We start from the raw sequence: 70,448 nt of genomic DNA, 5'->3' as shown, positions 1-70,448 counted from the left end.
GGGGTGGGCAGGGATTGTCTCTCTACTGCTGAATCGTTCTTTCCAACCGCTTAGTATAGTGCTCTGCACACGGTAAGCGCTCAATAAATACAACTGAAAGAACGAATTACACATAATTGAATTTTTCTGCCCTTCAATTTTTTCCAAAGAAATTTTACATCAGTTGTCTCAATTTAAGCTCATAACATCCTTACCCACTCAACCAGCAGAATTTACTGAGCGCTTACTAACTGCAGAGCACTGTCTAGGTCTTGGGAGAATTGCTAGGCATGATCCCTGCCCACACAGAAAGGTTATTTGCTTGAAGTCACAAAACGGGTCAGCTCATCCTAGGCAGGGAGTGTGTCAGTTTATTGTTACTCTCCCAAGCGCACGGTACAGTGCTCTGCACACAGTAGGTACTCAATAAAGACTGAATGAAGATTACCTTGCAAGCATCCTGGATCCTAGGCCTCTGGTTTTTTTTTCTTTCCACCAGACCAAACTTTCTTCCCGTTTAACCGATTATAAAAAAATAACTACAAAATGAAGTGTTCTTCTGATGACTCCCATCCTACCTGTATGAGCTCATCGAGGCTCTCCTGCAGGCTGTTTCCCAAAGTAGTATTTCGGTATAGCTGATAGGCCATGGCTTGAGATGAAGAATGGAGATGTTTATTTGCTTTTCATCCAGGTATCAGGCATTCATCGAGGCCCTAAAGAACATCAAGCCGTAGTTAACCAACGGGACATCTGGAACAAATGAGCGTATCGTTCATCACATCACATACTGTAAAGACCGGGTCTTACCAACTTCCCGTGCTGTACCTCCCCAAGGTTTCAGTACAATGCTCTGCAGCGAGTAAGCACTCAATAAATGCCACTGATTGATAATTCTACTTAATAACTGTGGCTCTCTGTGCCAAACACCGTACTAAGCGCTGGGATAGATATAGGATATTCAGGCCCCACACGGGGCTAACAGATTAAGTAGGAAAAGAACGGGTACTGAATCCCCCTTTTGCAGATGAGGGAACTGAGGCAGAGAGGAGTGAAGAGTGCCCGAGATCACACAGCAGGTAAGTGGCGGAGCCGGGATTAGAACCCAGGGCCTCCAACTCCCAAACCCGTGCTCTTTCATTAGGGCACGCCGCTTCCCACCGTACATTAGTTCTCCTTTGCTACACATGAGTTCTTTCTGCACAGAAACTGGGGGTTTCCCGTTACTATAAATTAATTTAGGAGGTAGTTTAGAGACATTCGATTCTGGGCAGAGGATGGAGTGCTAGGACTGGTTCCCTTGATTCACCCCACCCTCAGCTCTCCGGGACTTACTCAGTTTAAAAGTCCGTCTCCCCTCCCAGCCCGTGAGCTCCTTGAGGGCAGGGAACCTGTCTACTAAATCTACTACACTGTACTCTCCCAAGAGCTTAATACAGTGCTCTACACAAAACGAGCACTCAATAAATACGATCGATCGCTTCGGACTTAGACGGCTCTGTTACCATCACATTTCAAATGGCCCGGCCAAGACGAATTTACAGTCGGCTCGGTCTCGGAACGTATTTAAGAGAACCGAGGCTACTTCAGTTGCCCGGCTATACGGTAGACCAGACGGACACCCCCCCCCAACAACACTAATAACGATGTCGGTGTTTGTTAAGCGCTTAGTAGGTGCAGAGCACTGTTCTAAGCGCTGGGGGAGATACAGGGTCATCAGGCTGTCCCACGGGAGGCTCACAGTTAAGCCCCGTTTGACAGACGAGGTCACTGAGGCCCAGAGAAGTGAAGTGACTCGCCCACGGTCCCACAGCTGACAAGCGGCAGAGCCGGGAGTCGGACCCGTGCCCTCTGACTCCGAAGCCCGGGCTCTTTCCACTGAGCCGCGCTGCTTCGTTTGAATCACGGGTTCAATCACGCAACCCATGACTGAAATACGGTGTACGAACCTGGTTAGCAGCAGAGCCCGCGTGTTGGCCCCCCCCCCCCGAGCCCCCCACCCAGCTGCGCACTTCTGTCGAGCCACCTGAAGCTCAAGTCGCATCTGCCTGATCGCCCACCCCCTAAAACCCAGCTGAACGGAGCAGGGAAATACATAGCGTGGGGCCACCCGAACCCTCAGATCGGTTGAGAAACCTCAAGCACACTGCGTACGCCTCTGGCCTCTTCAACTGTGGCTTCGGGAGATCCTGATGAACTCGGTCCAATACATGGCTGTCACACCTCAGCCGATGATCCGCTACGGGGCACACGGACGTGCTGCGGCTGAACTCGAAAGAGGTTTGGCTCAACTTCTCTACGAAGCTTACCCTCTCTTTCCAACATTACAAACTGGCCACCCTTCCGACTCCTTTGATGGGCAAATCCTTTCCTCAAGCACTGTCCCTCGATATTCACAATCATTAAGCCACGCCTTAACTGCGACCAACTGTGGGAAAAGGAGAGTCTTGAGGAGGGAAGAGAGACCCCTATTATTTCCTCCCTCCACCTCCCTTCCTTTCCTCCCCAACTCCCTGGGTGGTGGCTCTCCCATCCAAGCCTGCTTGGAGAACGCATCTGCTAGATACGTCGAGGGGAGGAACCCTCTGTTCCCTCTCGCCAGGCCGAGCCAACATCTTAGCGGACGGGCTGAGATGAAAAATCGCCGGCCGATCCGCTCCTGAACTGTCGCCCCCATTCCGCTCTCTGATTCACCTGGCCAGGCGTGTGAGATCCACGCCTGCTCCTTATTTCCTAAAACTCGCTGTGTAATCTCATTTTCTCTAGCTCAGCTTTTAACCGAAACATCTAGCCTTCATTTCACATGCTAATTTAATTCCTAAATCAAGAGAGCAGGTGTATTCCAAGACGCCATAAAAGTGAGCCTCCAAGAAAGATATTCCCGAGGGACGCTGGAGAATCGTTGCTTTAGCCACTTTCGGAGATGAGGAAAACACCACGGCGTCTTAGCCACGGTTAAGGAGTTGCAGGGTCTTTGACTTTTCCTTAATAAACACCCACATCTCTCAATTACCCGCGATACGGGCTCTCAATTGAGCAAGACGTGAGTTTCCTTACTTCTTCCTCGTCTGCCACCAAATAACTGGTTAAGATGATCTGGGCCATTCCTCCACAGGCCCTTCTCTCTCCGCTGTCAATCGCATTTATCAATCCAAAATCTTTCACCGAACCATCTGACCAGCAGAAAGAAAAAAGCCTCCCATGAAACCATCTAGAGGTCACTTGGTCCGGTGCAGATTGGGCTCTGATCCCAACCTCTGCCACTGATCTGCCGGGTGACATTTCCTTAAGCTCATTTCCTTTTTTTACATTAGTTTTTAAGCACTTAGGCCGTGCCAGGCACGTACTGAGCGCCGCGGTAGACGCGAGCCAATCAGTCCGAACACGGTCCGCGTCCCATACGGGGCTCGGTCTTAATCCCCATTACACAGACGAGGTATTTCTCAATTTCCCTTTTTCTGAATTTTCGGAATTTCTACGTCTGTATTTCTGAAGCCCAGAAAAGCGAACTGATTTACCCAAGGTCACGCAGCAGACAGGCGGAGGAGGCAGGATCGGAACCCAGGTCCCTCCGACTCCCAGGCCCGACGCCTGGCTACCAGGCTCTGCTGCTGCTGCTCTGATCCGTGAAGAGGAGCAGCGTGGCTCCGCGGAAAGAGCCCGGGCTTGGGAGCGAGAGGTCATGGGTTCGAATCCCAGCTCTGCCGCTTGTCAGCTGGGTGACGGCGGGCAAGTCGCTTCAATTCTCTGGGCCTCAGTTCCCTCATCTGCAAAACGGGGACGAAGACCGCGAGCCTCACCGGGGACAACCTGATGACCCAGGATCTCCCCCAGCGCTCAGAACCGTGCTCGGCGCATAGGAAGCGCTTAACAGATACCAACGTTATGATTATGATCCATAAAATGAGGTAAGATACCATCTTTAGGGGTGGTGGATGGTGAAATGGGGAGTGGGGCGGATTGGATGATGGTTTCCCTACCCCGGGATTTGACGAAAAGCACCCGCTAAAGTGGTAAAGGCTTATCAAGCCTTCTTTTCCCCTCCCCTCTCTCCTTCTCGCGCGCGCACGTAGAACCCAGATCCCGCCTCCCCGGCCCACGCTCCTTCCGCGAGACCACACGGCTTCGCTGCTTTTCCCGTCTCCCACCTCGCCTTCGAGTCGGACTCCGCTCGCGACTCACTCGCTTCTGACCTCTCGCCCGCGCCGGGGTTCCTCCAGCCTAAAAATTTCGTCTTTCCTCTCCGCCCCATCAATCCATCACCATACGGACCTCCCGCATCTTCCAAGGCCACCGAAATTTCCGCCTCCCCCAGGAAGCTTTCCCCGCTCAACTCCCGACGCTACCAATCCGCGTCAACGCACCGGCCCCTCTCGGCGCTTCCTGGGAGTCGGGAGGACCTGGGTTCTAATCCCAGCTCCGCCTCCTCGTCTGCTGCGTGACCCTGGGGGGGGGAAGAAGACACTTTTCTCTGGGCCTCGCTTACCTGGAAAATGGGGATTGAGACCGTGAGCCCCGCGGGCCATCTGGACGGGGTCCAATCCGATCAGCAGCGTGGCTCAGTAGAAAGAGCCCGGGGCTTTGGAGTCAGGGCTCATGGGTTCGAATCCCGGCTCCGCCACTTGTCAGCTGCGTGACTCTGGGCGAGTCACTTCGCTCCTCTGGGCCTCGGTTACCTCATCTGTCGAATGGGCATGGAGACTGTGCGCCCCACGTGGGACAACCTGATTCCTTTGTGTCTACCCCAGCGCTTACAACAGTGCTCCGCACATAGTAAGCGCTTAGCCAAGACCAACATCATCATCTGCTCCGACGCTGGGTAGCGTCTAGCACAGAGTAAGCGCTTAACACATACCACCATTATCATTCTTAGTATTATGTATTTATACACCTCCTCAGCACTTCTGTATATCTGCGCATTCAATTGCTCACTCTCTTTACTACCCTGACGCTTCCTCTAGACCGTTAGGAGCGGGAAGGCGTCTAATTCTTTTGCGCTGTCCCCTCCCGGGGGTTTAGCACAACAGTTTAGGGGATTAAAACCGAGCCCCGTGTGGGACGTGGACTGCGTTCAGACCGATTAGCTTGCATCTACCGCAGCGCTTAGTACGGGCCTGGCGCGGCGTAAGTGCGTCAAAAATAATGTGAAGAAAGCAAAGTGCTCCGCACCCGCCAAGTGATCGATAAATACCGCCGATCGATTGACCGATCACTCACCCGGCTACACAGACGCCCTTTAATCACTTCCCCAGGGCTTAGTCCGCTGCTCCGCACCCGCCCAGCGATCGATAAATGCCACCGATCGATTGACCGATCACTCCCGCGGCTACACAGACACCCTTTAATCGCGCGATCGGTGACTGGAAAGCAGCGTGGCTCGGTGGAAAGAGCCGGGGCTTGGGAGTCAGAGGTCGCGGGTTCGAATCCCCGCCTCTGCCCCTTGCCAGCCGTGTGTCCGTGGGCAAGTCCCTTCACTTCTCTGGGCCTCAGTGACCTCATCTGGAAAATGGGGATGAAGACTGAGAGCCCCACAGGGGACAACCTGATGACCCCGTATCTCCCCCAGCGCTTAGAACGGTGCTCGGCACAGAGTAAGCGCTTAACAAATACCTACATTATTATTATTATTATTATTATGGGTTCTAATCCCGCCTCTGCCCCTTGTCAGCCGTGTGACCGTGGGCAAGTCCCTTCACTTCTCCGGGCCTCAGTGACCTCATCTGGAAAATGGGGATGAAGACTGAGAGCCCCACAGGGGACAACCTGATGACCTTGTATCTCCCCCAGCGCTTAGAACGGTGCTCTGCACAGAGTAAGCGCTTAACAAATACCAACATCACTATTATTATTATTATTATGGGTTCTAATCCCGACTCCGCCACTTGTCAGCTGTGTGACCTCGGGCAAGTCACTTCACTTCTCCGGGCCTCAGTTCCCTCATCTGTAAAAATGGGGATTGAAAAACAAAACTGTGAGCCCCACGTGGGACAATCTGATGACCCTGCATCCCCCCCCCCCCCCAGCGCTTAGAAGAGGGCTCTGCCCATAACGAGCGCTTAACAAATACCATAATTACTAATTATTATCGTCAGTACGGTTTCCGCATCCCAAACTGCTCCTTTATGCACTCCAAACGCATTTCTTCAGCGCTTACTGTGCGCGAAGCGCCGCACTAAGCGGTCGGGAGCGCAACCTAAGAGCGAACGGACGCCTGGTCGGCTGTGTGACTTCGGGCAAGCCGCTTCACTTCTCGGGGGCCTCGGTGATCTCATCTGTAAAACGGGGACTAAGACCGCGAGCCCCGCGTGGGACAAGCCGATCAACTCGTATCCCCACCGGCGCTTAGATCAGCGCTCCGCACGTAGTGAGCGCTCAACAAATACCGTCGCCGTCGTTCCCGATCACGCTCTATGTACCTCGGCTTTTAGGAGAGTGCTTGGTACATAGCAGGCGCTTAACGAACGCCATCGTTATAATGCCATTAGAAGAAGACCATTCTTAAAAAGCAGCGCGGCTCGGCGGCAAGAGGCCGGGCCGGGGAGTCGGAGGACGTGGGTTCCAGTCCCGGCTCCGCCACCCGTCTGCCGTGTGACCTCGGGCAAGCCACGTCACTTCTCCGGGCCTCGGTTCCCTCATCTGGAAAATGGGGACGAAGACCGTGAGCCCCACCCGGGACAAACCGATCGCCCCGTATCTACCCCGGTGCTCGGAACGGCGTCTGACCCATAGTAAGGGCTTAAATACCATTATCATCGTTATAAATGCCATTATTAAGAGGCGGCGTGGTTCGGCGGCAAGAGGCCGGGCTCGGGAGTCACAGGACGTGAGTTCTAGTCCCGGCCCCGCCGACTCGTCTGCCGCGCGACCTGGGGCCGGCCACTTGGCCGGCCTCGGTTTCCTCACCTGTCAAATGGGGCTCGAGACCCTGAGCCCCGCGGGGATCAACCTCATCACCCTGCATCTAGCCCAGCGCTTAAACCGCCGCTCGGCACACGGTACGCGCTCAACGACTAACGACGACGGGACGGGTTAAGCGCTCACGACGCGCCCGGCAATCTTCCAGGCGCTGGGGTGGATAGAGAAGCGGCGCGGCTCAACGGAAAGAGCCCGGCTTGGGAGTCAGAGGTCCTGAGTTCCAATCCCGGCTCCGCCACTTGTCCGCTGCGCGACCTTGGGCGAGTCACTTCGCTGGGCCTCAGTTCCCTCGTCTGTAAAATGGGGATGAAGACCGTGAGCCTCGCGTGGGCCCATCTGATGACCCTGCGTCTACCCCGGGGCTTAGAACGGTGCTTAACCGAGGGATGGATGGGAGTAAATGGAGTTGGACCCAGGGCCTGCCCCGTGAGGGGGTCCCTGTCGGTCTCCGTCCCCATTTGAGAGATGAGGTCACTGAGGCACCCCCCCCCCCCCGAGCGGGGAAGTGACTTGGCCAAGGTCACGGAGCGGACAAGGGGCAGAAGGGGGTGGGGGGGGGGAGGGGGGAGGGGAGAAGGGGCAGAAGGGGGGAGGGGAAAGAGGAGGGGGAGGAGAGAGGGGAAGGGAAGGGAGGGGGAAGGGGAGAGGGAAGGGAGGAGAGGGAGGAAGGGGGGGAGAGGGAAGGGGGGAGGGGGACACAGAAGAAGGGAGGGGAGGGGAGAGAGGGAGGGGAGGAGGGGGGAGGAAAAGGGGGGAGGGGAGGGGGGAGAGGAGGGGGGGAAGGAGGGAGAAAGGGGGGAGAAAGGGAAGGGGGGAGGGGGACACAGAAGAAGGGAGGGGGAGGGGAGAGGGGGAGGGGAGGAGGGGGGGAGGAAAAGGGGGGAGGGGGGAGAGAGGAGGGAGAAAGGAGGGAGAAAGGGGAGAAGGAGGGGAGGGGGGAGAGAGGGGAAGGGAGAAGGAGAGGGGGAGGGGAGAGGGGGAGGGAGGAGGGGGGGAGGAAAAGGGGGGAGAGGAGGGGGGAGAGGAGGGGGGGGAAGGAGGGAGAAAGGGGGGAGAAAGGGGAGAAGGAGGGGAGGGGAGAGAGGGGAAGGGCAGGAGGGGGGGAGGAGGAGGGGGGGAGGAGGAGGGAAAGGGAAGGGGGGAGGGGGGAAAGGAGGAGGGGGGGAGGGCAGGAAGAAGGGGGAAGGGAGAGGGAGGGGGGAAGGGGGGGAGAGGGAGGGGGCAGAAGGGAGGGGAGGGGAAAGGAGGAGAGTGGGAAGGGAGGGGGCAGCAGGGTCCCGGCATGCCCCGCGCCGTCCCGGAGCCCGCCACCGAGGGCCAGCGCTCACAAAACACCGTCGTCCTTATTACCTGACGGAGCCGGAGCCGGAGCCGGAACCGGAGCCGCAGCCTGGCTGGGTCCGCGCCGCCCACCTCCACCTCCACCTCCTCCCTCTCCTCCTCCTCCTCCTCCGCTGCCGCCGCCGCCGCCGCCGCCGCCGCCGCCGCCGCTTCGGGCAGGAGCAGGGGCGGGGCCGGGAGGCGACGCGCCGGACGTGACGCCATCGCGCCCCTTCACCAGCCGAGCGCGGGGGGGGGCGGGGCCGCCGCGCCGCCACATCTCGCGAGAGGAGGGAGGCGGGAGGAGGTGGGGCGCCCACCCCGTCCCGGCAGCCTTTGCGGGCGGTTGGGCCACACCCCCCCCCCCCGGGGCTCAAGGCCTTCAGCCCCATTTTGCAGCTGAGGGAACTGAGGCCCAGATTGGTGAAGTGACCTGGCCGAGGTCACACGGCTGACCAGTGACCAAGTCACCCTGTGAACCCACGACCGCTGACTCCCAAGCCCGGGCTCTTGCCACGGAGCCAGACTGCTGCTCATATTTCTTCCGCGCTTACTCTGTGCCCAGCACTGTTCATCCCCATTTTACAGCTGAGGGAACTGAGGCCCAGATTGGTGAAGTGACCTGTCCGAGGTCACACGGCTGACCAGTGGCCAAGTCACCATGAGAACCCACGACCTCTGACTCCCAAGCCCGGGCTCTTGCCACGGAGCCACGCTGCTTCTCATATTTCCCCTATGTCTACCCCAGCGCTTAGAACAGTGCTTGGCACATAGTAAGCGCTTAACAAATACCAACATCATTATTATTATTATTCTTCCGCGCTTACTCTGTGCACTGTTCATCCCCATTTTACAGCTGAGGGAACTGAGGCCCAGAGGGGTGAAGTGACCTGCCCGAGGTCACACGGCTGACCAGTGGCCAGGTCACCATGAGAACCCACGACCCCTGACTCCCAAGCCCGGGCTCTTGCTCCTGGAACAGGCTGCTTCTCATATCTGTTAAGCGCTTACTCGGTGCCAAGCCCTCCCCCGTGGGGCTCACGGCCTTCATCCCCATTTTACAGATGAGGGATCTGCGGCACAGAGAAGTGAAGAGACCTGCCCACAGTCACAGGGCCGGCAAGTGGCGGAACTGGGATTAGAACCCACAGCCTCTGACTCCCAAGCCCGGGCTCTTGCCACGGAGCCACGCTGCCTCCTCCTATTTGTTAAACGCTTACTGTGTGCTAAGCCCTCTTCTGAGCACTGGGGCGGATACAGGGTCATCAGGTTGTCCCACGGGAGGCTCACAGTCTTCATCCCCATTTTAAAGATGAGGTCACTGAGGCCCCGAGAAGTGAAGTGTCTTGCCCACGGTCACACAGCCGACGAGTGGCAGAGCCGGGATTCGAACCCATGACCTCTGACTCCCAAGCCCGGACTCTTTCCACTGAGCCACGCTGACATGATGATGATGATGATGATAACGATGGTATTTGTTAAGCGCTTACTATGTGCCAAGTACCGTTCTAAGCGCTGGGATAGATACAAGGCAATCAGATTGGACCCAGTCCCCGTCCCATAGGGGACTCGGTCTCAATCCCCACTTTACAGATGAGGAAACCGAGGCACAGAGAAGTGAAGCGACTTGCCAGAGGTCACACGGCAGACTGTAAGCCCGTCGGTGGGCAGGGCCGGTCTCTACCTGTTGCCGACTTGTCCGTTCCAAGCGCTTAGTCCAGTGCTCTGCACATAGTAGGCGCTCAATAAATACTATAGAATGAATGAAGGACAAGGGGCGGAGTGGGAATCAGAACCCAGAACTGGACTCCCAGGCCCGTGCTCTTCCCGTTAGTCCAGGCTGCTGAGGCACAGAGAAGTGAAGTGACTTGCCCGAGGTCACCCAGCAGATAATAAGGTAATGTTGGCAGCGAGGCTCAGTGGAAAGAGCACGGGCTTTGGAGTCAGAGGTCACGGGTTCGAATCCCGGCTCTGCCACTTGTCAGCTGTGTGACTGTGGGCAAGTCACTTCACTTCTCTATGCCTCAGTTACCTCATCCGTAAAATGGGGATGAAAACTGTGAGCCCCACGTGGGACCACCTGATTCCCCTGTGTCTACCCCAGCGCTTAGATCAGTGCTCTGCACCTAGTAAGCGCTTAACAGATACCAACATTATTATTTGTTAAGCGCTTACTAGGTGCCGAGCACTGTTCTAAGCGCCGGGGGAGATACGTTGTCCCACGTGGGGCTCACAGTTAATCCCCATTTTCCAGATGAGGGAACTGAGGCCCAGAGAAGTGAAGCGACCTGCCCACGGTCACACAGCCGACGAGTGGCAGAGCCGGGATTCAAACCCATAAACGGCAGAGCCAGAATCGGAACCCGGGTCCTCTGGGCTCCCAGGCCCATCCGTGCTCTACCCACTAGGCCACGCTGCTTCTCTACTCTGAGACTCTCCCCCGCTCAGTACAGTGCTCGGCCCACAGTAAGCACTCAGTAAGTACGACCCATCGAAGAGGGAATCCACGGCCCCCACGGGGGCTCCCGACCAAAGAAGTAACGCGGAGAGGTGGAGGATGGGAGCAGAAAACTGCGGAAAGAGGAAACATGAAAGGCAAAGACGAGCACAGACGTGAAAGGAGTAGCAGGATTTCAGACTCCTTCGGTCACAAAAGTCGCAGCCGTGGCCGAGCTACTTCTAAAAGTGGAGAGGGCCTCAACTCCATCGACTGTTGAAGTCTTTCCGTGCTAGAGCCGTGGGGACGGAGTGATCTCCCCCCCCCCCCCCCCCGACGTCGGGGTCGGGAAGACAGGTGCCGATGGAATCATTGATTCGTTCGATAGTATTTGTTGAGCGCTCACTACGTGCGGAGCGCTGCACTAAGCGTTCGGAACGGACAGATCGTTAGAGACGGTCCCCGCCCTTCGACGGGCTCACGGTCTAATCGGGGGGAGACGGACGGACGAGGACGATGGCGGGAAATAGAGTCGAGGGGATGAACGTCTCATGAAAACAGCGGCACGTAGAATCAGGGTGGTGTACAGCTCATTAAACGAAATGAATAGGGTGATGAAGATATAGAGAGAGAAGCAGCGTGGCTCAGTGGAAAGAGCAGGGGCTTTGGAGTCAGAGGTCACGGGTTCAAATCCCGGCTCGGCCATTCGTCGGCTGGGTGACTTCGGGCAAGTCACTTAACTTCGCGGTGCCTCCGTGACCTCATCTGTAAAATGGGGATGAAAACTGTGAGCCTCACGTGGGACAACCTGATTCCCTTGTGTCTACCCCAGCGCTTAGAACAGTGCTTGGCCCATCATAGTAAGCGCTTAACAAATACCAACGTTATTATTATATACAGTCGAGCGGACGAGGACAGTGCTGAGGGGAAGGGAGAGGGGGAGGAGGAGAGGGAAAGGGGGGAGAAGAGGGTTTAGCTGCGGAGAGGTGAAGGGGGGGCGGCAGAGGGAGTAGAGGGAGAAGGGGAGCTCAGTCTGGGAAGGCCTCTCGGAGGAGGTGAGTTTTAAGTAGGGTTTCGAAGAGGGGAAGAGAATCGGTTTGGCGGAGGTGAGGAGGGAGGGCGTTCCGGGACCGCGGGAGGACGCGGCCCGGGGGTCGACGGCGGGACGGGCGAGACCGGGGGACGGCGAGGAGGCGGTCGGCGGAGGAGCGGAGCGTGCGGGGTGGGCGGTGGAAAGAGAGAAGGGAGGAGAGGTAGGAAGGGGCGAGGTGACGGAGAGCCTCGAAGCCTAGAGTGAGGAGTTTTTGTTCTCACTCTAGAATCGTAGAGGGCTTGGGAGTCAGAGGTCATGGGTTCGAATCCCAGCCCCACCTCTGGTCAGCAGGGTGACTCTGGGCAAGTCGTTTAACTTCTCCGTACCTCGGTTCCCTCGACTGCGAAATGCGGATGAAGACTCCGAGCCCCACGTGGGACAACCTGATTAACCTCGTATCTACCCCGAAGCTTAGAACGGTGCTCTGCACATAGTGAGCGCTTAACAAATACCATCATTATTATTCCTCCCCCCGCAGCTGTTGCTATTTGAGTTCTTTCCAAGGCTGGTGCTGGGGCTGATGGAAATCAATGAAACTGAAGTCACGCCTACAGCCACAATTCTTCCTAACTATAATAATAATGTTGGTATTTGTTAAGCGCTTACTATGTGCCGAGCACCGTTCTAAGCGCTGGGGTAGACACAGGGGAATCAGGTTGTCCCACGTGGGGCTCACAGTCTTCATCCCCATTTTACAGATGAGGTCACTGAGGCACCGAGAAGTTAAGTGACTTGCCCAAAGTCACACAGCTGACAAGTGGTAGAACCGGGGTTCGAACCCATGACCTCTGACTCCGAAGCCCGTGCTCTTTCCAGTGAGCCACGCTGCTTCTCTAACTATAGGTTGTTAGGCGTTTGATAGACACGATGGCCGGGGATTGTTGTTCTGGGGGGTTTTTTTTTTGGTAGAGCATTTTTAAGTGAGCTTATACATGAGCGAAAACGGGGATTAAAAAAAAAAAAACGTGAGCCCCACGGGGGTTCAATTTGATTATCCTGTATCTACCCCAGCGCTCGGAACGGTCCGATTAGACTGAAAGCCCATCAAAGGGCAGGGACTGTCTCTGTTACCGATCTGTCCATTCCAAGCGCTTAGTACACTGCTCTGCACATAGTAAGCGCTCAATAAATACTATTAAATACTATTGAACAGTACTCTGCACATAGTAAGCGCTTAACAAATACCGTAATTATCATTATCAATTATTATTATATTTGTTAAACGCTAACTATGTGCCAAGCATTTCTGTAAGCGCTGGGGTAGATCCAAGGTCATCAGGTTGTCTGATGATAATGTTGGTATCTGTTGAGCGCTTACTGTGTGCAGAGCGCTGTTCTAAGCGCTGGGGGAGACACAGGGGAATCAGGTCGTCCCCCGTGGGGCTCACAGTCTTCATCCCCATTTTCCAGATGAGGTCACTGAGGCCCAGAGAAGTGAAGTGACCTGCCCACAGTCCCACAGCTGCCAAGCGGCAGAGCCGGCATTCGAACCCGTGACCTCTGCCTCCAAGGCCCGGGCTCTTTCCACTGAGCCACGCTGCTTCTCGTGGCTCGGTGGAATAATATCGATCGATATTATTTACCGAGTTCCCGTCTGCACAGCACTGTAGTCGATCGTATCAATTGAGTACTTACTGTACCCACAGCAGTGTCCTCAGTACTTGGAGGATTACAGTATAACAACAAACAGCACGTTCCCTGCCCTCCACGACGAGCTTACCGAGAGCTCGGGAGAATCCAACAGTAGATTCCCGATCCCTGCCCACAAGAATGTAGGATTTATTGGGGGAGAGAAAGCTTACAATTAACCGGAAGAAATACTCATACTGTATAGAGAATGATACGTACAAAGGCCTAACACGATGATCTGAGTGCAGAAGTGCTGATATGACAGCAGGGAGGAGAAAAATCAACTGGGATCTTTCCAGTTTCCCTCCAGTTTCCCTGGAGGACGTGGGAGATTTCAGAAGGGTTTCGAAAACGCGGAGCGCTGCCGGTCCGGCAGACTTGAAGGAAATTTCAGGCAGGAGGGTGGGGCTGAGCAAGGGCTCGGAGTCGAAGATGGGGTGAGTTCGGGAAGAACGGGAGAGCGTGAGCTGTGGTGTAGTGGGAGACGCTGACGGTCGAAGGTCTGACGTGGTCGTTGGATGTGGAGACGGAGGGACGACACTGAGCCTTTTGAGGGGTGGCGAGATGGGTCCAGAACGACGTTTTGGATTGAGGATCCAAACGGTCTGGGCTGGTGGGCGGAGCACGGGCCCGGGAGGCAGAAGGACCTGGGCTCTAAAGCCGGCTCTACCACTCGTCTGCTGTGTGACCTTCGGCGAGTTACTTAACTTCTCTGTGCCTTAGTTCCCTCTTCTGTAAAAGGGGGATTAAGAGGGCACTCGGGGACTTGGGCTGTGTTCAACCCGATGACTCGATCTCTCCCAGCACTTAAGACGATGCCTGCCATAGAGTAAGTGCTTAACACATCATTAACCCCCCCCCCCCACCCAAAACCAACAGAAAACAGCAAAGTACGGAGTGGAAAGGAAAGAAGAGACAGGTAAGGACACCATATTAACAGTCACACCGGGATGAGTGCCCGGACCAGGATGTGGTGGCCTCTTGGAGAGGGAGATCCAAGAAATCCTGGGTAGATTATGCTAATTAATTTTGCCTAGAACTCAAGCATTTTGAATTGATTGATTTTTTTTTTTTTTAAACGGAGTATTCAGCATTAAAAGCTTGCCATCTAACAAGTGGATTTGGTCTAGTCCCTTCGTCCCGTTCATGGAAAAAAAAGGACAAAGGTCCAATTGTAAAGATGAATTTTTTTTCTATCGGTGAGAGACCCTGAAGACGTTCACAGAAAGGCAAGAATAAAGGTCATTTGCAAGGTTAAGGTTGGAATAAATGAGGTAGAATACGATTTGCAATTCATTTATTTAAGGTTCAGGTTCAAACAGTAACGATAGCATGAAGTGCAAGAGACCAGAACACAAACCACTCTGCTCCTGACATGCCAGGACAAAAATACAAAACCCCAAAAGCAACAAAAACCAAAAAGGCTAAGAAATAGGTTGCCCCAGACATTTCCTGGCAAATAAATCGGAAGACCCAGTGGCCCATCCGATTGAAAACCGAAGTTCGTTCACGTGCTCGTATTGCAACCGGCTGGATTTCTCTTAATACAAAATGGTGGGATTTCTCTTAAACGCTCATCTTGGTTCTAGGGAGCAACATGCGAGCGACGTTAAACCGAGCGATGCCTATGTGGCCTTTGGCTTTAACCCCGTGATAGAAATGGAATTTTTTTAGACTCAAAGTCAATTCACTTACCACGGGTACAATTCCACTACCGGTCCCAAGAAGAATATCCAAGTCATTTTAAGCAAAGTATCTTTGGAACTTATGAGACCAGCTCCAAGGCCGGATTTTAAAATATTCAGAGCGGCAGGCATAGTCACTGGGGAAAATAATTCACTAAATATCCCATTTCCTGCGCTGCTTCCTACTTCTAACTGAAGTTATCCAGAAGAATGTGTCAACCTAAATTGCAAATGTGCTTTTACTTCCCCGTAAGAACGAGCTGAGAAAATTCAAGGTGACTGACTGCTTTTGATGCTCCGCTTGGTTCAGGTTCCACGTTTTAGATCTGGGATCCAATTCTGGCCTACGTGCAAGGAGGCAAGACAACGCGGAGGCTCTGATAATGTACCTGGCTGGCCCGACAACCTCTCCGCCTCGATGACTGATCTTCTGGGATCAAGATTCACTACCGAGTAGCCTCGATTAGGTGCTACCTCGACGGAACGTGTGCAATTTGGGGTGCGGAGAGGGGATCAAAGGTCTGAGAGATCTACGTCGTATGGAACTGGTGAAAAAGGCACTACGTACAAGTCGGCAGGACAGGAAGGCAAGAGGAGAGTGAGGGAGACCGTTTTCCGTTCCTGCAGGAAACAGGGTGAATGAATACAGCAGGGTTTGTTTATACTTCCATTTCTCTAGAAGCCACTCCCTTATCTTCCCACCCACTACGGGGAACCCAACTTGCCTTACTTAGCATCAAATTCTCACTGCTGGTGAGCTACTGAGCTGACAGGGACCCTTGAGGTTCGCCTCACCTCCACCCAAGCTCAAACTCTCCCACCGCGACACATACTCGTTCCATAAATAGAGTGGAACGTCTAGCCGGGGCGCTCCGGTTTTGCAGAAGATGACTTAAGGGCTGGAGAAAAATATTCCCTCACACCAATCGTCGGTCCACCGCCTAATTTTCGGAATCAGAGGGTACCGCCGGAAAACGAACCGGATGTGTAATCCTGTCACCTTCCGTGCAGGAATGAATTTGAAGCGGAAAGACTGGACAGTGACCGTTCTGCGCGTCTTTTAACTCTAGAGCCACGCGGGGCCCAGTGACATCCGCGTCAAAAGCGGGCCTCCAAAAGGAGCTGCTGCCTCCCCTTCTCGTTGTCCCAGGTTTGTGGACCTGAGACACACCTCCTAGGCTGTCGAGCAGCGGCAGACTTGTCCTTCGCATCAGAACGGAACTAATTCGGAATGAAAAGCAGGACCACACTGAAATCAGGCCCAAAATCCCGCAGGAGACCAAAGGCAGAGAGCACGAAAGGACCCGACACACAGCTAAAGAGAGCCAGGCACCTATCTCACGTCACTCGGACAGAAAGACCGTCTGCGGTCGATTCGGTGACAGCCTGATAAACGCGGAGACCAGGAGCTAAGGACAAAATGCCATATTTATATTTCACTTTGGAGGACGCAACTCTTAGTCTTGGGATACTGAGGCTTAAAGAAACGGACTGGTTTCCTAGGAAAACTTTCCAACCTTTGTGGTGCTTGAGAGAGGTCTACGACTTTGTGACTTGACACAGCCTGCCTACATGAATCTTCCTGCCCTGCAATCGAAGTGAAGTATCATTAGGAGGTCTGAATTCCATCCTTAAAAGAGACAAGTTTGAGGGACGGCCTACTTAAGACTACTGAGGCAGCTCCGGATTTTCTCCAGGACGCGGTAGGTCGCTAGCATCTGGTCACTATCTGCGGACGCAAGTCGTGTCATTCAAAACATGGACATCTTGGCAGCTTGCAAACATTTAATAATAAGAAAGATATTACAGTTTCAGATCTGAACCAGGGCACAGAGGAGATGAGAGGTTGGAAAACCGACCTTTACGAAATACCCTTTAGAGCAGGTAAAGTGGTTTGCTGAATTGAATTTTAAGTTCAGGACTTGATCGGCACATCCCCTTTCTGTTACTCAAGAACTGAACGGCCACATTTGACTTTTTCCGAACGTATTCACCCACACCTACTATTTATCCTAGCAGAGATAACCCCAGTTAAGCCCATTTACCCATCATCAGACGGTTCCTCCAAAGCAGCACAGATGTTTTGCAATGCACCTCGTTTTTTAGTGTCGAACGTGAACACCGACACACAACTACACTTTGTCGATTACTAAACTTCAACCGCTTCTACCCACAGTAACGGGGAAATGAACGTTTACAGAAGACACCCCATGCCGGGCACGGAAAACAGAAACCCCGGCTTTTTAATAAAGGGATTCTCACATTGCACGACTCACCTCATCTTCTGAATTTTTACACCCATCTGAGAGCTCTGTTGGCGTCGGTGAGAAAGCTGAACGGCGACTATTCGGTAACAGACGACAACCTCGAGTTCTGATCTGTGGTCAAAAGGCGAAGGGATCGCCTTACACGTACGCACCCCAATTCCCCATATCTTTCAAAGACCAAATTCCTAAAATGGCTTTGATTTATCTTAAAAAAAAAAAAAAAAAAGGGAAATCTGTATGATTATGAGGATTCCTTTTTCCCATTAGAAATAGAAGGGAAAGCCTCAACGTGGCAGAACAAAGCAGTCTCGCGGTATTAGACACCTAAAGGATACGCGTGTGTGCCTGTGACAACGAGGCTACGTGGCTCTCAATATTCAAAAACAAGAAATGTGTTTAAACCACTAACACAAAGAAATATTCCACTGTGCATTTTGTTTTGTTTTTTTTTTTTACAAAAGAATGACTTCTGTCATTTACATGGCCTCGTTCACCTACATAATTCATCCGCCACGCAGGTGCCGAACATAATAAAATATTGCTCAAAAAGTCATAAAAATATATATTATCTCTTTCCTTTACCATTTCTGCATATAAATATTTTACTGAAGAACATGCATCATTTAGATAACAACTGCAAGAGTGCCTCATATAAAAAAAAAGTGTGGTTCTTTGACATTTAGCAATATATAAAACGATTACAATACAATAGTTAAGTAGCTATTAAAGAGTTAAATCCAAGAGACAGCAGTAAACAGTTCTTTGTATAAAAGTCCATGGGGGGGGGGGGGGGGGGGGGAGGAGAAAAAAAGTTACACAAAAATAGGGGCTAATAAATGCACTGTAAATACAAAAGGGCATTATTCCATCTGCACATTCTTCAGTCTTTTCTTTGGACTCCAAGCCTACTGCTCGCTCTTCGGCTCTTCCTGTTTTCCGTGAAGATCTCGGTCAACTCTGCTTAGTGAAAAATAAAGTCAAATAACAATAATAAGCTTCACCAAGTGAAGAGACACGGACTACCAAGCAAGCTACCATTCGTACTAGCCGTGGCTATCTTGCTCTGCCTCTCGGCGATTTCTCCGAGGAACGTTTTTAGTACTTGGAAATATCGAACTGTTAAAAAAAAAAAAAAGCTCTGCAAAGAGGTGGGGGGGGGGGGGTAGCCACAGTTTCAAATGGTGACCTTTGACAATCGCTCTCGGTACGTTAATTCTCTTCTAGCTGAGAGCGATAGGGCCAGGAGGGAGAATGCCAAATGACAAGAAGAGGACATTACGAAGAGACAAAACAAGGACACGTTGCTAAGCTAACGTCTGCTGTCTCGAAACAACCGTCATCACCATCAGTTATTACAGTGGCGATACATGACGGTCAACTTTTTTTTTTTTTTAACGGGATTTCCTAAGCGCTTATCGGGTGTCGGGCACTGTTCCGAGCACTGGGGTGGACACGAGCTAATCCACTTGGGCACAGTCCACGTCCCACACGGGGCTCACCGTCTCACCCCTCGTTCGGTAAGGGAGGTGACCGAGGCCCAGAGAGGTGAAGTGACCGGTCCAGGGTCACGCGGGAGACAAGCGGCAGAGCCGAGATGAGAACCCAGGTCCTTCTGACTCCCAGGCCCGTGCTCCATCTACTAGGCCACACGGCTTCCCAGTCTACAGTGTGAGGCGAGGCCAATTTACTGCTGAGCGGGTGGTTTCAAAAAAAAAAAAAAAAAAAAGGGTGCACACGCCGTGTAAACACCTGCCGAGGATGGTAGGAAATGGTACCCAGCTACCCATAAGTCGATGCTATTTGAAAAAGTGTGACGTATTTTTTAGGCATTTCGAACGTGCTAAGAGTTTCCATATTTTATGCATCGTGACTTTTCTGAAGATTTTCATGCGGCTTGCGGGGCCGTTTTTGAATACCCAATTCCTTGAAACGTAAAATTCCTGTTGGTGTTTTTAGTGTATACACTTAAATCTGCTACCCATAGGCTCCCGCCAGGTTTTAATCCCTAACTACGAGCGCTCCACCATTAATTCTGAAACCGATTTCCTCTCACCTACTCATCTAGTGACATCTGAGACCTATGAAGATGGTTTTCTAGAATGCAAGGGACAGGTAAGCCATTCACGATATTTACAGGCTGAATGGACTGCCTTTTCTTGACGACGAGATGATCCAAAGCTTTTAGTACAGCGTCTAGGTGCTTTAAAAAAGATAGGAGACGCCCAGTATTGCTGTTCTGTCCAAAATTAAGCACATGCCAAGATAGGAAAGTTCAGTAGTGTGCTACTGTGCATTTATGCATATAACAGGGAGGGAAGGGAATGCAAGTGGGAGGCTCTTTTCTGGAGAGCCTTTCAGGCAAAAGTTTGGATGGAAAAAAACCCCCCTAGGGATTCTACTTTATCTGGCTTCAGATTTATAATAATGACTGTGGTATTTGTCAAGCGCTTACTATCCGTCGGGCACCTTACTGAGCGCTGGGGTGGGTAAAGGCAAATCGGGTTGGACGCAGGCCCTGTCCCACATGGGGCTCCCAGTCTCAATCCCCATTTTACAGATGAGGTGACCGAGGCACAGAGAAGTGAAGTGACTCGCCCAAAGTCACACAGCAGACAAGTGGGGAAGCCGGGATTAGAACCCAGGCCCCTTCTGCTTCCCAGGCCGGTGCTCTATCCACTGCGCCAGGCTGTTCCCCACATTTTTACTCTCTCCAGGGCCTGAAATCTCGCCTTGGTAATAAATGAAGGACTACGGAAGGGACATTAACTTGCCAACGCTGCCGAAGTGCGTTATGTGATTTGAAAGGAACCTGAAAAGAACGAACACATTTCTCTAGCTGCTTAATTTGAGAGAGGCAGCGGGGCTCAGTGGCAAGAGCCCGGGCTTGGGAGTCAGAGGTCATGGGTTCGAATCCCAGCTCCGCCACCTGTCAGCTGCGTGAGGGTGGGCAAGTCACTTCACTTCTCTGGGCCTCAGTTCCCTCATCTGTAAAATGGGGATTAACGGTGAGCCTCACGTGGGACGACCTGATGACCCTGTAACTACCCCAGCGCTTCCAACAGCGCTCTGCACGGAGTAAGCGCTTAGCAAATGCCAACATTATTATTATTATTAAAATGGGGATGAAGACTGTGAGCCTCACGTGGGACGACCTGATGACCCTGTATCTACCCCGGCGTTTACAACAGTGCCCTGCACATAGTAAGCGCTTAACAAATACCAACGCTATTAATTTGCTACCAGGCGGTTATAATCTAGTAGGGGGAGGAAGACCTAGGACTAACCGGGTTTTTGCTGTGTGGACAATCGGGGCTCGCAAAAAAGCCCCTCGAAATCCGATCCCAAGTAAATTCCGACTCCCACGGAGGGGAGTGTTCTCACTACCTGTTTGGGATCGAACACAATTCTTCTGACAACACACACGTAACTGGATAGACCATTACGTGATGCTGGTAAAATAAATGACTGTGTGCAAGGGCGTGGCATCATTCGATATGTCAGCACTATATCATGACTCACCTGTCTAGTGTAATAGGGGATCTGAGTGTGTATTTAAAAAGACATGCACGGATGCATTTCAGAACATCGGCTGCTTCCCAGAACGCCCAGAATGTGGTCATAAACTACAAAAACAGCAAATAATTTCTTGGAGGACAAAGTTCACTGCTCAGAATTATTCTGAATTCTTGCGGGTTCTTCTGTGGGTTTTGGTTTGTGCTTTTTTTTTTTTTTTTTTTACCGCCCCCCCCCCCCCCCCAATCTTTAAATATCTCTGCGACAATAAATATCGTCTTTAGTCCTTCGTGAAAAAAATTAGCGCTTTTTAAAAGGGGGCGCTGAATATTCAATCGTCTAAAATTAGACTGCAGCCCGTCAATGGGCGGGGACTGTCTCTATCTGGTGCCGATCCGTACATTCCAAGCGCCTGGTACAGTGCTCTGCACATAGTAAGCGCTCGACAAATACTATCGAATGAATAAAATCTAATTTTTTAAATGGAGAGTTTACGATTCAAAAAAATCCCAGCTACCACTTTATCCTCATGCCTCTCCTCCCCTCCTTTTGGTGAGACAAAAAGAAAGATAATGAGTTATCCTTGTAAGTTACGCACAAAGCGGAAGGCTCAGAATCAAACTTGAAATTAAAAGCAGAGGGGTATGGACCGTTACTTCACAGTGACCAAGCAGTAACTCTCTAAAATGACTTCATCGTACGTAGGATTTGCTTGACTGGTTAGCAGACCGTTTAAACTTACACCCACAGCAAATTCAATACACCGGTTAGCCAAGGAAACGACGCATCGCAAATATAAACAAAGTCTCTAGTGGGGGGGAATGAGATGAGCGAAGACTCGGTAAATCGGAGGCCTTTAAAAGACGGCCCAGAGAGAAACTAAAATCTGAAATTCTAACATTTTCCACGATACGGGGAAGCCCGTGCATCCCGTCTAAAACTGACGATAAGGTATCACTGAGAGAGATCAAAGGGACGTTAGTGGTCCAACTCAATGACCCCATTTCAGAACGGTCCACTGAATGGAGGGAGACAAGTTTCGAGAGAGGCGCACCCAAGTTCTACTTAAAAAAAATCATTATTCCTCACCTGGACATGATATCGAACCACTAGCTCGTGTTTATATTTACAAATGCAGTCGCCTTTTCTGCAGGCTAACCCGTCAGGAAAGAGTTAGTTTGATGCAAATGGACTAGTCTAAATGCAAACCAGTCAAGGTGTGCATATACCTTTTGCGTTTCTTTCTACACTTTTCCTCTTCATACCTTGGTAGGGAAAAGTTATTCGGGTAAATAAAAGTTAAGACGACCGAGAAAAACTTGAGAACAAAAAAAAAAAAATTAAGCTACCAAAATAGACATTCAGAGCGCTATAAAGCTTAGAAGTGTAATACGCATGTCAGAAGCATAATTCATTTTGTAGCTTCTTGGTCTTCCCATACAAAAGAGAGAAAAAGATACCAGGAAATGAATTACAAAATAATCAACCAGACTTCCTCTATGCAAATGCAAACTGATTAAAAAAAAAAGGTTCGGCTCAAAACAGTGCTAGTGAACTATAGGAACTGTTTTTACAGTGGCCCACCCAAGCAAGCCTTCTTTGGTGTTTACCTGAAGAGGATTTCCTAAGACAGTAGACGACCAAAGGCTTCATTCCCCCACGAGAGAAATCATCGCTTTACCGTAAGATCTCTTCCAGCTTCTCCAGCCTCATGATTATTTAATGATCGGACTGGGTTTATATCATCGTATGCCAGGTAATTCGAAAGAAAGGACACTTTTCTTTCTTCCATACCTTCGGCTCGAAACCTCCCCGGGGTTAAGCAATTCAAAATAATGAGGCAAGGGTACGTCAATTAAGTAATAACCATGACGAGAACAAGCACCGTACCTACGCAGTACATTTCTTCCTAAGGTGACATATACCGCTGCACATTTTACTAGTGGGAAACTAAAACCCAGAGATGACATTCACTTGCCCACAGTCACAGTCAAAACAGACAAACTCCGACTCTTAAATCCCAACCTGACGTTCTTTTCCCAAGATAACGAAAACTGTTTCCCGCATTTTTTTTTTTTTTTTTTTTTAAAAAGGTGAGTACCTCGCACGCCAGGAACAAAAGCAAAAGCATCCCCAAAAGGCCCAAACAAACATACATACTGTTTTATGCATTCTGGTATGCCAACATATTCCATGGGGACAAGTTCAGCTAGTTCTGCCAGGTTAAAGACGTATCTAATTTTTTGGCTGAATTTTGAGCTGTGAAATAAATATTACGTGTTAATTCTCCAATTGGATACGCCCCCCCCCCCCCCGCCCCCCAACTGATTAGTTACATTCCCTGAAATAAAATAATTTTCCAAATATTACCTAATAAAAGGTCTCGTGATTGCTAGGAGTGTTCTGATAAACCAAGAAGGATGAACTATGATTAAAGATTTCAGGTTTTTCCTTAGCCTAAAAAAAAAAAAATGAATAAAGCGGAAATAGCGAACGCCGGCATTAGAGTTAGAAGCGACTGGGATCGCCGATCTGACCCGCGCCGCAGACCTCCAACTTCTTCATAAGGAGGGTAACTCAAATGTCTCGAATCCAGGGGACTGACCCGGAGTCCGTTCCGTTCACCCGGGGCGGATTCGGGTCTGGCTCTCCTCAATCAAGAGGGGAGAAAAATGTGGCACTCTGGCCTACAGATGTCACCCCACAGATGACAGGTCAGCCAGAAGAAGACTGCGGGAGGCCCGCGACACGGGGGACTCAAAATCGGGCCTGTGGCCCACAGACCCAAATCGCCTACCGCTCTCCCAAAGGCATTAGGCCGGAACGTAGGTAGGGAATAATCTACTAGCAACTGCATCCCGCTCATCAGGGTGAGAATACACGTTCTGGGGGAGACCACGGCTCATCGGCGTTTGGAAGCTACTACGCGATTTATCACGATGGAGAATTACGTGAACTGTTCCTTCAGAGGATCTCGGGGGAGGGTGGGAAACACTCCCTGTACTTAAATTATGGAAGACTTTATTACACGCAGCTCTCCTAAATGCGCGCTTTCACTACACGCTTTGAATTGAGCATAACGGCCGAAGTAGGTACTGTTTTTCCGACAACCTACGCCCTTCCGGATACGCTAAGCTTCGACGTCCGAAAAAACAGTTGGGCACCCGCATGCGGCACTGGAAACAGCGTGAGTACTGTAACCTGAGCCGCCTTTAATTCAGAGTTCAGCAAGGAAACACCCGGTGGCCTAGGAGAATTACTTTTTACATTCTTGCTTTTTAAATAAAGGCAGGCAGTTTGACTATTTGGTCTTGTTCTGTTCTGTTTCGCTTCGCTGTCCGTCTCCCCGCTTAAGACCGGGAGCCCGTCACTGGGCAGGGATTGTCTCTATCTGTTGCCGAAGTGTACGTTCCAAGCGCTTAGTACGGTGCTCTGAACCTAGTAGGGGCTCAATACATGCTGTTCAATGAATATTTACTCTGTACTAGAAAACAAATTCAAAATAATTTCAGAGACTGAGGCAATGAGACGTAGTCGATGCTACGAAAGATTCGTACTTACCTTCTGTCAATCTGCTGATAGCATTTCCGGAGCCAACCCAGACTCGGCATTTTTCTCCGCGAAGTAGCTCCGTTTAAATAAACTATCATATAATTCTCGGCTACTAACAGTTCCAAAGTGCCAATGACGTATCTGTCAGAACAAGTGAATACCGTACCTTCAGAATTGCTAACATATTATTTCCTCCTCAAATTAAAAAAAACAAAAACCAAACAAACGATTTATCCCTGAGCCAATCTGGTAATCTGAACAGTTTTAAGAACTATTAAGAAAATTGAAGTGCACAATCCAGGCACAAAGCAGGTTAAAAAAAAAAAAAAAAGTAAAAAACTGACGTTATGATGCTTACATTACCAGAGCCACCCTCCCTCTTATAATCAACCGCACCTCTCCATGGGCTACAGGTCACTTACTTAAAGAGATTGTCCATCAGATAGCGATAATTAGGCTGACCACTTTCAGGCATAAAACAAACAGCAAACACCACAATGGCATTTAAACCATCTCCATAATAACCTGAAAAAAGAAATGTACGGAGATCTGGATTAATAAATAACAGTGTTATTCCACTAGAAGGGCTGAATGGAAGTCGATTTCTTCACGGCCTGCTTTTCATAATCGTAATATTTCATAGCCACAGGTTTTTAACGTACATTATGCTGTACTCGTCCGCTCCACTGTGTATATTTCCATTACCCTATTTATTTTGTTAATGAAATGTACATCGCCTCGATTCTATTCAGTCGCCACTGTTTTTACGAGACGTTCTTCCCCTCGACTCTATTTATCGCCATCGTTCTCGTCTGCCCGTCTCCCGCGATCAGACCGAAAGCCCGTCAGACGGCAGGGACCGTCTCTATCTGTTGCCGACCTGTTCATTCCAAGCGCTTAGTACAGTGCTCTGCACCTAGTAAGCGCTCAATAAATGCGAGTGAATGAATGAATGACAGATTCCAAAGCTCAGCTTCTTTAATCCAAGAGACTCAAAAGTTCCTCCCTCCCAAGAAATGGGATACACTTTGCATTTCTCCCAATCCCATCCCTATCCGTCACTCATTAACAGCGTGGCTCAGTGGAAAGAGCCCGGGCTTGGGAGTCGGAGGTCATGGGTTCGAACCCCAGCTCTGCCGCCTGTCAGCTGTGGGACTGGGGGCGAGTCACTTCACTTCTCTGGGCCTCAGTTCCCTCATCTGGAAAATGGGGATGAAGACGGTGAGCCTCAGGTGGGACAACCCGATGACCCTGTATCTCCCCCAGCGCTTAGAACAGTGCTCTGCACATAGTGAGCGCTTAACAAATACCAACAGTATGATTGTTATTATTATTATTATTAAGAAGGAGAACCTTGAAATTTAAAACAAACCACACATAGCCAGTTGGGCCCAGGCACCTGATAACTCTCAGTCAGCCCATGGTCCCCACGAAAGACTTGGAAGTGAGGGAAGAAGCTACAGCGTCAAGCCAAGGGAATATTGGTGGAATAATATCTGAGAGAAGAAGTGTAGGTGTGTAAGTAGGGGCCGGGGGCGGGGAGGGCGGCAGGGACTAAAGGAAAGGAATTGAGAATTTCGAGAAACAGCTGGGGGAATGGGAGACCATGGAGCTACAATATTTCCAATATTTTCTGGAGAAGCAGCGTGGCTCAGTGGAAAGAGCCCGGCTCGGGAGTCAGAGGTCACGGGTTCGAATCCCCAACTCCGCCGCTCGCCACCTGCGGGACTTTGGGCAAGTCGCTTCGCTTCTCTGGGCCTCAGTTCCCCCATCTGTAAAGCGGGGATTAAAAACTGTGAACCCCACGTGGGACAACCGGATCGCCTTGTATCCCCCCCAGCGCTCAGAACAGTGCTTTGCACACAGTAAGCACTTTAATACCACCATTAGTCATATTTCCACTTTCAGGCCTAGTCGACAACCTGGGAAGCCACGGCCTCTTGAGGCTGATCAAATCCTGACCGTTCCCACACTGGAGACAGGTCGTCTTCCCATTTGCGAAGCCAGTTTAGAAACAACCGCTTAAAACGCCGGCAGAAAATGAAAGCTTCGGCAGAACCGAACCTTGCTTCGTGTATAAAAGAGAAAAGGCCCCGGGTCTCCGTGTGTCCAAGTCTTCGCGGAGATACGAAAAACATGGAACGCTAAAGAGGACCGTTAGGCCCGCCGTGGGAGGGAACGTGTCTGTTGATGGTTGAATTAGACTCTCCCAAGCGCTCAGTACAGTGCTGGGCACCCGGGAAGCGCTCAATAAATACGACCGAATTGAACAACAGACTCTCAACCAGTAAGGCACACGGTGCAGCTGAACCCCTAGGCGGCTTTCACGTGTAGAGAAAGCATCGTGGCCTCGTGGATAGAGCGCGGGCCTGGGAGTCAGAAGGACCTGCGTTCGAACCCCGCCTCCTCTACGTGTCTGCTGTGCGACCTTGGGCGAGTCACTTCACTTCTCCGGGCCCGTCACCTCATCCGTAACATGGGGGGGAAGAGGGGGAGCCCAACGTGGAGCAGGGCGTCTGTCCAATCGGACTGAACTGTATCTACCCCAGCGCTTAGAACAGTGCTCGGTACCTAGTAAGCACTTGAGAAGCACCATAGTTATGTGGCCCCCAACCATCCCAGAGGAAATGGGGAGTGGGCAGCACGAAGGCGCTCCCCACTAAATTCAAGGGCAAGGTTAAAGGGGAAAGTATAAATCAGGAGAGCATTTAAGACAGTGAGAAGGATCCGGATATTCAGAACTGCTGCCCCAAATTGAAAACGGTGACCTTGGGGGATGAGGGGAGGAAGGGGAGAGGGGAAAACTGTTAAACGGTTCCCCACCTCCATGGCTGATAACTTTTTTGTAAGGCTCGATGGCCTTCATGTCAACTCTGTGATCCTGATCTCCGATCCTGAACATCCGCCAGCGTCTTCCATCTTCTTTTTCCTCCGTTGCGGTATATTCACCGATTGATCCTTTCCTGATTACTTCAGTAGTTTTGGGCTTAGGAAGGTCGTCTGCCAAAATGAAGGAGTTGATACGTATATTGGGACGGACAACTAAAAATAAAATCAAATGCTAAGTTAACCACTTTACTATCTGCTTGGACCGCTGAATTCATTTTCCATCGCACCCTGTGCAGAGACTCAGCTTCTGAATAATCCAATCGGATGATGTCTTGTTCTTTAAACGGAGGGGAAAAATCAACCTACCGTGTGTATCTGTGCCCGGACTCTCTTCTAAAGATAAGTACAGAAAGTACAATGCAAAGCATCTAATCGAGATGCCATTAAACGGAGAGGTTCAATGGATATTTGAAATGAACCACAACCAAACTCTCAACGGTAAGAGAGCTGGACGGGCATTCCAGATTCAAATTGTGGAGGGCGGCTTGGCTAAGAGAAACAGTAAGGGACTGGAATTCAGGAGAATTCCCCTGCCACGTGGCTAATGTGTGACCTTGGGCAAGTCACCTAACTTCTCTGTGCTTCAGTTTCCCCATCCGGAAAACGGGTTCAATACGATTAACTCCCTCCCTCTCAGGCTGAGAGTCCACGTGGGGCAGGGACCGTGGCTGATGTGATTACTTTCAGTCTAACCCAGAGGTAGAATAGTGCTTGGCACATAGTAATCGCTTAATAAAATCTCACTGAACAACAGCAGCCAAAAATCCACTTGCTCCCTACGGGTCAGATTTTGGCCAGTTTGATGATGGAATCAGAGAAAATCCTAATCACCCCCCACAGCACTAGTCCACTAGATAGAAAATGGTTAACTTACACGATCGTTTCTCATTTAAGTATATAGATTTCCGGGGAAGCAGCAATCGATACACTTTAGGCATCTGACGGCCTACATGCAGGTAAATTCATTAAAAATTAATTTCAACCAATGCATAAGCAGCGAATCATTACGTAAAATTTAGATTGGGGCGCATTTTAAAAACTGAATGAATGATTTTCTCTTTCGGTATTATGGTCCTTACCAAAGGCTGGGAAGGGGGTGGGGGGAAACCTACTGTATGTTAGTTGTCTGTTTCCAAGACAAGGCTGTTAATGGAAACTATCCTTCCGGGGAAATGAAGGCAGCAGCGTTAAAGGAAGAAAGAAAAGACAAAACAAGAAACAAACAAAAAAAGAGATAGAATCCCATTTCGGCATCTCGATAAAATATTATATATTCTACTGGGTCATTTCCTGAACCAAATGTGAGGGAAGGACTCCCTCCCCTTTAAAAAAAAAAAAAAAAAAAGAGCAAAGAAAGTCTTGAATATCATCTCTTCTTCTATATTACGATGAACATTCTCTTCTTTAAATACTACAAGGTACTTAAAACTGCCGTCATTGAAAAGTACTGAAGTTACATGCAAAATGCTGACATTAATATAATTTTGATAGAAATGAAACAGTTTCGACAAGCTCGCACTTTGACACCAAACATCTTCAAAGTAAAGAAAAATAAAAATAAAGGATCCAACACCGCAAGGAGGCAATAATGAACTGCTTAAAAGAAGATGCCCCTTCCCACATACAGAGCAAAATAAAGTGTTAGTACCTTTCATCGTTCGAAATTCACCATCAGTTTTCATAAGCCAAAGAAACTGATGCTCTAATCCCAGGGTCATTTGGTAAGGAGCCACACAATCTAATCTGAAGTGCCATTTATCTGGAGCCACGGTAACGTCTTCTCGAAATCCCCACCTAATATTCTCACGATACTAGACTAATACTAGCGGTTCTGAAATGGTCGACCAGGATAAAGTGGTGTTTTTCAGAGGGTTAATAATAATGTTGGTATTTGTTAAGCGCTTACTATGTGCCGAGCACTGTTCTGAGCGCTGGGGTAGACACAGGGGAATCAGGTTGTCCCACGTGGGGCGCACGGTCTTAATCCCCATTTTACAGATGAGGTAACTGAGGCACCGAGAAATGAAGTGACTTGCCCACAGTCACACAGCTGACAAGTGGCCGAGCCGGGATTCGAACCCATGACCTCTGACTCCAAAGCCCGTGCTCTTTCCACTGAGCCATGCTGCTTCTCGTTGGGTATATCGGGTTACCGATATACCCAAAGAGTCTCGACGAATGACAGTTTGGCTAAATGATCAAGGACCAAAACGCAGCTCAGCCAACTGGATGGTCACCAAGGGGACGATGGTCCCAACAGTATATTAGCACTTTATGCCCCAGCTGCAGTTTTTAAAGCAGTTACAATGAAACAAAAAATAACGGAATTCCCGTCTTGCAAAAGTGGAAACAAAGCTGGCTGGGCAACTCTAAGTTTAATATATTACATCCCTGAGCGAACTGCCTTCCCGACGTCACGTTCTCTATGCCACCATGGGTCATTTTAGCCTAGATCAATCGATCGATCGATGGTCTTTACTACTGAGGCTTTACCGTGTGCAGAGCACTGTACGAAGCACTTGGGAGCCACATTCCCTGTCCACAGGGAGCTTTCCGTCCAGAGATTCCATTCTGTTTCCCTCCAGACGGTACGTTACCGAGTTTTCAAAAGGGTATCGAGTTAAAATCCGTCACTGGGAGAAGTAACTATGAACTCTTCTGACAAAATCCTTAAGAACTACCGGTCTGAGTGCTGTAGCTTGAGGCACTGGGAAGAATCATGACACGCCGATGCAACTCCACCATAATCTGATCAAAAAAGAAAGCCTTCCTCCCGTAATTCATAAGTTGTTAAACCCCGGCTCTACAATTTTTTAAATATTCATACCTCTCTAAAAATTCGGACTAAAATCTTGACGTTTTAAAAAAAATATACGTGGGTATACTTTCTGTGCCGCATGACGTACACTGTGTATACAATGTACATACAGTAGCCCACAGTTCAAATACGGTCTTATTTACATTCTTTGTTACTATATTCACTCAACACGAGAAACATGAGAAAACACAGTTTCTGTATCGAAAGAATAGATACAGCGAAATATTACCTTCCCATTCAAACTCATTACTGTTCTCAGATGGAGTATCCAAACCAGCCAAGTCAATCTCCCCGCTCTCATCCAAGTCATCTGACAAAATGGAACCATCACTGTGATCCAGTGTTAAGCTAATATCCGGAGCCATTAATTTTTTCCTCACTTTATTTCCATTAACTTCTAAGGGACAAGGAACTGCAAAGTGAAAAAGGAAAACGCTACATTATTTTATGTCACAGTTGGGACAGATCCAGAGAGGAAAAACACAGCACTGCCGATATTTCGGAATAGCCACTCCGAGCGTAACATAACCCGTAGACAAATTCCGGGAAACCCTATTTTGGAACATTCGAAAATAAAAACCACAGAAGGGCATCGCTACTTGATGAATGAAATTTGGGTTTCTAGGTTCAGTAGGCACTTCTCCGTGCCTCCAGATACCTCCAGAGGTTACCCGTCCACCGCCGCATCAGAGAGAGACGAACTCCTTACCGTCGCTTTTGAGGCCCTCTGTCGGCCCGCCCCCTCCTTCCTAACCTCGCTCATCTCCTGCAACGACCCAGTCCACACGCTTTGCTTCTCTACCGATAATGACGTTGGTATTTGTTGAGCGCTTACTAGGTGCACAGGGTAATCAGGTTGTCTGTCCCACATGAGGCTCACAGTCTTAATCCCCGTTTTACAGACGAGAGCAACCTCCTCCATCCTTAGATGATGACGGCATCTGTTAAGCTCTCGCCTGCGTGGACGCTCACGTCCTTCCTCTGGCCTGAAGCCCCCACCCCATCTGCATGACCGACCACTATACTCTTCCCCATCTTTAGAGTCCCCCTCAGATCGGATGCCCCTCTCAGGGTCCCACCTGTAGAGTTTCCAGTCCTCCACCGGTCTCGGCCACGGGAAGGCCCGTCCGTCCCATTCCGAGCCTGGCCAGTGGCTAGCGAGGGGAAGGCCACGGGTCAAAACTCACGCAGGCCGGGTACTGGCGGGACGGGAGGGAGTCGAGGGCGGGGACTCGAGTTTACTCGGCGGGAAGGCGGCCACGGTAAACCACCTCCGGACCTCGAGCAAGAAAACTACGGCTACGCTACCGGAACGAGCGCGGACGGAGAGCGGGGCCGTCGGGGAGAGCCGCGTCCGTGGTGTCGCCGTGGGTCGGAAACGACCCGACGGCACGAGACCGGAAAATCGGATGTCCTCCAAGAGGCCTTCCCCGACTAACCCCTCATTTCCCTATCCTTTCTGCCGCCCCTCTGCCTCGCCCACTCGCTTAGGGCTGCACCCTTCAAGCACTCTGCTAACCCACCACCGGCCCCGCGGCGCTTACGTACACCTCCTCCCACTTTGCCGCTTCCCCTAGCCGTAATTTTTTGGCAAATCTGTCGCCACCCCCTTTCTCTTATGATATCGCTAAGCACCGAGTCCCCGATCAGACCGTAAGCCCGTCAACCGGCAGGGACCGTCTCCATCTGTTGCCGACTTGTTCATTCCAAGCGCTTAGTACAGTGCTCTGCGCGTAGTAAGCGCTCGATAAATACTACCGAACGAATGAACACTCACTATGTGTCAAGCACACAGTTCTTCCCGACCACTGAAATACGTAGAGATCGTCGGCCGGGAAAGACACGGTCCCCGTCTCACACGGGGCTCCCGGTCCAACTGGAAGCTCCCCGAGAGCAGGGGTGGCGTATCCCGAATCTACTGTACGGCACTCTCCCAGGTGTTTGGTAGAGTGCTTTGCACAGAGTAAGCGCTCAATAAATACCACTGATTAAAGGAGGAGAGGGACCCAGAGCAATGGGAATTACGAACAAAAACGGGACAAAGCGATAATAATGATGCTGGTATCTGTTAAGCGCTTACTACGTGCGGAGCACTGTTCTAAGCGCTGGGGGAGATACAGGGTCATCAGGTCGTCCCACGTGAGGCTCACGCTTAATCCCCACTTGACAGATGAGGGAGGTGAGGCCCAGAGAAGTGAAGTGACTCGCCCACAGTCGCACAGCCGACGAGTGGCCGGGCCGGGATTCGAACCCATGACCTCTGACTCCCAAGCCCGGGATCTGTCCGCTGAGCCACGCTGCTTCTCTTCTCTACCGGCGCTTAGTACAGAGACTGGCACAGAGTAAGCACTCAACAGATACCCAAAAAAAAAAAAAAAAAAAAAAAAGGTTCATCCCGAAGAGCTGAGGGAAAGCGATCGGGTTTTAAGAATACATCTAGGTACCGACATCTAAATACCTCTAGATTCCACCAGCACTGTCAGGCATCCAAGCTAACAGTAAAGTCGCTCGATTTTTTCAGTGGTAGAAAATCCTTAAACTCCTTATTATCAGAACAAATAATTACGTGACGATTTACTCAAGTCTTACCCCGATTAGGTCTGGAATGAGGCTACCTGACTGTCCATTCGAGGATGCTTAAAAGAGAACACCAGAAAGTCCACACGGGGAATGCTTAGGGGGAAAATCAATAAAAGGAGAGGGAAGAGTTGTGTCACGCGTGTTCTTTAGGAAACTCTGGGGTACAACTCTGGAAACACGGCTCCCCAAATCGACAGAACCCCGATGCTACCTTTCATTTGGAAATCGGCCGGGTGGGCAGATGAGAAGAACTGGAAATGCTTGTACTTGCGGATAAATCGAGAGTACGAGTCTTACCAGGCTGGCTCCCTTGTCCAGTTGCACTCAGTGTATCTGCGTCGATACCGTCGTCTTCTGGTAGCGGCCTGGAAGACAAACGTTTCTGTCCGTTACTTTTCCTTTTTTCAAAGCAGAAACGTAGCGACGCATCTCTTGCGAACGGATTCCCGTACGTGAACTTGCAAACCGAGGTGGATTTGGGGCCAGAGGCGGAGGCAGGGGCTACTGAGCCCGGGCAAGGCTGGACCACCCTGCCTGTCTGGATTGTAGTCTACGGCCAGATGACAAGGAGCGGCAGCTGACGTACGTAGCTGGGAGCCCGCACGCTCCTGCTTAAACCAAAACCTGCCCAGAGTTCACCGAATCACGGGCCTAGCACAGCGGCCCACTCCATCTAGCTAAGTTCGTGTAAACTCAGCCTTAGTCAACCAGTACCGGCTAAATATACCATTTTACGTCTTCCTTGACCAGTGTGCGTAGTATTATAGGTTCACGAGCCAAACGACCACGTGGCTTAACTCGCCATGATGTCAGTTACTTCAAAATATTAACGAAAACCGCCCCCCCCCCCCCCCAAACACCTCGGGAATGACACACAGTCACTTCTTCTACGCCATGGGCTCTTATTACTCATTTTAAAAACGGCGCTACTGAAACAAAAATAGGTAAACAGTTGTGGTATTGGTTAAGTGTCTACAGGGGACGAAGCATTGGGCTAAATCCAGAGGAGCAGCGTGGCTCAGTGGAAAGAGCCCGGGCTTGGGAGTCAGAGGTCATGAGTTCGAATGCCGGCTCTGCCGCTTGTCAGCTGTGTGACTGTGGGCGAGTCACTTCACTTCTCGGTGCCTCGGTTACCTCATCTGGAAAATGGGGATTAAGAGTGTGAGCCCCACGTGGGACATCCCGAGTCCCCTGTGTCCACCCCCGGCGCTTAGAACGGTGCTCGGCACATAGTAAGCGCTTAACAAACACCAACATTCTTAAATCCTGGGACGGGTCCAAGATAGGTCAGATCATTCATCCGACAGTACTTACTGAGCGCTCACAACGCGCAGAGCACCGTACGAAGCGCTTGGAATATACAATTCGGCAACAGACGGAGACGGTCCCTGCCCGGTGACGGGTTCACCAACGCAGTCCCTCTCTGTGGGACCGAGCGGGAGGGGGGGGACGGGTACTTAATCCCCACTTTATAGATGAAGAAACCGAGGCCCGGATAAATTGGCTTGCCCAAGATCACAGAGCAGGCAGATGAGGAAGTCGGGTTCACAACCCAGGTCACCGTATCCCCAGGGGTGGCTTTCTTCCCACACCGGGTATCTGTGCGGATATTACGTGACGCGGTGTCGGAACCAGGGGCCGTGAACAGGCCCGGTGCGTATTATAATGCCAGTTTTCCATAATGCCAGAGTCGCGCTCTCGCAAAAAGGCCACTCAAGGAAACCTCTTCCGGCTGCATTCGCCCTCTCCGATGCCGCACACGCGCGCGGAGGTGGATTTCTTCTCCTAAGGCGGCGCGATCAGCCCACGCAGGCAGGCGTGGTCGGAGGAAGTAGCCCGGTCCCTTCACCGCACTGTGGCCAAAACCCAGAGTGAAAACATCCGATATGGCCGTCCTTCTCGCCGACGACCGTTTGTCACGGACGTGGACGCTTACTTGGGGAAGTCTTCATCTTGCCACTCTTCCTTCAGTTCCACCCCGTCCATTCTCAGCCGGGTCTCGATGTCGACGACGGAGTCCGGGGAGTCGCTGACCTGGAGAGGGGACGAGAGAGAGGACCCGCAGTTGGGATTTATACTTCTGTCTATTGCTGTTCTGTCCGTCCGCCTCCCCCGATTAGACCGTTAGGCCGGGAATTGTGTCTGTCTCCTGTATTCTCCCGCGGTCTCGATGCTCTGCACAAATTTAAAACGCTCAACAAATACGACTGAATGAACGCAGTGTAAAAACAAACACATATTCCCCGCACGCAACGAGCTTAGGGGCTCAGGACTGCTTCTGCTAGGTGCTGGGGGGGTCCAGAACGGGATAGAAACGTGCTTGCCGTATCTTCTGCCCTTGTAGTCCGTCGGAGGGCAGGGACCGGCTCTATCTGTTGCCGATCTGTCCGTTCCAAGCGCTCGGTCCAGTGCTCTGCGCGTAGTAAGCGCTCAATAAATACCACCGAATCAATGGATGAACTTGGGTCAGCTACTCGCTAAAGCTCCCCTCCTGTGAAAATAATAATCAACATGACGATACCCGGTACGCGCGTCCTGTGTGCCAAGCACTGTTCTAAGCACGGCGGCAGACACGGGTTCATGGGGCTGGAAACAGTCCCTGTCCCACGGTGGGCTCACGCTCTGAATCCCCGTCTTACGGATGAGGTAACCGAGGCCCAGAGAACTGAAGAGGTGACTCGTCCGAGGTCACACCGGGGGAGCCGGGATTTAGAACCCGGGGCCTTCCGACTCCCAGGCCCGGGCTCTACCCGCTCTTCATTCATTCAATAGCATTCACTGAGCGCTTACTAGGCGCAGAGCACCGTACCCAGCGCCTGGAACGGACCAGTCGGCAACGGACGGAGACGGCCCCCGCCGTTCGACGGGCTCACGGTCCGATCGGGGGAGACGGACGGACGAGGACGCTGGCGACAAACAGGGTCGAGGGGAAGAACGTCTCGAAGACAACGGAGCCAACGCTGTTTCGCACGGGACACATTCAGGTCTCCTAGCAGAGCGGCGTGGTGTTCCGGCAAAAGCCCCCGCTCGGGGGGACTCATCCCGAGGCCTTCACCCGCTCGGACTCCGCGCTCACGAGGCGGGACATCTAATCCCACGCCGCCGCACTCCGTATCCGCCCGGGTTCGTCGGCGCGACATCCCCCGGTTCCCCGGGGACGCCCTAGCCAAAGTGAGAGCAGCGAAGAACGAGAACCGTGGCGGAATCGACCGAATCCTCGTCACGGGCAGGGAACGCGTCTGCCGGTTCGGTCGCGACGTAATAAGGATGACGCCGGTATCTGTGAAGCGCTTACCGCGTGCAGAGCACTGGTCGAAGCGCTGAGGTAGATACGGGGTCATCGAGGTGAGGCTCACAGTTCATCCCCATTTTCCGGAGGAGGGAACTGAGGCCCAGTGAAGTGACTTGCCCACGGTCACACAGCTGACCGGGGGCGGGGCCGGGATGCGAACCCGTGACCTCCGACTCCCAAGCTGGGGCTCTTTCCACGGAGCCACGCCGCTCCCCCCGGCGCGCTCCCAAACGCACGGTACGGTGCTCCGCACGGAGTAGTCGATACCACTGACTGGGTGACTGCCCACGGCACCTCTCTGAAGCATTTCCTTTTCAAATCTTCCCCAGATCTCCCCGAGGGGGCCCCTCCTACCCGGATAAATGCGAACGAAATCGGCACAGAGCTGTAATACACGTTTTCCAAAGTCGGGCAACCACCGGAATCGCCGAAACGCGAATTTGCCTCTAGCCAACTCGGAGTACTTCGGGGTCTGCGACCGGAGACGCTCTCCATTTATCAATCGCGGTGAGGACACGCGACCGGCCTTCACGGTAACGACGACGACGACGCTATCCGTTAATAACGACGGCGGCATCTGTTAAGCGCTTACTAAGTGCAAAGCGCCGTCCTGAGCGCCGGGACGATACGGGGTGATCGGATCGTCCCACTTGGGGCTCACGGTTCCGATCCCCGTTTTCCAGACGAGGCATCCGCGGCACGGAGAAGTTAAGCGACCCGCCCGAAGTCCCACAGCTGGCAAGCGGCAGAGCCGGGATTAGAACCCACGACCCCCGACTCCCAAGCCCGGGCCCTTTCCACCGTCCAGCACCGTGCTCGGCACGTAGGGGAGAAACAGGGACAGGACGGATTTCCATTTGCTTTGATTACGGGTGTTCATCTCTCACGGGGTTTTCCAGGGTCCCGACCCCGGGGCGAAACACGAAAAGGGGATGCCTAGCTGCCTCCCCAACGGCTCTCGGAGTAATCCGGAGACTCGGGAATTAGAAACTGGCTATTCGAAATGTCGTGCGCTGTAAAAGATTGCCTCTGGCCACACTTTTTACCGCTAAAATTGGGGGCGGGGCGGGGAGAGAATGGACGGAAAGGGAAGAAGGCCCGAAAATCCATTCAACATTCACTATTACTTATGACCCGAAGAATCAGGGGTTCGTATAAGGAGTCAATCAGTCAACAGTAACGAACGCCTACCGTCGTTCCGACCGTGAGCCCGTCACGGGGCAGGGGTCGTCTCCGTCCGCTGCCGAACTGTACATTCCAAGCGCTTAGGCCAGGGCTCCGCCCGTAGTAAGCGCTCAGGATTCATTCATTCAACGGTATTTATTGAGCGCTTACTACGCGTAAGCGCTTGGAGTGTACGACCGGGTAACGAACCCTACCGAATGAAATGAACCGTGTGCAGAGCACCGTTCTAAGAGCTGGGAGAGACTACCCGGGGACTAGGTCTCGTCCCCCGAGGGGGGCTCACAACCTAAGAGCTTAAATGAGGGACCGGGGAGAGACGCGTCGGGGGCGACGAAACGCAGACACGCAAAAGGGGTTCCGTCTCGATGGGGACAGAGGAGGACGGAGGAGTCTTAATAATAATGATGTTGGTATCTGTTAAGCGCTCACTCTGTGCCGAGCACCGTTCTAAGCGCCGGGGTAGACACGGGGGAATCGGGCGGTCCCACGCGGGGCTCCCAGTCTCCACCCCCATTTTCCAGATGAGGTCACCGAGGCGCAGTGAAGTGACTCGCCCACGGGCACAGGGCCGACGAGTGGCCGAGCTGGGATTCGAACCCATGACCGCTGACTCCGAAGCCCGGGCTCTTTCCACTGAGCCACATCACCCTATTTATTTGGTTAATGAGATGGACATCGCCCCCGACTCTATTTATTCGCTACTGGTCCCGTGACACGTCCTTCCCCTCGATTCTATTTCCCGCCATCGTCCCCGTCCGTCCGTCTCCCCCGACTCGACCGTGAGCCCGTCGAAGGGCGCCCGGCACATAGTAAGCGCCCGACAAATACCACCGAAGGAACGAATGAGTCCAAGACCACGGCGGAACGCGCCAGGAATTGGGGACCCCCGAAGGCGGGAGAGAAGGGGCCGGTTTCCAAAGGGCTTTCCTAGGCGGGGATGGAGGAGCGTGAGCGCACGCGGGGAGCGGCTTCTATCCCCAGCCCGGCAGGGCCCCCGGTGACCCCACGACGGAGGAAGGTGGCAGTTACCAGAACTGGTTCCGTAGAAACGGTGTGTCGGACCGACCGAGTATCGCTTCCCGCAGGAAATGACGAAAAATATATCGCTTGCGCCCCCCCGATATCGGAAAAAAAACCCCCAATTAATCGAGACAACGTAAAAAATCAACCCAACGCGGGCCCGACATCGGGCAGGGATCGTCTCTATCTGTTGCCGAATCGTCCATTCCAAGTGCCTGGTACGGCGCTCCGCACGTAGTAAGCGCTCAAAAAGCACCGCCGAACGAATATACGGAACCCGACGGCGATACGAACACGTCAGCGCTATTTAAGGACCTACCTGACCTAAATTCCGAGTGTAATCAGCCACACGTGCCGATGCCGGTCATCATCTAATGCTCACGGAGAGGAAACGACGGTTGAAAGGGACTCTCCGGTCAGTCGAAACCCTTCGGAGGTCGAGGCAGTGGAAGGGCGGCGTGCGTATGAGCCAGGATTAGGAGAGGGACTAGCCTCAGACTATCGAACCGTAGTAACGACAACATCTGTTAGGCGCTCACTCCGAGCCAGGCGCTTTACTAAGCGCCGGCGTGGAGACGAGCGAATCGAGTTGGACGCGGTCCCTGGCCCGCCCGGGGCTCCCCGTCTCAATCCCCCTTTGACAGAGGAGGGAACTGAGGCCCGGAGAAGCGAAGCGACTTGCCCAAGGTCACCCAGCAGACGAGGGGCGGAGCCGGGACGCGACTGGGGAGGCCCAAACCCTGCCATTTACAGCCGACGACCTTCCGAGGGAAGGTGGTGCCCTGCGACGGGGGGCGGGATCCCTGCTACAGAGCGAAAAGCAGAAACGGTAACGCTGGCGTTCGTTGAGCGTTTACTACGTGCGGAGCGCTGTTCTAAGCAGCGGAGCAGACGCGGGGCGATCAGGGTGTCCCGCGTGAGGCTCCCGGGTGAGGTGACCGAGGAACCGACAAGTGGAACGACGGAGTGAAAACAGAGGCGGAATACGGGTTCTTCCCGTTTGAAAACGGTCTCCCCTTTAATCACTTCTCATCTCGAGGGAGGGCGGAGGGGCCGTGGTTCTATTTCGGCGGATATTAAGGAGGCCTTAACGGTTCCCTTAAGGGTCTCCTCGGAAATCTCCGCAGTCAAATGACGCCGCGCGTCGGGTTCGGGTGCGGCGCGGCTCGGCGGGGAGGGCCCGGGCGGGGGGGGGGGGGGGGGGGTCCGGGGCCGTGGGTTCGAATCCCGGCTCCGCCGCTTGTCCGCTGGGGGACCCTGGGCGAGTCACTCGACCGCCGGGTGCCGCGGTCACCTCATCTGTAAAAATGGGGATTTAAAAACGTGAGCCCCACGGGGGACACTCCGATGAGCCCGTCTCTCCCCCAGCGCTCGCGACGGCGCTCGGCACATAGTGGGCGCTTAACAAATGCCAACGTTATTAAGTGACGCTCTACGCCCGAAACTCCTTACCAGTGGCTTTAAGGCCGCGAAACGCTCTGCACGCTCCTCCAGCTCCTCCCCACCCTGTTACTTGGATCCAGCCCGCACGCTTCACTCCCCTAACGCCAACGCATTCGCCGTAATGATCCCGTCGGCGTTTGTTGAGCGCCCGCTCCGGGCCGAGCCCCGTTCTAAGCGCCGGGGGGAGACGGGGGAGATGAGGGAACCGAGGCCCGGGGCGGCGAAGTGACCGGCCCGACGGCCACACGGCCGACGGGGCCGGGATTCGAACTGGCGACCCCTGGGGTCTCGCCAGCGACCTCTTGCCCACGTCCCGCCTCCGGCCCGGAACACGCTCCCTCTCCCCATCCGAGAGACGATCGCTCTCCGCGCCGTCGCAACCTTATCGGGGGTCACACCGAGAGGTCTTTCCTCACTAAATCCTCTTTTCCTCCGCTGCCGCTCCCTTCCGCGCCGCCCCGCCTCGCTGGCTTTATCCGCCCCCCCGCCACCCCCCCCCCCGGCACTCGGGTGCACCTCCGCGATTTATTCACGATAATCTCCGTCCCCCGCTCCGGCTCGACGGCTCGCTGCGGGCCGGGGGGACGCGTCGGTCATCCTGTTCCCGAGTCCCCTCCCGGGGCGCTGGGCACCGTGACCCCGGACGCGGCGGGAGAAACCGCCCGCCGTCAGGCGGCCGTAAGAACGGGAAACGGAAACGAAACGAGGACTGAGCTCGCGCGCGCTCTGAGGCGAAACCAGGATCCGGCTGGGCCGCGGACTCGGTCTGGCAATCTTTCTCTCCCCTCGCAACTGTCGACGAGGATGAGGAACTGAAACCTCAAGCGATCTCCGCCGACGCGGTATAAAACTGACCCCCTCCGGACGCGGTTCGGGCTCACCCCGCCGAGCCGGGCGCCCCTCAACAGGGTCACGTCGCCAGACTCCACCGCTCGCGGGAACCGTCCTCTAACAGCCCCCTCCCAGTTCGGAGGGGCGGCGCGTCGGGAAAAATCGGCATCCCGACGCGGGTGAAGCGGCGTGGCTCAGTGGGAGGAGCCCGGGCTCTGGAGTCAGGGGTCACGGGTTCGAACCCCCGCCCGGCCGCTCGGCGGCTGCGGGAGCGCGGCGCCTCGCTTCTCGGGGCCTCAGGTCCCCCATCTGTAAAATGGGGACGAAGACGGCGAGCCCCACGCGGGACAACCTGATTCCCCCGTGACCGCCCCGGCGCTTAGAACGGTGCTCGGCGCAGAGCGAGCGCTTGACGAACGCCAACGTGATCGTCGTTACCGTGTCCGCGTTTACAGAGGACCGGCGTTTTTGATCTTACAGCGGCAGTTACTTGGGCATATCGAAACTGCCGCCGGGAGGGTGGCAAGAGTTCACAGACCGGGGGGTTACGGACATAAAGCCAACGGACCGCTGGGCGTTATCCGGGTCTCCACGGAGGACGACGGGGTTAACGACGTTGGTATCCGTTCGGCGCTCACTGTGCGCAGAGCACTGTTGTAAGCGCTGGGGCAGACACGGGGCCATCAGGTTGTCCCCCGGGAGGCTCACGGATAATCCCCACTTTCCGGACGAGGGAACCGAGGCCCAGAGAGGTGAAGCGACTCGCCCACAGTCACGCAGCCGACGGGTGGCCGAGCCGGGATTAGGACCCACGGCCTCTGACGACTCCCGAGCCCGGGCTCTTTCCACTGAGCCACGCCGCTCCTCGCGGCGTAGTCTGACCGCCGCGTTCGATCGTGGCCACCCCTGGAATCCTGCCCGCCTCCCTTTCGACGAGGGACAAGATCAAAGGAGGGGAAGGTACAGGAAGCAGCGCGGTACGGTGGAAAGAGGCCGGGCTCGGGAGCCGGAGTCGGTGGGCTCGGATCCCGGCTCCGCCGCTTCCCAGCTGGGTGACTCCGGGCGAGTCACTTCACTTCTCCGTGCCTCGGTTCCCTCATCTGTAAAAAAAAAATGGGGACGACGACCGTGAGCCCCCCGTGGGACGGCCCCATCCCCCCCCCGCCCCGCGTCTACCCCGGCGCTCAGAACGGCGCTCGGCACACAGTAAGCGCTTCGCAGACCCCAGCGTTATTATTAATAGGCGCCGGAAGGGTTCGGACAAAGGACCGATCACGGGAGGGAGGTCCACGCCGGGGCAGGATTCAGGGGCACGTGAGGGAAGGCGGCCGGCACGCGCTTCCCGCCGCCGTGGGAGAGGATGAAAACGACGGCACGAGACCCACCCACCCCGCCCGGCGACGGCGCGCGCAAAGGCCGATCCCCGCCGGGTCTGCCGCGCTTCTCGCTCCCGGTCCGGCGCCGTCCCGGCTTTCGCCCCCCGCGATTTCACCATCCCCGCGAAGCCTCCGCTCCGGCGGGACCGAGTCCCCTCCCCGCCGCAACCGGCGCCCGCCTCCCGAGGCTCCGGTTCTATGGCGTCCCGCCGTCATCTCCTCCGGCCCCTCCGCTTCCCGCTCTCAGTTCCCTTGTTCTCCTCCGGCGTCCCGTCCGGCGCAGCCTCGACGACGTAGGGAAGCGGCCTCCCGGCCGCAGCCCGGGCGCCGAAAGGGCCGGGTTTCCAATCCCGGCCCCGCCGCTCGATGACGACGACGACGTCGGTGTCTGTTCAGCGCCTGCTACGTTCCCGGCGCCGTCCTAAGCGCCGGCGTAGATGCAGGGGAATCGGGCCGTCCCACGGGGGGCTGACGGTCTTCACCCCCATCTTACGGACGCGGGAACTGAGGCCCGGAGAAGTCAGGCGACTCGCCCCCAGCCGCACAGCCGCCGAGCGGCGGGGCCGGGGTTCGAACCCCTGACCCCCAAGCCCGTGCTCCTTCCCCCGAGCCACGCCGCTTCTCACTGCTCCCCACTTCTCCGCTGCGTGACCCGGGGCAGGTCACCCGCCTTCTCTGGATCCCAGTTCTCTCGTCGGCCAAAGGGGGATGAGGACCGGGAGCCCCGGGCGGTTCAGGGGCCAACCCGATGATCCCCTGTCGGCCCCGGGGCCCAGAACGCTTCCCGGCACACAGCGAGCGCTTCGGTGCCGTTACCGTCACGTGGTATCATCGCTCAATAGTACTGACCGAGCGCTTCCTACGTGCAGGGCGCCGTACGAAGCGCTCGGGACGGGCCGACGGTCGACGCCGCGCAACGGTCTTCGACGCGAGGGGACGGACGCCGGCCCCGGGCTCCGCTCGCGAGCCCCCCGTTCAGCCCGTGAGCCCGACGGGGGGGGGCGGGGATCGTCTCCACCCGTCGCCCGAGCGTCCGCCCGCCCCGAGCGCTCAGCGCAGCGCTCTGCGCCCGGCAAGCGCTCAGTAAATACGACCGACCGAAGGGATCCCGCCCGCCGTCCGGTGGCGAAGACGGCCTACGGGTGACGCGACGGACAGCTGACGCGATGACAGTGATCACGACGGCATCTGTGAAGCGCTTACTATGGGCGCAGCCGGGATTCGACCCCGTGACCTCCGACTCCCAAGCCCGGCCCCTTTCCACTGAGCCGCGCTGCTGAGGGGGGGGGGCGGGGCTCAGGTCTCCCAGGCACGGAAGATCGGCGCCGCAGCCGGGGAGCCCGTCCACCTGGCGCGCAACCGAGAAAACACCCTGCCTCCCCGCTCTCCGCCAGCTGGCTCCCGATTCCCTTTTCGGCCGGCGGCTCCTCGACGACCAGCGGGAGCACGGCCCGGCCCTTAGCCGCCGACGGCGATTCCGCGGGCGCGCGGTCCTTCGGCCGGCGCGGTGACAGACCGTCTCGCTTCCGCCCGCTCTCCGCGGGGGCTCCTCGTTCCCGGCTCCCGCGGCGAAAAGGGCCCGCGGTTCCTCGCCCGCGTGCCGGGCGTGGGTGACCCGAGGGGGGGCCGCCGTCCGCGCGCGCGAATTCTCGAATCGCCCACTCGGGCGACGACGACGACGTGGGTATTCGTTAGGCGCCCGCCAGGCGCCGAGCCCCGGTCTAAGCGCCGGGGGAGATACGGGGGGGGGGGGGGCTCCCGGTTAATCCCCGTTCTCCGGGCGAGGGAACTGAGGCCCGGAGAAGCGAGGCGACGTGCCCGCAGTCAGCCAGCTGACGGGTGGCGGGGGCCGGGATTCGGACTCGTGACCTCCGCCTCCCGAGCCCCGGCTCTCGCCGCTGAGCCACAGCCGCTTCTAACGGTGGGGGTGCCCGGAGCTGCCCGCGGGAACCGGCCCCGTCGGACGGCGGCGACCGTCTCCACCTGTTGCCCGCCTGTCCATTCCAAGCGCTCGGCGCAGTGCTCCGCACGCAGTGAGCGCTCAATAGATACCACCGAATGGCCCGGACACTCCCCCGGCACCTAACACGGCTCTCCGTACGGAGCCGGCTCTCAAGAGACACGGTCGCCTTTCATCCGACCATCACCCGCGCCCGGGGGTCCGGCTGCACCTTCTTCACCCGTTCGGTCGTATTTACCGAGCGCTCACCGGGCGCAGAGCAGCGAACCGAGGCTCGGAGAGTACAACACGGCGACGCAGAGGGGTCGACTCTCCAGCGCGGCCGCGGCGAAGACACCGGGTAGGATCGGATCCCCCGGGCACCCCGGCTCTATCCGCCGGCGACGGCAAACGCCGGACGGGACCGAAGATCCCCGGCCCCAAGCCACGGTGGGAACGTTAGACGCGGACCCGCCGCGACGGTAGCGATGACGTCGGCGTCCGTTAAGCGCTCGCTCAACTGGGGGGAGATACAGGGGAGGGAGGTGGTCCCGCGTGAGGCTCCCGGTCTCCACCCGCGTTTTACGGACGAGGGAACCGAGGCCCAGAGGAGTGAAGCCGACCTGCCCACGGTCACACGGCCGGCAAGGGGCGGAGCCGGCGAGGAACGGCAGACGGGGACTGTCGCGGGGACAGAGACCGGTCCGTTAAAAATAAAGAAACGGGGGAGGAGGCCCGAGCGTCCCATCGGAAGCTCTGACGGCTCGGAATGTAAGAAACGCGTAAAAGGCGGCCGGTGGTCCGTGCTCGAACCCGGCCAGCGACGTCTTTCTAGAAACGACCTGACTTCCTCACGGGCCAACCTCCCCCTCGGTTCCAAATCCACGTCTGCGAGAAGGGATCGTCGGGAAGCGAGGGGCTTCGGAGCCCCATCTCCCCGGAGGGCGTCACGACCCGCCGGAGGAATTCTGACCGGCGGCGGCCCGCTCCCGGCTGCCGGAGGGCGTCCGGGGGCTTTCCCGTGACGGCCCCCCTCGAGTCTCCGGGAGAGCAGTGCAGGGCAGTTCCTCAAAAAATAACCCTTCCATCCATCCGGCCGTATCTATCGAGCGCTCACCGTACCCAGCGCTCGGGAGAGCACCCTCCAACGGAGGGGGCGCGGACCGGCAGTCCCACGGATCCCAGACCCTCGGGCGTCGAAAGACGGCCCGCGGCCGATCCCCACGCGCAGACCCAACAGGGCAAGGGCAGTCGTCGATCTAGTTTTCCTGGCTCCGACGACTTCTGACTACCGACCTTCCTCAACGCATCTCGCTTCGGCTGCGCGACGGCGCACCCGGCTCCGTTCCGCTCTGGCCCACCTCACGGCCTCCCGGGGCGCTGGGGTACGTGAGCCGGGGAGCGGCCCGGCCCGGCGGAGAAGCGGCGCGGTCCGGCGGGCGGAGCGCGACCCCGGGGGTCGGAAGGACCCGGGTCCCGATCCCGACCCGCGTCCGCTGCGTCACCCCGGGCGAGTCGCTTCACTTCTCTCCCTTCCCCGGTCTGTAAAACGGGGATTGGGACCGTGCGCCCCGCTGTGGGCCGGGGACCGCGTCCGACCCGATCATCTTGTCTCCAGCCCGGCGCTTGGAAGGGCGACCGGCACACGGTAAGCGCTCAACGATCCCCACGCTTACTATTATCACCGTTGTTATCGGGCGGGGACCGTCTCTATCCGTTGCCCACCGGTCCACTCCAGGCGCTCAGTGCAGCGCTCTGCACCGAGTAAGCGCTCGACGGATACTACTGAACGGACGAAGCCTGGAGTTTCCGCATCCACTCTCCGCCGTACCCCGCGTCCCTCCCCCGCGCAACCCCCCCCCGAGCCCCCTCTCGCTAAACGGTAACCGCTGCACGTACGCAGCCCGGTAGCCCCTTCTCCTACGGCATTCTCATTCATTCGTAACGTTACTACTACCGATGACGATGTGGGTATTTGTTGAGCGCTCACTCCGTGCAGAGCGCCGTTCTGAGCGCCGGGGTAGACCCGGGGGAATCGGGCCGTCCCCCGGGAGGCTCCCGGTCTCCATCGCCGTCTTCCGGAGGAGGGAACTGAGGCCCCGAGAGGTGAAGTGACTCTCCCAAGCGCCCGCTACAAAGCTCCGCACACAGGAAGCGCTCCACGGACACCACCGACTGATTACCGGGCGCCAATTAGCCGGACCGGACACGGTCCGAGGGGGGAGGGCAGGTACCGAGTCGTCATCTGACCGCCGGCGAAGCCGGGGCCCGGAGAAGGTAGGCGACTCGCCCGAGATGGCGCCGGGTCTTCGGGACCTGCATTTGGAACCGTCGTTTTGGGCAGAAGCTCGGGAGTCGGGGGTCACGGGCGCGAAGCCCGACTCCGCCACCGCCAGCTGCGCGACCGCGGGCAGGTCGCTTCTCCGGGCCTCGGTCCCCTCGTCTGCAAGACGGGGAACGAAGACCGGGAGCCCCACGGGGGACGCCCCGATGACCCCGTATCTCCCCCGGCGCTCAGAGCAGCGCTCGGCACCCGGTAGGCGCTCCAACACCGACATCGTCCCCGTCCGTCCGTCCGTCCGTCCGCCATCTGCGAGGCGGACGCGTTAAAACGGACGGATGATCTACCGGTAGCGGAGCGAGCCCGCTTCTCCCGGGTAATTCGGAGCGCGACGCAGGAAATCCGAGCTCGGGCCGGGAACCGAGCTGCCCCTCCCGACGACACCCTTACGGGACGAGAGGGATTCCGGCTCCGGGGCTGGCGTCGGGGAGTCGACCGTGGCACGACCTGGACGACCGCTTACGCTGCGGACTCCTCCGGTCCGACCCGCCGGGAGGCCGCCCGCCGGGCGCGGCTCGGAAACCGGCCCGTTTCAGACCGTCCGCCCTCGCGCACGCTTCGCTTCTCCCCCTCCTGCGGCCCGGAGGCGACGCCGATCCGAAGGGTCTGAGCCGACGCGGCGGGTTTTTATGCCGTCGGAATAGCGACGGATGCCAAGAGAGCCTCGTAACGTCTCTGTTGCTGAAGCGTCCGTTCCGAGCGCCCGGTACGGCGCTCTGCCCGCGGTGAGCGCTCGGTAAATACTACTGGACGAACCAAGTGCCCGATGACGAGGAAGGTGGAATGGAATACGCTTAGAGGCGGGGGAGAAGCGACGGCTGACGCACGGGATGAGTCGCGGACGCCGGTTTCTCTTTCCGCTTCTCTGGACCTCGCTTTGAGCCGCAGGGTCTCTCCCGTGTATATTTCATCCCGGCCCCTTCCTCCACCCGAGGAGGTTGTCACGTACACACGCCCGGAGCTCCGGACTCCTCGGAGAGGTCCCGCGCAAACGTCTATGACGCGGGCAAGCTCCCCGTGGGCGCGCGACGTGTGCCTACATCCATTCGGGGAGCGCTGACCGCGTGCGGAGCGCCGTACTGAGCGCTCGGGACGGACGGATCGGGTCCCTGCCCTCCGACGGGCTCACGGTCCCATCGGGGGAGACGGGCGGACGAGGACCACGGCGACGAGTAGAATCGAGGGGAGGGAGAGTTACGGCGGTGTCCCGTACTCTCCCGGGCGCCGGACGCGGTGCCCCGCACCCGGTGAGCGTCCAGTAAATACGCCCCAACGAACGGATATAGGTTTTATAGATTATAAGGTCCTCGCGGGCCGGGAACGCGTCCGTCGACTCCATCGCCTCGTCCCCTCCCGAGCGCTCGGCACGGCGCTCGATCGACATCGCCGACTGACCGGCCGAGGACGCGAGGTAGCGGACAGTGACACTAACGTGGGTGTCTGTTGAGCGCTTACTCGGTGCGGGGCACTGTCCTAAGCGCCGGGGGAGGGGGCGGGATCAGCGGGTCGTCCCCCGTGAGGCTCGCGGTCTCCCACCCCCGTTTTCCGGGCCCAGACAAGCGAAGGGACTCGCCCACGGTCGCCCGGCCGACGGGTGGCGGGGCCGGCATTCGGACCCATGACCCCCGACTCCCAGGCCCGGGTGCTTCCCCTGCTTCCCCACGTTAAATAGTAAGGCCCGCCGGTAGGGGTACGGAAAAAAACCCCGGCGGAGAAGCGGCGGGACGAGGGGAGGCGCGGAGCTCCCAGGCGCGAAGCCGGCGCCGGACCGGTCGAGGGGGGGGGGGGCGCGGGACAAGACGCACCGGCGAGGAAAGGCTCCCCGAAGGAGACGGGACGGCCGAAGAGCTTTGAAAACCGGCCGATTCGAACGGAGGACGGGGTCCGCGCCCGGGGAGGGGGCACGGGACGGAGAGGTCGGAGGCGGGAGAGACGGGAGCCCGGCGCAGCGGGAGAAGCGCGGGCCTCGGTCGGGAGGCAAGGGGCGCCCCGGTGCCTCGAAACCCGGCCTTTCTGTCCGACGCCACGGCAGAAGGGGGAACCACCGAGGCCTCCGGGGGAGAGGGGAAGGGGAGCCGCGGGCCGAAACACGTCGCGGAATACGGATCCGGGCAGCGGAGCCCAACGCCGACTGGAGACGGGAGGGCCGCGGGGCCGGGGGGGGGCGGAAGGGGGGCCCGTTCGTCCGTCCGTCCATTCCACGGTCTTCGCGGAGCGCTCCCTACGTGCAGAGCGCCGGACTGAGCGCTCGGGACGGACAGGCCGGTCACAGACGGGGACGGCCCCCGCCCTCCGACGGGCTCACGGTCTCGTCGGGGGAGACGGGCGGCCGAGGACGCCGGCGATCCGGGTTGGGGTACGACGAGCGCCGGGGCCAGCGGGGCGGGGGCTTGAATCAAGAAGGCGGGCGCTGATCCGTCGTCATCCATCCATCGGCGACTACCGACCGAGCGCTTCCCGCCTCGGGGCGCCGCACCGCCAGGGAACGTACAAGACGACGGAGCGGAGACTCTCTGCCCGGCCCACGAGGGGCTTATTCAGGCGAGAGCGTTCGTCGGGCGCTCGCTCCGTGCGGAGCACCGTACCGAGCGCTTGGAACCAACGAGTCGGCGACGGACGGAGACGGTCCCTGCCGTCGGACGGGCTCACGGTCTCGTCGGGGCAGACGGACCGACGAGAACGACGGCATACGACGATAACGTCGGTATCCGTTATCGTCGCCCCGGCCCACAGCGTTGGCAGAGGGTAACGGCGGCGTTTGCGGCGCCTCCCGGCGAAACGGACTTGGACTGAGCCCCCGGAAAAAGACGGCAGCACAAAAGACATACCTCCCGTCCACCAGAAACCTACGCTCCAGAAAGGATAAAAGCAAATAAATCCTCGCAGGATATCGGCACGGGGGGGGGCGTTCGGATCCTAAGCGGTTCGAGAGAAAACCGGAGAGCCCCGTCCAGGTTCTAGAGATCTTTTCCCCCGGTCGTGACGGGAAAGGGCCACGGGATGGCAAAGTAAATGTCGGTTGGGGAGCATCTGGGGATAGACTTCCATCGTTTTCCTCATGCTGCGGGAAATCCTCAGCGCCTTTCACTTTTTTGAAATCTCTCGCCACTCTCGGGCACGCTGCAAACCCGGGAAGCAGCGCGGCTCGGCGGCAAGAGCCCGGGCCCGGGAGTCAGAGGTCGTGGGTTCGAATCCCGGCTCCGCCACCCGTCCGCCGCGTGACCCCGGGCAGGCCGCTTTACCTCTCTGGGCCCCGGTCACCTCATCTGTCAAACGGAGACTGAGGCCGCGAGCCCCCACGTGGGACGACCCGACGGCGGAAGCGGCGTGGCTCGGCGGCAAGGGCCCGGGCTTTGGAGTCACAGGTCGAGGGGTTCGAATCCCGGCTCGGCCCCTCGGCGGCTGGGTGACTGTGGGCGAGTCGCTTCACTTCTCCGCGCCTCAGTTTCCTCATCTGCAAAACGGGGATGAAGACTGCGAGCCTCAGGTGGGACAACCTGATTCCCCCGGGTCTCCCCCAGCGCTTAGAGCGGCGCTCTGCGCGTAGTAAGCGCTTACCAAATACCAGCATTATTATTATTATTATTACCCCAGGGCTCGCACGTAATAAGTGCTTAACAAATCCCATCATTATTATTACTGACAAACCCTGCAATAATAATCATCACCATTACAGCGTCCGGCACACCGTAAGCGCTTACAGAACGCTCTGACGATAATAATGATGATGACGGGAGCAATGGAGGTGGGAGAGGGGAGGGGGGAAAGGCAGGTCCCGGGGGGGGGTCCGGACCGTCATTCAGTCGTATTCACTGAGCGCTCACCATGTGCAGAGCACCGTGCTAGGCGCTTGGAGAGTGCCACCCGGCGACAGGGACAGTCCCTGCCCAGCGACGGGCTCGCCGTCTGGAAGTGGGGGGAGGGAGACGGACAACAAAACGAGAAGCAGCGTGGCGCAGTGGAAAGAGCACGGGCACTCTGGAGTCAGGGCTCATGAGTTCGAATCCCAGCTCGGCCACTTGTCGGCTGTGGGACCGCGGCCGAGTCACTTCACTTCTCGGTGCCTCGGCTCCCCCGTCTGTAAGACGGGGGTGAAGACCGGGAGCCCCACGTGGGACGACCCGATTCCCCTGTGTCTACCCCGGCGCTTAGAACGGTGCTCTGCCCATAGTAAGCGCCTGACGGATACCAACGTAATTAAGTAGGGGGACATCATCAGCATCACGAGAAATAAAGAGAATGGGGGATATGGGCACACCATCAGCTATCGGTCGCCGCCCGCGTGCAGAGCACCGTCCCAAGCGCTCGGAAGTACAATCGGGCAACGGATCGAGACGATCCCCGTCCAACGGCGGGCTCACGGTCTAGACGGGGGGGGGGGGGGGGAGACGGACGACAAAACCAGCGGCCGGGAATCGGCGGCCGGGAATCGGCAGCCTCGAAATAAATGGAGTCGCGGAGATCCGCACAGCGTTAGTCACTGAGCGCCCGCTGTGCGCAGAGCACCGTCCTAAGCGCCCGGAAGGTAAAATACGGCGATGAAGGGAGACGGTTCCCGCCCGGCGAGGGGCTCCCCACCTGGGGGGGGGGGGGGGGGACGGCAAAACGAGCGAGCGGGCACCGACGGCATCGAAACGAATAAAAAGAATTACGGCCACAGGGACACCGTCGGTCACTGAGCGCCGACCGGGCGCAGAGCACCGTCCGCAGCGCCGGGAAAGTAGACTACGGCGAGGAAGACGCCCGACGGCGGGCTCCCCGTCTAGAAGGGGGGAGGCGGGCAGCGGAACGAGCGGACGGGCAGCAAACGGCACCGAGATCGACGGAACTACGGATACGGGGCCGTCGCCGGTCACCGAGCGCCGACGGCGCGCGGGGCACCGTCCCAAGCGCTCGGAAAAAGTGGGACACGGCGAAGGAGAGACCCGATCCCCGCGCAGCGGCGGGCTCCGGCAGAACGAGCGGACGGGCATCGCCGGCACCCAGATAAACGGGACTGTGGATCCGGGGCCATCCTCAGTTACCGAGCGCCGACCGGGTGCAGAGCACTGTCCTAAGCGTTGGCCAAGTGGAATACAGGGGTGAAAAGGGACGATCCCTGCCCAACCAGGGGCTCCCCGTCTCGTCAGCCGGGTGACCGTGGGCCAGTCGCTTCACTTCTCTGGGCCTCAGTTCCCTCATCGGGAAAACGGGGATTCCCTGGGAGCCTCCCGCGGGACGCCCCGACGGGCCCGTGTCTCCCCCGGCGCTCGGCACACGGTAAGCGCTTAACGGATACCGACGTTGGCGGCATTGTTACTAGAAGGGGGGGGAGACAGCAAAACGAGGGCATCGGTAGCATCAGACGAATGGAAACGATTAAGGCTCTAGGGCCATCCTTAGTTACCGAGCGCCGACCGGGCGCAGAGCGCTGTCCTAAGCGCTCGGAAAGTAGAACGCAGCAGGAAAGGGAGACGATGCCCGCCCGACGACGGGCTCCGGCAAAACAAGTAGACGGGCCGCACAGCAGCCTCCAAAGAAATGGAAGTGTGGATATGGACGTGTCCCGAGTTAGTGACCGGCGTGTGCCGAGCGCCGTCCTAAGCGCTCAGGAGGTAGAATACGGCAACCAAGAGGGACGACTCCCGCGTAGCAGCGGACTCCGGCAAAACAGGAGGACGGGTAACAGCGGCACCGGAATAAATAGGATTACGGCTACGGACGTATCCCGGGTTAGCGACGGCTGCGTGCTGAGCGCCGTCCTGAGCGCTCGGACGGTAGAATTGGGCAACAAAGGGAGACGACTCCCGCTTAGCAACTGGGTCCGGCGAGACAGGTAGAGGGGCGACAATAGCATCCAAATAAATACAATCATGGATCTGGATGTATCTTGAGTTAGCGATGGGGGCGTGCTGAGCACTGTGCTAAGCGCTCAGACGGTAGAATACAGAGGAGTACAGAGGGCTCCCGCAAGACAAGCAGAGGAGCAACAACGGCACCCAAAGAAACGGAATCATGGCTACGGACGCGTCCTAGCCCCCAAATAAAGGGACTTCTGGCTACGGACGCATCCCGGGTTAGCGACGGCTGCGTGCTGAGCGCCGTCCTAAGCGCTCGGACGGGTAGAATACGGCAATAACTACTAGAAATACTAGTGAATAAAGGGAGACGATCCCTGCCCGACAAGGGGCTCCGGCGAAACAGGTACATGGGCAACAACAGCGTGCAAATAAATACAATTCTGGCTACGGACGCGTCCCGGGTTAGGGACGGCTGCGTGCTGAGCGCCGCCCTAAGCGCTCAGACGGTAGAATACGGCAATAAATACTATAAATACTATTGAATAAAGGGAGACGATCCCTGCCCGACAAGGGGCGCCGGCGAAACAGGTACATGGGCAACAACAGCGTCCAAATAAATACAATTCTGGCTACGGACGCGTCCCGGGTTAGCGACGGCTGCGTGCTGAGCGCCGCCCTAAGCGCTCAGACGGGTAGAATACGGCAATAAATACTAGAAATACTAGTGAATAAAGGGAGACGATCCCTGCCCGACAAGGGGCTCCGGCGAAACAGGTACATGGGCAACAACAGCGTCCAAATAAATACAATTCTGGCTACGGACGCGTCCCGGGTTAGCGACGGCTGCGTGCTGAGCGCCGCCCTAAGCGCTCAGACGGATAAAATACGGCAATAAATACTATAAATATTATTGAATAAAGGGAGACGATCCCTGCCCGACAAGGGGCTCCGGCGAAACAGGTACATGGGCAACAACAGCGTGCAAATCAATACAGTTCTGGCTACGGACGCGTCCCGGGTTAGCGACGGCTGCGTGCTGAGCGCTGGGGAAGCGGAAGAGAGGCCTAAGGGGAGGCGATCTTCGCTCGACGAGGGGGTCCCCGCCTGGCAGGGGAGGAGGCCAGGCGGCAGAGCCAAAGAGGAGGAGGAGGCGCGGGGCCGCAGCGCTTGGCACAGGGTGCGGGCGGCGGGACGGGACCCACCTGGGAGGGGGCGGCCTGCTCCTGCTCCTGCTCCTGCTCCTGCTCCTCCTCCTCCAGGCGGGCCTCCCGGCGGGCGGGGATCCGTCCCGGCGGCGGCGCCCAGCCGGCCGCGGACATGGGCCGCACCGGAAGTCACCCCTCCCCCCCCCCCCCCGCGAGCGACCGAACGACCGACCGCCGGGGAGACCGAGGCCCGCCGCCGGCCCTCCGCGCATGCGCCGCCCCTTGACAGCGCCGCACGCCGGCCCGGGGACGCCCGGCGGCGCATGCGCCCCGCCTCGGGCAGCGCCGCCCGACGCGGAGAGGGCCGGCCGCCCGCGCATGCGTCCGCCCTGGGCGGCGCCGCCGCCGGGGAGGGGGAAGGCGAGGGGGAGGCGTCCGCGCATGCGCCCCGCCTCGGGCAGCCCCCGCCCGAAGGGGAGAGGGCGAGGAGGAGCCGTCTGCGCATGCGTCCGCCTTCGGCCGCGCCGCCGACGGGGGGGGGGGGGGGGGCGTCTGCGCGTGCGCCCCTCCTCGGGCAGCCCCGCCCGAAGGGGAGAGGGCGAGGGGGAGCCGTCTGCGCATGCGTCCTCCCTTGGCAGCGCCGCCGACGGGGGAGGGGGGGCGTCTGCGCATGCGCCTCCCCTTTGGCAGCGCCGCCGACGGGGGAGGGGGGGCGTCTGCGCATGCGCCTCCCCTTTGGCAGCGCCGCCCGACGGGGCGAGGGGGAGGTGTCTGCGCATGCGCCCCCCCTTTGGCAGCGCCGCCCGACGGGGAGAGGGCGAGGGGGAAGCGTCTGCGCATGCGCCCTCCCCTTGGGCCGCGCCGCTCCACGGGGAAAGGGAAGGCGAGGGGGAGGCGTCTGCGCATGCGCTACTCCCTAGGCAGCGCCGCCCGAAGGGGAGAGGGCGAGGGGGAGCCGTCTGCGCATGCGCCCTTCCCTGGGCAGCCCCGCCCGCCGGGGAAAGGGAAGGCGAGAGGGATGCGGCTGCGCATGCGTCCCTCCTCAGGCAGCCCCGCCCGAAGGGGAGAGGGCGAGGAGGAGCCGTCTGCGCATGCGTCCTCCTTTGGCAGCGCCGCCGACGGGGAAGGGGTGGCGTCTGCGCATGCATGCGCCCCCCTTTGGCAGCGCCGCACGCCGGCCCTAAGGCGAGCGGGACTCGCCTGCGCATGCGCCCCTTCCTAGGCGGCCCCGCCCGCCGGGGAGAGGGCGAGGGGGAGCTGTTTGCGCATGCGCCCCTCCCAAGACAGCGCCGCCCGAAGGGGAGATGGTGAGGAGGAGCCGTCTGCGCATGCGTCCTCCTCTGGCAGCGCGGCTGACGGGGAAAGGGGGCGTCTGCGCATGCGCTCCCCCCTTTGGCAACGCCGCCCGACGGGGAGAGGGCGAGGGGGAGGTATCTGCGCATGCGCCTTCCCTTTAGGCAGCGCCGCACGCCGGGGAGAGGCGAGGGGGAGCCGTTTGCGCATGCGCCTTTCCTTGGCAGCGCCGCCCGCCGGGGAAAGGGAGAGGGGAGTCTTTGGCGCATGCGCCACTAGCTCTTTCTCTTCCCCACCCCCCCACGGGGACCAGAACAGGGGCTTCCAACATTCATCCATTCAGTCAGTCAGTCAGTCAGTCAGTCAGTCAGTCAGTCAGTCAGTCAATCAGTCAGTCGGTAGTATTTCTTGAGCGCTTACTGTGTGCAGAGCACTGGACTAAGCGCTTGGGAAGTACAATTCAGCTACAAAGAGAGACACCCCCTGCCCACAGCGGGCTCGCAGTCTAGAAGGGGGGAGACGGGCCTCAAAACAAGTGAACAGGCATCAGTGGCGCCATTATAAAGTGAATTATCGATGATGAATAAAATAATGAATAAAAATAAAGAGAATTATTCACACAATCATTTGCACCATTATTTACACCTAGATACGCAAGCGACGCGGGGGCGAGGGGAGGTAGGGTAGAGGGAGCGGGTCAGGGCGATGGGGAGCGGAGGAAGAGGGAGGCTTAGTCTGGGAAGGCCTTCTGGATCAGGACCAGCAGACTTAAGGCATCGAGCCCACTCATTCATTCCTTCATTCAGTAGTATTTATCGAGCTCTTACTATGCGCAGGGCGCTGTACTAAGCGCTTGGAATGGACAAGTCGGCAACAGATAGAGACGGTCCCGGCCCACTGACGGGCTTACGGTCTAATCGGGGGAGACGGACGGACAAAAACAGTAGCTATAAATGGAATCAAGGGGGTGTGCATCTCATGAACACAATAAATAGGGTGATAAAAATATATACAGTTGAGCAGGCGAGCACGGTGCTGAGGGGAGGGGAAGGGAGAGGGGGAGGAGCAGAGGGAAAGGGGGGAAAAGGAGGCTGAACTGAGGGGAGGTGGAGGGGGAGCAGAGGGAGCAGAGGGAAAAGGGGAAGGTCAGTCTGCGAAGGCCTCCTGGAGGAGGTGAGCTCTAAGTAGGCCTTTGAAGAGGGGAAGAGAACGAGCTTGGCGGAGGTGAGGAGGGAGGGCGTCCCGGGACAGCGGGAGGACGCGGCCCGGGGGTCGACGGCGGGACGGGCGAGACCGGGGGACGGCGAGGAGGTGGGCGGCGGAGGAGCGGAGCGTGCGGGGTGGGCAGGAGGAAGAGAGAAGGGAGGAGAGGTAGGAGGGGGCAAGGGGATGGACGGCCTTGAAGCCTAGAGTGAGAAGGTTTTGTTTCGTGCAGACAGTCCTATTTATTAAGGGCTTACTGTGTGCAAATCACTGCACCAAGCGCTGGGGAGAATCCAGAATAACGATGTAACAGACCCATCTGGCCCCTTGTCTGCCGTGTGACCTTGGGCAAATCACTTCACTTCTCTGTGCCTCAGTTCTCTCATCTGTAAGACGGGGGGGGGGGGGGAAAAATAATAAATGTTGGTAACGATTAAGCGCTTACTATGTGCCAAGCACTATTCTAAGCTCTGCGGTAGATACAAGGTGATGAGGTTGGCCCACGTGGGGCTCACGGTCTTCAGCCCCATTTGACAGATGAGGTCACTGAGGCCCAGGGAAGCGAAGGGACCCGCCCGGGGTCACACAGCTGACGAGCGGCAGGGCCGGGTTTCAAACCCATGACCTCTGACTCCCAGGCCCGGGCTCTTTCCACTGAGCCACGACCGTGAGCCCCATGCGGGAGCGGAACTGTGCCCGACTTTCATTCATTCATTCATTCAATAGTATTTCTTGAGCGCTTACTATGTGCAGAGCACTGTACTAAGCGCTTGGACTGTACAATTCGGCAACAGATAGAGACAGTCCCTGCCCAGAGACAGGCTTACAGTCTAATTCGGGGGAGACGGGCAGACAGGAACAATAGCAGTAAATAGAATCAAGGGGATGTACACCTCATTAACAAAATAAATAGGGTAATAAAAATATAGACAAATGAGCACAGTGCTGAGGGGAAGGGAGAGGGGGAGGAGCAGAGGGAAAGGGGGGGAAAAGGGGGCTTAGCTGAGGGGTGGAGGGGGGGAGCAGAGAGGGAGCAGAGGGATAAGGGTATTTGTTCAGCGCTCACTATGTGCCGAGCACTGTTCTAAGCACTGGGGGGAGATACAGGGTGATCGGGTTGTCCCACGTGAGGCTCACAGTCTTCATCCCCATTTTCCAGATGAGGCCACTGAGGCATCGAGAAGCGAAGTGACTCGCCCACGGTCACAAAGCTGACAAGTGGCAGAGCCGACATTCGAACCCACGACCTCTGACTCCCGAGCCCGGGCTCTTTCCACTGAGCCAGGCTGAGTTGCCGGGGGTTTAAAATGCCGGTAAAATTGGAACCCAGTGCCGCGTCAATTCCAGAAAGGGGACGGAGGATGCGAAAGCCAGAATGGGCCAAAAGGGCCACCCCGGTCACGCAAGACCAGACTCGATGTCCGCAGATTCGTTCATTCGATAGCACTGATTGAGCGCTTACTATGTGCAGAGCACTGTACTAAGCGCTTGGAATGGACAAATCGGGCAACAGATAGAGACGGTCCCCGCCCATTGACGGGCTCTCGGTCTCAGTGTGCTTAGAGAAGCAGCGTGGCTCAGTGGAAGGAGCATGGCCTTTGGATTCAGGGGTCATGAGTTCGAAACCCCAGCTCTGCCACTGGTCGGCTGTGTGACCGTGGGCAAGTCCCCTAACTTCTCTGGGCCTCAGTTCCCTCATCTGTAAAAGGGGGATGAAGACCGTGAGCCCCACGTGGGACAGCCTGACTCCCCTGTGTCTACCCCAGCGCTTAGAACAGTGCTCGGCACATAGTAAGCGCTTAACAGATACCAGCATTATTAAATGTGGAATAGACGCAGCATCCTTGGAGTAGGGTCTTCTGGGAACACTGAGGTGGGGAAAATCAATCGATTATTTTCTGTCTCGAAGACTCTTGGGTCGGTAACAAAACCGTGGCAGCTGTTGAGCGCTTACTACGTGCAGAGCGCTGTTCTAAGCGCTGGGGGATACGAGGCGATCAGTTTGTCCCACGTGGGGCTCACAGTCTTCACCCCCATTTGACAGATGAGGGGACTGAGGCACAGAGAAGTTACGTGACCCGCCCGAGGTCGCACAGCTGACTGGCGGCGGAGCCGGGATTAGAACCCGTGATCTCCGGCTCTTTCCACTGAGCCACGCTGCTTCTCGGTCGAGTGGGGGAAGACGGCCCCTCTCCTCGAGGAGATTGATATTGCAAGAAAGACACGCAGATGATGCAGAACTGCAAGCACGCAGCAGCACCGAGAGGAGGGCCAGAGATGTAAACGATAAAACCGAACTCGTCAAATAAAGGAAATAAATAGGCAGATAAACCCCAAAGGTCCTGAGGGGAGACGGAGCGACACAGCGGTGACGAGACGGCGTCGTCCAGTAGCGGGAAGAGCGTGAACGCGGGACCCGGGAGTCGCGGGTTCCGACGGTGACTCTTCCACTTCCCGGCCGTATGACCTCGGGCAAGTCAGGGAACGTCTCTGGGACTCGGTTTCCTCATCTGGAAAATGGGGATTGACTAGCCATCCGTTCTCCCTCCCACTCAGGCTGTGAGCCCCACGGGGGACGGGGTGTCCCGACTGTCTCGTATCTACCCCAGCACGGACTCATCTCGGTTTTCCCATCTGTAAAATGGGGTTTGAATACCCGTCCTCCCTCCCCGCTAAACCGGGAGCCCCGTGGGGAGACAGGGTTGTGCCAGACCCGACCGTGATTTTCCCGGCCCAGCGGTCACGACGGCGTTCTAAGCGCCGGGGTAGACACAAGGGAATCGGGGTGTCCCACGTGGGGCTCACAGTCTTCATCCCCCTTTTCCAGATGAGGTAACCGAGGCACAGAGAAGTGAAGTGACTGGCCCAGAGTCACACAACAATAGTAACGGCATTTTTGAGCGCTATGTGCCGAGCACCGTTCCGGGGGCTGGGGGAGATTGGGAGAATAATAACGTTGGAATCTGTTAAGCGCTTACTATGCGCGGAGCGCCGTTCTAAGCGCTGGGGGAGATACAAGGGAATCAGGGTGTCCCACGGAGGGCACACAGGCTTCATCCCCATCAGGGGTGAGGTACGCTTAAGGAGCTAGCATGAGACGACGAAGAGTGCAACCCAGAGCATAGTGAGAGGGGACAAGGAAAGATAAGAAGGACACAGTTAGTAGAGAGCTTTAAGAGTTGTTAGAAGGTCCAGTGCCATGTTGGTATTTGTTAAGCGCTTACTATGTGCAGAGCACTGTTCTGAGCGCTGGGGTAGATACGGGGTCATCAGACTGTCCCGCGTGAGGCTCACGGTCTTCATCCCCATTTTCCAGACGAGGTGACTGAGGCCCAGAGAAGTGAAGGGACTCGCCCGCGCTCACCCAGCTGACACGCGGCAGAGCCGGCATTCGAACCCATTATCTCTGACGCCCGAGCCCGGGCTCTTTCGCTGAGCCGCGGCCGTTTCTCTACATGCGGGGTAACAGTGCGGTCTAGTGTGTGGAGCACGGGCCGGGGAGTTCAGAAGGGCCTGGGTCCTAATTCCGGATCTGCCACTTTGTCTGCTGTGTGACCTTGGGCAAGTCACTCCACTTCTCTGGACTTCAGCTGCCTCATCTGTAAAATAAAATCAACGGTGGTATTTGTTAAGCGTTTACTATGTGCAGAGCACTGCTCTAAGCTCTGGGGGATACAGAGTGATCAGGTTGTCCCACTTGGGGCTCACGGTTTTAATCCCCATTTTACAGATGAGGTAACTGAGGCACAGAGAAGTCAAGTGACTGGCCCAAAGTCACAGAATGGGGATTAGGACTGTGAGGTCTCTATTGGACTGTGTCCGACCTGCTTATCTCATCTCTGTCCCGGGGCTTAGAACAGTGCCTGGCACATACGTGGGACAACCTGATTCCCCTATGTCTACCCCAGCGCGTAGAACAGTGCTCGGCACGTAGTAAGCGCTTAACAAATACCAACATTATTATTATTATTATTATTATTACATAGAAAGCACTTCACAAACACCGCAAGTATTATTATTATTGGTGAGAAATGAGTAGCTCTTGGAGGACTTTGAGGATGGGAGTGATGTGTTCTGAGCAGTGTTTTAAGATGACCTGGGCTGTGTGTTTAGATTAGGCTGTAGCCCGTCAAAGGGCAGGGAGTGTCTCTATCTGTTACCGTCTTTGTCCAAGCGCTTAGTACAGTGCTCTGCACGTAGTAAGCGCTCAATCAATACTATTGAATGAATGAAGTGTAGGACAGACTCCGGAGAACAGACGTTGAAGAAAGGGAGCAGGGAATAATAATACAATAAACCAGCGGGGAGATGAAGATTCAAATTGCTCTCCGGTCAGTAAGCACTCAATAAATACAATCGATTGACCGATACCGGTCGACGAGGGGGCAAATCTCAGAAATGTCGTGGAGAAAAACTCAGATTTAGAGAAAGACTGAGTATGAGAGGTGAAATAGAGTCAGGTTGAGAGCTTTCAGAACATGGAGGTGTTGATCCGTGTTGATGTCTGTCTCTCCCCTCTAGGCTGTAAGTTCGTCGTGGGCAGGGGATGAGTCTATTCACTGTGTATTGTACCCTCCCAAGCACTTAGTACGCGTTCTGCACACAGTAAGCACTCAATAAATATGATTGAGTGAATCAATGAAGTGTTTTGTTGATGGGTAAATTGGGAGTAGATTTACCTCCCCTCAGCTAAGCCCCCTTTCCCCCTGCTCCTCCCCCTCTCCCCTCCCCTCCGCACTGTGCTCATTTGTCTATATTTTTATTACCCTATTTATTTTGTTAATGAGGTGTCCATCCCTTGCTTCTATTTATGGCGATTAAGTTGTCTCGTTTTTGCCCGTCCGTGTCCCCCCGATTAGACTGTGAGTCCGTCAGTCGGCAGGGACGGTCTCTATCTGTTGCCGAACTGTACGTTCCAAGCGCTTAGTACAGTGCTCTGCAAATAGCAAGCGCGCAGTAAATACGACTGACTGGATGGAAGAAAGAAAGAAAGAAAGAAAGAAAGAAAGAAAGAAAGAAAGAAAGAAAGAAAGAAAGAAAGAAAGAAAGAAAGAAAGAAAGAAAGAAAGAGAGAAAGAAAGAGAGAAAGAAAGAAAGAGAGAAAGAAAGAACAAGAGAGAGAGCAAGAGAGAGAGAAAGAGAGAGAGAAAGAAAGTGAGAGAAAGAGAGAAAGAAAGGAAGAAAGAGAGAGAGAAAGAGAGAAAGAGAGAGAGAAAGAGAGAAAGAAAGAGAGAAAGAAAGAGAGAGAGAACAAAAGAACGAAAGAATGAAAGAAAGAAAGAAAGAGAGAGAGAGAGAGAGAGAGAGAAAGAGAGAGAGAGAGAATGAGAGAAAGAGAGAAAAAGAGAGAAAGAGAGAAAGAGAGAAAAAGAGAGAAAGAGAGAAAGATGAATTCGTTTTTGAGTTTAAGGTGCTAGAGGATCACCCATGAGAAAATATTCCAGAGGTAGGAGGAAATGCAAGATAACAAAAAAGCCAACAGATGGGCCTAGGGAGACAGAATGGAATTCATTTAAACCACAAGAGTAGACAAACTCTCCACAGGTTTGAGTGAAAAGTGAGAAGAGTAGAATAATAATGTTGGCATTTGTTGGCATTTGTTAAGCGCTTACTATGCGCGGAGCACTGTTCTAAGCGCTGGGCTAGATACAGGGTCATCAGATTGTCCCACGTGAGGCTCGCAGTTAATCCCCATTTTACAGGTGAGGTAAGTGAGGCACAGAGAAGTGAAGTGACTTGCCCACAGTCACACAGCTGACAAGAGTAGCCTGGTGAAGGTTTGACCAGAGAGGGTTCTAGAGAGAAGGGGGAGTCAGCAGAAAATAAGAGCACATGAGAGCCCTTTAGACTTATCTAAAAGGAGGTCAGCTGGGACTCGGATGAGCATGATCTCTGCAGAATGAAAGGGGCATTAACGAAATTAGACCGTAAGCCCGTCAGTGGGCGGGGACCGTCTCTATCTGTTGCCGATTTGTCCGTTCCAGGCGCTTAGTACAGTGCTCTGCACAGAGTAAGCGCTCAGTAAATACTATTGAATGAGACTGCACGTAGAGAAAAAGATGTGGTAGAGAGGAAGTTGAGTCAGCGGGTGGATCCGGCTTATTCACGTGACTTCTGACCGATGGAGAAACAGGGAATTGGGGTGAGAGCTGGAAAATGTCCAAGGGTCAAAGACGGGATTTATTTAGTAGACGGGAGACTTTAGCGTGTTCGAAGATAGAGAAGGAGCAAGAGAAAAGTAAGAGGCTAACACTAGCAGTAAGAGTTTTGTTCCGCTTTTCTTTGCTGTCTCCTCCGTTTCGACTGTGAGCCCCTGATTGTCTCCACCTGTTGCTGAATTGTACATTCCGGGTGCCTAGTGCAGTGCTCTGCACATAGTAAGCACCCAATAGGTACTATTGGACGAACGAATGAACAAATGAAAGAGCACTGTGGCCTAGTGGAAAGAGCACGGCCCTGAAAGCCAGGGGATCCAAGTTCTGATCCGAGCTCGGCCATTGGTCTGTTGGGCGATCTTACGCCCATCGCTTAATGTCTCTGTGCCTCATTTTCCTCATCTGTAAAATGGGGATTCAGTACCTGTTCTCCCTCCCCTTTAGGCTGCTGGTGCTGTGTGGGATGGGCACCGTGTCCGACCCGATTTTATCTACCCCAGTGCACTGGCTGTTCACACAGTCGACGCCTAAGTACCTCAGTGATAATGATTACTGGGGGCGAGGGGGCCGGGAAGCAGGTATCATTTTAAAAAGTGACTGGGAGTTAGATCCAGGAGTAAGTGGAGGAATTAGATTTTCAGGCCAGATGGGAGTCCTCCTCATGGGAAGCAGCTGAGCTCCTCCTGCAAGCCCGGCAGTGGGCAGGGGTGGTCTCTACCTGTTGCCGAACTGTACATGCCAAGCACTTGGTACGGTGCTCGGCACGCGGCGAGCGCTCCATAAATACTACTGAACGAATGAATGTTACCGGTGGGCAGGGAACGCGTCGACCGACTCCGTCATACCGTACTCTCCCGCACGCTTAGTACCGTGCTCAGTGCGACCGCTTCATTGACAATGAGGATTCTAAACGGCCTGAAATTAAAAAACGGGCCCTTCACCCATAGGAACGACGGAAGATATTTCGTCTGATTTTCACTGACGGGTAAAGGGGAAAAATGATTTTCTCCCTGGATTCAATTCAATTCATTCATCCGATCATATTTACTGAGCGCTAACCGTGTCAGGATCCCCTGACTTTCAGGGCCGTGCTCTTTCCACTAGGCCGTAGTGCTCTTTCATTTATTCGTTCATTCGTTCAACAGTATTGGGAAAGTACAGTATAACAATAAAGAGTGACGATCCCCGCCCGCCGCGGGCTCACGGTCTGGAGGCGGGGAGACAGACATCAATACGAAGTCCATTTAAGTTTGGGTCGGAGGACTGAGGGGACGGTGGGAGCGGAGATGAGAGATGACCGGCATAGCTTGCACATCCCAGTACAGCTTAACCCCAGGCGGGAGGAAGCTGGGGCTGGATTTACGATACCATTAAAGCACCGTCAAGAAGAGGAAGGCTTTCCATTAAGGTAAACTAGAATAACAACAACAAGGATGCGCTTCTCTTACTCCCACACTCTATCTATGCCTCCTTGATCTCACTCCCGCACGGTAATAGCACAGCGAGAGGGAACAGACATTGCAATAAGGATCGAAAACCTTTCAACATGCTCTCTGACTTTCATCTTGGCTTCCCTCCCCCCGGGGTACGCTACCTTACCTCCCTAAATTACCAGTTAGCTTATGAACTTCAGAGCAATAACGATACTAGTGAAGCACTTATTAAGGACCAAGTCCCGGACTAAGCGCTGGGCTCTAATCGCATTAATCAGGTCAGACGCGGTTCCTGTCTCCCACGAGGCTCGCAGTCCACGTTAGGAGAAACAACAGGGAAGTGAATCCCATTTTACAGATGAGAAAACGGCCTAGCGGTTAGAGCTCAGGTCTGGGAGTCGGAGCGACCCGGCTTCTCATTCCAGCTGGGCCGGCGTGTGACCTCGGACAAGTCACTTATCTCTTCTGCGCCTCGGTCGTCTGTAAAGGGAGGATTAAGGCCGCGAGCCCCCGCGTGGGGCAGGGGCCACTGTCCAAACAGACTGGCTCGTATCCTCCGGGAATTAGCGTCGGCCACACGGCCAGGACTTCACAGATACCGCAGTTATGATCATCGGTGTGAGGAAACTGAGCCGTGGAGAAGCTAAATTATTTGCCCCAGGTCACACGGCTAGGTGGAGTGGGTTTAGAACCCAGGACCTCTGACTCCTAGGCTCAGGATCTGTCCAGTAGGCCATCCTCCCTCTCGCTGCAGCATCTTTCACTGCAGAACATAGCGGATAATATGCTGAGGTCTCCCATAAAGCCAGTATGAAGAAAAACACGCATTACACGCAGTACCTGTGTCTTGGGCAAGCGCAAAGCCTTTTCTTCCATCAACCCATCATATTCTAGCTAGAAGGAAGAGGATTATCAGAGCTCCCTCCTCCTTCATATCTGCCAGACCTCCACTCTCCCCACCGCTAAAGCTTTATAGTTTAGAGAAGCGGCGTGGCTCAGTGGAAAGAGCCCGGGCTTGGGAGTCAGAGGTCATGGGTTCGAATCCCGGCTCGGCCACTCGGCGGCTGTGTGACCGCGGGCGAGTCACTTCACTTCTCGGGGCCTCAGTTCCCTCATCTGGAAAATGGGGATGAAGACCGTGAGCCCCACGTGGGACGACCTGATTCCCCTGTGTCTACCCCAGCGCTTAGAACGGTGCTCGGCACATAGTGAGCGCTTAACAGATACCGACATTACTATTGTTAATAATGATGACGGTATCTGTTATACGCTCGCTATGTGCCGAGCACTGTTCTAAGCGCTGGAAGATCACATCTCCCCTCAGAGGCTCTTCTTAAAAAAGTGGCTTTTGTTCAGCACTTACTGTGTGTGAAGCACTGTCCTAAATGCCGGGCCCGAATCCCTGTGGCACACGGGGCTCGCAGTCCAAGTAGGGGAGGCGACGGTTAATCGATCAGTTATAAATTCAATTTATTTTACAGGTCAGGCAACCGAGGCACCGAGAAGTCAAGAAATTAGCAGAGCCAGGATTAGGAACCAGGTCCTCTGACTCCCAGGCCTGTACTCTCTCCACTTAGGGAAGCAGCGTGGCTCAGTGGAAAGAGCCCGGGCTTCGGAGTCAGAAGTCATGGGTTCGACTCCCGGCTCTGCCACCGGTCAGCCGTGTGACCGTGGGCAAGTCGCTTCACTTCTCTGGGCCTCGGTTCCCTCATCTGGAAAATGGGGATCAACTGTGAGCCTCACGTGGGACCACCTGATGACCCTGCATGTCCCCCAGCGCCGAGAACAGTGCTCTGCACATAGTAAGCGCTTAACAAATACCAATATTATTATTATTATCATCTTTCCCCCGAGCCTTCTCCGATTCAGTCATCTCTCTTCTGTGTCACCCACGCATTTGCCTCAGTGCTCTTTAAACACTGGATTTTCACCCCACCCTCAGTCCCCCAACACAGATATACATCTGATAATTTATTTTAATCATCCCTGTCTCCTCCTCTAGACAGGAAGCTCCTTTGGATAGGGAAGGCGTCCTCCACCTGTATTCTATTATACTTTCCCAAGCACTCAGGACAGTACGCAGCACCCGGTGAGCGCTAATTAAATACCATGATCAGTTGATCGATTCCCTAATTCTCTAACCCGAACGGGCAGTGAAAATAAGCATCGGGGGAGAACAGATTGGGTTGCCGTGACCTGTTCCCTTTGCTCTTCCCTTTCCCCCGGCCCTACCGCCCTTATCTGTAATTTGATTCATTCATTCAGTCGTATTTATTGAGCGCTGACTATGTGCAGAGCACTGTACCGAGCGCTTGGAATGGACAATTCGGCAACAGATAGAGACAATCTCTGCCCAGTGACGGGCTCACGGTCTAATCGTTAAACCGTTTACATTTTTAAAAGGCCTTAGACGGGGACAACACCAAAAGCTATTTTTTTTAAAAAATATCTGAGTAATCCCGGTTTGTATTGATATCTGTCTCCCCCACGCTTCTAGAGTGTGAGCTCTTTATGGGCAGGGAGTGTCACCGTTTATTGTTGTACTGTACTTTGCCGAGCGTCTAGGACAGTGCTCTGCACACAGTAAGGGCTTAATAAATACGACTGAATGAATAAATGGATGGATGGAGGCTTGTTAGAGTTCCACAATGAAAAATCCGTTGCCCACAGGGTGGCAGAATATTACTTCGAATCATCCGTGGTTGGGCCCGCAGTGGAATCTCCAAAACATGTTTCTTTTAAAAATAAAAATAGCAAATGCAGTTTAAGCGGAATCTAAGGAAGCGTTGCAAGGAAAGGGTCCAGTAGAGTAAAACTCCTACATTTATAAAATATAGAGCTGAATGAAACCTGTACATTCCTCAACTGTAACGTGGGGTAACGATACCCGTCTCTCCCTTCCTCGCAGAGATGCTGGGAAGATAAAATGAGACCATTGATGTGAAAGCGCTTTGGAAAAATAGAAACATTTTACCAAATTCAAGGGATTATTCGACATTCTGCTCTTTGGGGATGGAACTGATCTTTAGAGTAAAAAGGTATATTATAGTAAAGCCTGTATTTCGTGGTTGACATAAAATAATATCGTAAAGCACATTTTTTAGCAAATACCCTAGAAGGGAAAATGAGCCCTTTGTTTACAAGAAAGAAATGCGTAGCTCGACAGCCAAGGAAGCTTTGAGAGCCTAATAGTTTGTTCGTTTTTTTCAGTTAATTAAAAGAGATTATAGTCACATATAATTCTGGGTGCTTGGGGAAGGATTGATGGTGAATTTGAAAATCTTAACTAAAAGCTGTCTATAAGGTTGCCTCCTCCATAGTCAAAAACGTGCAATCTTCTAAAAGCGTATTTATGCAGTTCCACTGGGAACGAAAACTCTGATTATTATCATCGATCATTAGTGGTATTTTTAGGAGAGCTCACTATGAGCAGAGCTCTGTATTAAGCGCTTGGAAGGGTACAATAACGTGGCTAAGAAGCAGCGTGGCTCAGTGGCAAGAGCCCGGGCTTGGGAGTCAGAGGTCATGGGTTCGTATCCCGGCTCTGCCCCTTGTCAGCTGTGCGACTGTGGGCAAGTCACATCACTTCTCTGGGCCTCAGTTCCCTCATCTGTAAAGTGGGGATTAAGACTGTGAGCCCCACGAGGGACAATCTGATTACCCTGCATCTACCCCAGGGCTTAGAACAGTGCTCTGCACATAGTAAGCGCTTAACAAATACCAACATTATGATTATTATTGCAATAAGGTTGACAGATGCAAATGATTCTCCTAACCTCCAAGATTGCTGGAAGTTTGCATTTCACAGACTCCAGATTTCAAACATTTTAAGCTCCTTATAAGTAAAGTGGTGTGACAACAGGTCTACAAAAGCTGTTGCATCTTACTCTCCCAAGTGCGTAGTGCAGTGTTCTTCACACCAAAAGTGCTTAATAAATACCACTGATGGATTGTTCTACTGGCACAAACTAGATTGGGTCTCTGAAAAAAAAAAAGCAATCTTGACTGTGCCACTAATTTTGGGACCTTGGGCAAGCCTGTCTGTTCACAGGCTTTCTGCTGTCAATCAATCAAAAATATCTATTGAGCACCCACTATGGATAGAACTTTCTATTGAGTGCTTGGGATGCTTCAGTTTTCTCATTTTAAACTTGGACTTAATGTACCTGTCCCTTTCTAGGTCTTAGGCAGGCAGTTGGAATAATAATAGTAATAATGATAATGATGTTGGTATTTATTAAGCGCCTACTAGGTGCCGCGCACTGTTCTAAGCGCTGGGGTAGACTCAGAGGAATCAGGAGGTCCCACGTGGGGCTCACAGGCTTAATCCCCATTTTACAGATGAGGGAACTGAGGCACAGAGGAAGTGAAGTGACTCGCCCACAGTCACACAGCTGACAAGTGGCCGAGCTGGGATTCGAACTCATGACCTCTGACTTCAAAGCCCGTGCTCTTTCCACTGAGCCACGCTGCTTCTCTATCAAGATATCGTCACCCATGGTATTTACTGAGCATTTATGGTGTGCAGAGCACTGTGCTAGGTACTCGGGAGAGTACAATACAACAGAGTTGGTAGAACCTCCCCCGCCCACAACTAGCTTGATGTGTGCTGATATATGGGAATGGGATTTAAATTCTCAATATGGTGCCAAGTAAATGGATGGTTTATTATTAAATATTCTCGCAAGATTCATGTGGGAGAGGTTTTCAAGGAGAAAGAAATCAATTTTGTGATGTATTAGTTTTGAGGGGTTAAAAATGAGGTGATTTAGCCGTCGTACGACTTGTCTCATGCCGTCGAGTCGGCTCCGACCCATAGCGACACCACGGGCACATCTCTCCGGGAAGGCCTCACCTCCATCTGCGATCCTTCTGGAAGTGAATCCACAGAGTTTGCTGGGTGAAAAGACGGAAGTGGTTTTCCGTGGTCGCCTTCTGCGCGGGCGGCTCGAGTCTCCACCCTCGAGTGTCTCCCGCGCCGCTGCTGCCCGGCACAGGTGAGTCTTGACTTGGAGCAGATGGTCTTCCACTCGCTGGCCACCGCCCACGCTAGGAATGGACTGGGTAGGCCTCTGCCTCACTCTTTCCTCCCATAGTCGAGCCTGGAAACTCTCCAGGTGCGACCCTGAGAGGGTGTAGCAGCTGTGTAAGACCTCTAAAAGCAAGACAAGACCCGGGGATGGGTAACTCATATCCTTTCCCTTTATCACTGCTCAATTTCCGCTCCTTTTTAAAGAAGGGTTTTGTGAGGAAGTGTCAATTAGCTTTCAGTGAGATTTCACCACATGGGTAGCGCATTAAATTCTTAAGGAGAAGCACGGAGTCTCTCAGAACAGCGAGGCACCATTTAGCACACTTTCAGTTAGAGTCTGTATATCTCAGGTTAAAACAAAAAGCAATAAATTAATAGTATTCATAGAGTACCCATTAAACACCGAGCGCCGTACGAGGCAGGCGGGAGAGTAGATGATATTAATGGCACAGTCCCTGCCCTCGAGACGTTTACAGTCTAATAAACTGAATTCACTGTGGGCAAGGAATGTGTCTACCAGCTCCGTTATACTGAACTCTTCCAAAAAATGGAGAATGACGTGGCTCAGTGGATTTAGGGACTGGAGGGTGCTCCGGACAGCGGGGGAAAGAAGGTGAGGAGCAGCGGATCAGAGTTGGGACAATCAAAACCGGAGCATCGCACAAGGTAGTTTGGGAGGAGTGAGGAGTGTGAACTGAGGTGCGGCGTATAAAGCGAGAAGAAAGGTTTGGAAGAGAGCTGAGCTGCTGGAGAGCGTTTTGAAGCCAAGGTCCAGAAGTTGTGATCGGTGTGGAAGGAGAGAGGCCGTCGTCAGAGATTTTTAAAGAGCACAGCGCGGTGTTTTCAGTAACGCTTTAGGGAGACGAGGGTAGGGGTGGCTGAAGAAAGAGGAGAGAGGATGGAGGCAGTGAGGGAGTGAGGAGGCTGACGCAGTAAGCAGTCAAGGGAGGACGAGAGTTTGAACCGAGATGGCAGCCACATGTGGGGAGAGGATGGGGGAGAATCTAGCAAATACTGTGGCAGGACAATCACCGGGACGTCGCAATAAAACCAAATCCAGGAGACAAGAGTCAGAGACGAGTCAAAGCATTTACGTACCTACCGGTGATTTATTTTTCTATCTTTCCCTCTAGCCTAGTAAGTTCCTTGTGGGGAGAAAACGTGTCTACCAACTGTGTTTTATTGTCCTCTCCCAAGTGCTTAGTACAGGGCTCTGCACAAAGTAGGTGCTCAATAAATACTAATGATTAATTGATGTAGGTGGCGAGCTCCTTGTGGTTCTGTTTCTTGTTATCTTGTACTCTCCCAAGTGCATAGTGCGGTGCTCCGCACAGAGTAAGCGCTTGATAAATACGACTAAATGAACGAATGGATCGTTTCCGTCAACTCTATTATATCGTACTCTCCCAAGAGCTTAATGCAAAGCTCTGCACACAGTAAGCACTCAAAAAATACCATTGACTCAGTGGGTGTCTACAGATTTATAACCGTCTTATCTTCTCCTCTACCGAAAGCGAGCGTGACTTTATTTTTTTCTCACCTTCGTCACAGTTTCTGGAAAGAAATATTTTTCAACGATCCCACCGTGAAGGCAAAGAAGAGGTCAAAAACTCAATCCATTCAGGATACTGATCAGAGAACTACTACTGTCTTCTTTCACCCTTTTCACCTCCCTCATGCCCTAGAGATGAACTTCTGTCAGCCTCTTTTACGTTTTCAAAACTCCCTTGGCCAAGCAGGGATTAAGTGACTCTCTTCGGAGTTCACAGTGCACCACTGTGCTAGGGAAAATGCGACTGCAGGTTAAAAACGTTAACAGGACGCACGTGTGTTTTAGCTGCGTTAATGGCATCTAACATTAGCCAACTAACACCGATGAGTTTACTGTGTCTATTTTTTGTCACAGATGAATTCAATAAGCTCGAAAAACAAGTTGAGATCAAGTGGCTCAAGTCATTTGCCACTGGATGGTATCTATTTTGAATGAGAAGATTCTTTTACTGAGCTGAAAACAAATTTCTCTAGAAGTCTGGGCTCAGCACCGCAAAGAACAACTCTAAAGGTGTGTGTTTGGTGAGGACAAAGGAGACGTGAATGTGAGTGTATTTGTGTGAGCATGTGTATTTGTGTGTGCGTATACTGCTATGACAGGTCTAATGTTGTACACGAGGTCCTTAGCTTTGAACCTTGGATTGCGATTCAATGAAGGAAGGAAGAAATGACAGACAGCGCCGAGGAAATACTTGTATTAATTCAGATTTAGACATTAAACAAAACTGTTGCATGCTATGTTACTCTCCCTT

General features: G+C 54.8%; 2 protein-coding genes across 8 annotated transcripts in view; both read right to left on the bottom strand.

The window, feature by feature from the left end:
* The window catches only part of GTF2A2 (general transcription factor IIA subunit 2), a 17,051-nt gene extending 8,715 nt beyond the window's left edge, over positions 1 to 8,336 (bottom strand). The window contains exons 1-2 of one of the 2 annotated variants that reach the window (XM_029066545.2): positions 8,245 to 8,336; positions 558 to 695 (exon numbers count right to left, since the gene is read on the bottom strand). In XM_029066545.2, the coding sequence (XP_028922378.1) occupies positions 558 to 629 (72 nt within the window). In that variant the 5' untranslated portion in view covers positions 630 to 695; positions 8,245 to 8,336. Of the gene's footprint in view, positions 1 to 557; positions 696 to 6,882; positions 6,905 to 8,244 lie in introns of those variants that run through there. The other variant, XM_029066546.2, reaches the window with a different exon arrangement.
* A 6,317-nt stretch (positions 8,337 to 14,653) lies between these two features.
* On the bottom strand, positions 14,654 to 53,223 carry BNIP2 (BCL2 interacting protein 2). Of its 6 annotated transcripts, none has more exons than XM_029065069.2 (11): positions 53,087 to 53,222; positions 34,614 to 34,711; positions 32,975 to 33,042; positions 30,327 to 30,509; positions 27,214 to 27,390; positions 24,813 to 24,915; positions 24,400 to 24,531; positions 23,209 to 23,295; positions 22,999 to 23,097; positions 22,068 to 22,103; positions 14,654 to 18,285 (listed from the first exon to the last, which is right to left on the bottom strand). In XM_029065069.2, the coding sequence occupies exons 1-11, from the start codon at positions 53,201 to 53,203 to the stop codon at positions 18,231 to 18,233; spliced, it is 1,155 nt and encodes a 384-aa protein (XP_028920902.1). In that variant the 5' UTR covers positions 53,204 to 53,222; the 3' UTR covers positions 14,654 to 18,230. The 6 variants fall into 6 exon arrangements, with proteins under 6 accessions (XP_028920902.1, XP_028920903.1, XP_028920907.1 ...); XM_029065070.2 differs by having other exon boundaries at positions 14,654 to 18,282; positions 53,087 to 53,218; XM_029065074.2 differs by lacking the exon at positions 30,327 to 30,509 and having other exon boundaries at positions 53,087 to 53,223.
* Between the last annotated feature and the right edge of the window lie 17,225 nt (positions 53,224 to 70,448).

This window comes from Ornithorhynchus anatinus, chromosome 5 (genome assembly GCF_004115215.2).
Source record: "Ornithorhynchus anatinus isolate Pmale09 chromosome 5, mOrnAna1.pri.v4, whole genome shotgun sequence".
Taxonomy (NCBI): domain Eukaryota; kingdom Metazoa; phylum Chordata; class Mammalia; order Monotremata; family Ornithorhynchidae; genus Ornithorhynchus; species Ornithorhynchus anatinus.
The sequence above is the reverse complement of the archived record's forward strand: the minus strand, read 5'-3'. Positions and strand labels throughout refer to the sequence as shown.

What these genes read in the sequence shown, in the direction of transcription:
- BNIP2 (XM_029065069.2), bottom strand. Translation starts at nt 53,203, where the DNA reads ATGTCCGCGGCCGGCTGGGCGCCGCCGCCGGGACGGATCCCCGCCCGC. An exon ending in AGCAGGCCGCCCCCTCCCAG is followed by an intron (nt 34,712 to 53,086) that starts GTGGGTCCCGTC and finishes TCCCCTCTCCAG; the next exon opens with GTCAGCGACTCCCCGGACTC. An exon ending in ATCACGAGACCTTTTATTAG is followed by an intron (nt 23,098 to 23,208) that starts GTAATATTTGGA and finishes TTTATTTCACAG; the next exon opens with CTCAAAATTCAGCCAAAAAA.